The sequence below is a fragment of the Bufo gargarizans genome, chromosome 6, assembly GCF_014858855.1.
Source record: "Bufo gargarizans isolate SCDJY-AF-19 chromosome 6, ASM1485885v1, whole genome shotgun sequence".
NCBI classification, from domain to species: domain Eukaryota; kingdom Metazoa; phylum Chordata; class Amphibia; order Anura; family Bufonidae; genus Bufo; species Bufo gargarizans.
Window position 1 is genome coordinate 255,673,723 of NC_058085.1, and position 60,948 is coordinate 255,734,670.

At 44.7% G+C, this 60,948-nt stretch overlaps 1 protein-coding gene across 1 annotated transcript; it reads right to left on the reverse strand.

Annotated features, from left to right (window-relative positions):
• Nucleotides 1-30,760: 30,760 nt before the first annotated feature.
• LOC122941547 (plasmanylethanolamine desaturase-like) lies at nt 30,761-60,670 on the reverse strand. Its single transcript, XM_044298871.1, has 6 exons — nt 60,497-60,670; nt 54,913-55,032; nt 35,308-35,399; nt 34,026-34,170; nt 33,326-33,538; nt 30,761-32,524 (listed from the first exon to the last, which is right to left on the reverse strand). Exons 1-6 carry the CDS (start codon nt 60,657-60,659, stop codon nt 32,403-32,405), a joined length of 855 nt encoding a protein of 284 aa, XP_044154806.1. The 5' UTR covers nt 60,660-60,670; the 3' UTR covers nt 30,761-32,402.
• Between the last annotated feature and the right edge of the window lie 278 nt (nt 60,671-60,948).

Below are 60,948 nucleotides of genomic sequence, written 5' to 3' on the forward strand. Positions count from 1 at the left end.
AAAACAGGTATATCCTTTTCTAATGTACAAACCTGAAAACCATGCAAGGCTACAAATTGAGTGTCAATAAGATTGACGGCCGCTCCACTATCGACAAAAATCTCACAAGGAATGACTTTGCTCTCTAGCGCCACCCTGGCAGACAGGAGAAAACGGGAACTGCAGGTCAGAGGAATAGCATCAATTCCCACATCAACTTTGCCCAAAGTAGCAGATGAAGCAGAACTTGATGAGCTACCTCTTGAGGTTTTTCTCTTATTATCGCTCTTAGTACAGTTCAGGAATCTCCTAGACGGACAAACATTTGCCAAATGACCTATGCCCCCACAACAAAAACACACCATATTCTGAGGACTAAATCCTCTTTTATCAGGGGCAAGTCGGCCTAGCTGCATGGGCTCCTCCTCAGAGGGGAGCGAGACAGGATGAGACCCCTGCATACTGAATGAGTCCGCACCATTGCCCCTAGACTGACAATGGCTGGACGGAGAGGTCTTGTTTCTTTCCCAATGACATGGCAGACTCTAAGGACGTTGGTCTCATGGAAAGCAAAGGCATCTTTCAAACCCTCTGAGAGACCATGACAGAACTGACTTCGGAGTGCAGCATCATTCCAGCCTGAATCAGCTGCCCATCTCCGAAATTCAGAACAATAAAGCTCCGCAGACAGTTTGTTCTGGCATAAAACACGTAAGTTCGATTCTGCCAGAGCAACACGATCCGGGTCATCATATATCTGCCCCAGGGCCACAAAAAATCTTTCCACGGATCGAAGGGAAGGATCCCCCGATGGCAGCGAAAAAGCCCAAGTCTGAGCATTACCCCTGAGCAGGGAGATGACAATCCTCACCCTCTGTTCCTCATTACCAGAGGAGTGGGGACACAAACAAAAATGGATTTTACATGCCTCTCTGAAGCGAACAAAATTCTCACTGCCCCCGGAGAACGTTTCCGGAAGTGAGACCTTTGGCTCGCAACAGACTCCATGAGCCGGAGCAGAGCCCAATGCTTGTAGCTGAGTCACAGATTGACGGAGATCCGCTACTTCCAAAGAAAGATCCTGCATGCGGTCAACCAAGCCAGAAAGCGGATCCATGTCAACAAGGACGGTTTTGGTGGATTATAATGTCACGGCTGTTTAAGGGTAACAAGAGCATACACAGTAAAAAGAGCTACTGACCGGACCCAAACTAGGGAAGAGAAAGGGTGACCCCTGTCAGACCCTCAACACTCCCTATGCTGCTAAAGCACATGCCCGGATCCATGTGGTGGAACGAGGCATGCCCGCGTGCCTAAGACTGATGAGCCCTGTAACCCCTACAATAGTGGAAGGGGCACGGCCACCGATGCCCTGCTCAGAATATGGAGGGAACCGTGGCCACCTCAGATCCAGTCAGAAAATCACCAGGTACACAACAATGTCTGCACACTTAGCTGATGGAGCTGCAGCCGCAGAGAAGACGGATCCAAGGGCCGCTGGCAATATCCGGAGTGCTTGCAGCAACAGAACACAGGTCCAGAGAACTAATAGCTTAACAAGTGAAGGGTTTCTACCACCAGAAATACTGTTATGTAGCTGACTGACATTAGCGATTCGCTAATGTCAGCACTACATAACAGTATGTTTCTAACAGTAGTTCCTGGAGCGGTATTTGTTTAAAAACATACTTTTATAGATATGCTAATGAGCCTCTAGGTGCTATGTGGGCGTCATTAGCACCTAGAGGGCTCCGTCCACTAACCATTTTGGCCGCCCATTGCGTCCCTCCAGCCCGCCCCGCTCCTGTTGATTGACGTGAAACTTCTCAGTATTGAGTACCAATTCCTGCTCCTGCGCTTCTGTATTCAGCGCAGTGAGTGAATGCCGCGCTCCTGGTGCCGGCTTTCTCATTGTAACGTAGTTGGCGCAGGCGGAGTGAGGAAGCCGGCGCCGGGAGAATACTGAAGCGCAGGCGCGGGAATTGGTACTCGATACTGAGAAGTTTCACGTCAATCAACAGGAGCGGGACGGGCTGGAGGGACGCGATGGGCGGCTGAAATGGTTAGTGGATGGAGCCCTCTAGGTGCTAATGACGCAAAAAGTCCATTGTTGTACCCGCTGGGCCTGGAGTGCGGGACTAACCCCCAGGCAAGCAAGTATTTCCGCTCATAGTTTGCGGTAGTCTCTGGAATCCTGCAATGTGAGGTCATAATAAGCCTTCTGCGGCACTCCAGTCAAATATGAAGCCAGCACCTCAGCCTACTGATCTACAGGCAGTTTTTTTCTGTCTGCAATACGTTCAAAGACAGTTAAATAAGCCTCCACATCGTCCTCATTTGTCATTCCTTGTAAAGCAGACTGCACAGTTTTCCGCACACTACCACCAGAAGCTTGCCCAGCCACATGCACCATTTGTGGCACTGTTGCAGCGTCTCTGAGGGCCGCAATTTGCTCAGACAATAGGCGATTAGTCTCTTGTTGCTGTGCATTAGCCTGCCGTTGAGCCTGTAAGGCCTCTTTCACACGGGCGTCACAGATTTTGTCCGGATGCGTTGCGGGTGCATTGTGGCAAACCCGCGCGAGTAGGCACGCAATTTCATTCAGTTTTGTCTGCAATTGCGTTCCATTCAGTTTTTTCCGCGCGAGTACAATGCGTTTTCCACGTGTGGAAACCCAGACCCGAACTTCTTCACTGAAGTTTAGGTTTGGGTTAGGTGTTCTGTTGATTTTATTATTTTCCCTTCTAACATGGTTATAAGGGAAAATAAAAGCATTCTTAATACAGAATGCTAACTAAATTGAGGGGTTAAAAAAATAAAAATAAACTCCCCTCATCCACTTGATCTTCCTGCAGGACCTTCAAAAGGACCTGCAATGACGTCAGCACAGGTCCTGCAGGAAGAAGACGATACCGGCTGCGCAATCAAGTGGATGAGGAGAGTTTTTTTTTTTTAAACCCCTCAATTGACATTTTAGTAAGCATCCTGTATTAAGAATGCTATTATCTTCCCTTATAACCATGTTAGAAGGGAAAATAATACAGTGAATTGACTTTAACCCCTTCTTTCCCGGGCCAGTTTTCGCTCTTCTGCCCAGGCCATTTTTTGCAAATCTGATGTGTCATTTTATGTGGTAATAGCTTTGGAACACTTTTACGTATCCAAGCCATTCTGAGACCGTTTTCTTGTGACACATTGTCCTTCATGACAGTCCTAAATTTGAGTCAATATATTTCACCTTTATTTGTGAAAAAAAATCTTAAATTTACCCAAAACTTTGAAAAATTCCCAAATTTTCAAATTTCGATTTCTCTACTTTTATAATAGATTTTTACCTCATATAATAGTTATTACTTTACATTTCCCATATATCTACTTCATGTTTTGATCATTTTGAAAATAATATTTTATTTTTTGGGGATGTTCGAAGGCTTAGAAAATGACCAAAACCCACTTTTTAAGGACCAGTTCAGGTCTGAAGTCACTTTGTGAGGCTTACTTAATAGAAACCACCCAAAAATGACCCCATTTTAGAAACTACACCCCTCAAGGTATTCAAAACAGATTTTACAAATTTTGGCCCCTTTCACACGGGCGAGTTTTCCGCGTGGGTGCAATGCGTGAGTTGAACGCATTGCACCCGCACTGAATCCGGACCCATTCATTTCTATGGGGCTGTGCACATGAGCAGTGATTTTCACGCATCACTTGTGCGTTGCGTGAAAATCGCATCATGTTCTATATTGTGCATTTTTCTCGCAAAGCAGGCTCCATAGAAGTGAATGGAGCTGCGTGAAAATCGCAAGCATCTGCAAGCAAGTGCAGATGTGGTGCAATTTTCACGCACGGTTGCTAGGAGACGATCGGGATGGTGACCCGATCGTTATTATTTTCCCTTATTACATGGTTATAAGGGAAAATAATAGCATTCTGAATACAGAATGCATAGTACAATAGCGCTGGAGGGGTTAAAAAAAATAAAAAAATAATTTAACTCGCCTTAATCCACTTGTTCGCGCAGTCGGCATCTCTTCTGTCTGTCTTCTGTGAGGAATAGGACCTTTGAGGACGTCACTACGCTCATCACATGGTCCATCACATGATCCATCACCATTTTTGGGGTGATTTTTTTTTTTTAGGTAGGGGATCATTTTTTTGCAGGATGAGGTGACGGTTTTATTGATACCATTTTGTGGGACATACGCCTTTTTGGCTTATTTTTTTTACACCAATACCAGGTAATCATGCCGTTACTCCTAGCAACCAGTTACCCGCATCCTCCACCATATGTGAGACAGGACTACTCGGACAGTCTCTTTTCCCAGGGTTTATTGGGCACACAGCAAACAAAAAACGGTACAGGCTTGCTTCTGCAATCAAAAATGACAGTTCATAGAATTGACAAAACACGGTGATACAATCTTCTCACCAGCTTGTAGGTTTTTCTTAGCGATTCCTCTCTGCCAAGAGGTTTGTTTCAATAGGTCTTTCTGCCAGAGTCCAGACCAACAACCACACACTACACTCTGGCAGTGTCTTCTAAATTAGCTTCTCACCTGTGTGAGGTGGAAACACCTGAGATGGAGTATAGGAGTGAGCTTCCCACCCACATTATTCAGTCAATCTTAAATCCTGGACCCAAACTCCAGCTACCACAAACTCAGTCATCTAACATCACTGGTCGCAATTTATCTCCGGGATTTACATCACTGAGAGTAGCTGCCTCAGTGACACATACCTGCCGGCTCTGACCTCACCCATTGAATGTTTACACTTGTTATAACCGGAATACTCCTTTAAATGATTTGTGAGACAGAACATTCCTCATGCAACCATTAATAACCTGGTTGACAGCATTGCCAAGGCATATAAGCGCATGGCACTCATACTCGAAACTGAATAAATTGAGATTTGAATATTTTGTTTCCATTTTTTATAATTTGCATATTATTAACATGTCTGTGATTTCCATAATTCCACAACTGTATCTTCTTGGTGTTGTAATTTCAATGTTGAGGAGTGTGCAGGTTCCTATATAGGGAACCATTGCTGATTGGAAGATGGAATGCATGAACCTGAGACATTAGACCTGTCTCTTTAAGGAACGTGGCTGTCTGCAGTTTTTTATGTAGTCTTTAGGGATGATCGAACTTGTGGTTTGGCGTACAAGCTTCACGTTGTCTAAGAATTCCATTATGGATTTTGCTACCACGGACCATAAGTTATGGTCCGTGGTAGCAGAATCCATAACAGAATTCTTAGATAACCCGAACCTTGTACGCCAAACACAAGTTCGCTGATCCCTAGTCGCCTTAGATGATGCTCAGACAGGCTTCTATAGTATAAATATTGGGAAGGGGACGCAGTGGAGGGATGGGCTGATGGGCCAGATTTATCATTAGCTCAGGTCAGAATAATGGAGTGAAAAAGTCCCAAAAGCTAAAACTGCGCACAAATTTGCTCGCCAGTTTTCTGAAAGTGGGCGTGTTTTCTTATGTAAATGAATCTCTAGACATATTTACTATTGGGACTATTTAAAAAGTCGCAATTTCACTCCAGTGAGGACCATGCTTATCTTATGAGACTTTTAGTAGAACATGCAACTTTTGTAAAGCTGCTTACTGACGGATAAACTGTTACCGTCAAACCACATTTATTACAGTCTTAAAGGGCCGATCATAAATCTGACTTGGCTAAAACTGACTTTAGCCATATGTGAAAGTGGAGTGAGCTGTCAGAGTCATGATAAATCTGGCCCGATGTGCTTACTGTTCTGGCGTAACGCAGATATCTATTGGAACTACTGCTTCATATAAGGTAAAATGGAGATCGGGGTTTCCCTCTCATTGTGCCAGTTACTTCCAGAGATATAGTAAAGCCGACATCGGTTTAAGTGGTTGATAAGTAACAGAGCAGCCTGTGTAAGGCTACTTTCACACTAGCGTTCGGGTGTCCGCTTGTGAGCTCCGTTTGAAGCGGCCCCGAACGCATCCGTCCAGCCCTAATGCATTCTGAATGGACGCGGATCCGCTCAGAATGCATCAGTCTGGCAGCGTTCAGCCTCCGCTCCGCAAGCAGCGTTCGGGTGTCCGCCTGGCCGTGCGGAGGCAAACGGATCCGTCCAGACTTACAATGTAAGTCAATGGGGACGGATCCGTTTGAATATGACACACTATTGCTCAATTTTCAAACGGATCCGTCCCCCATTGACTTTCAATGTAAAGTCTGGACGGATCCGTCTGAGGCTACTTTCACACTTAGAAATTTTTTAACAATATAATGCAGACGGATCCGTTCTGAACGGAGCCACCGTCTGCATTATATGAGCGGATCCGTCTCAGACGGATCCGCTCTGAACGCAAGTGTGAAAGTAGCCTTAGATAGACGGTCACATGGCCAGCTACGGGATGCGTCAGTGATGATGTATGGACTATACAGTAGGTTGATACAGGTTCTAGGTAGTCTTTTACCGGAGATCCTGATATGACTGATCTTCAGTGGAACACGCGCAACATGGAGTAGCAGATGCCAAGGCTTCCATGTGGTATTCACAATTGGTCTATTTGACTTAGGGCTCATGTACACGCCCATAGTTCTGGTCTCCATTTTTTGCAGATCAGATGCGTACCAATTCATCTCCATGGGGCCGCAAAATATGCGGACAGCACACCCATATGTCTTGGGTTCCATGGCACTGCAAAAATAAAATAAAACGTGCTATTCTTGTCTTTTTTTGCAGGCAAGGATAGGACATTTGTGAAGGAGTAAAAAAAATAATAAAAAATTGATTTATATATAAGAGAAAGAAGGACTGCACTCCAAATTGTGATGAAAATCCAAGCAGTTTTATTCACCCATAGTATGGCAAATCTTGCGACGTTTCAGCTCATACGAGCCTTCCTCAAGCCTGAGGCGTTGCAAGATTTGCCATACTATGGGTGAATAAAACTGCTTGGATTTTCATCACAATTTGGAGTGCAGTCCTTCTTTCTCTTTTATACCATTGGGGATTGCCGTCACCCCTCTTTGGACATTGCACCCACTTTTAGGTTGGTGCTCCCATTGGACTTTCTCTTTTTTATTTATATATATATATATATATAGATATAGATATATATATTGGCAGGCTCTTTGCCAGTATTTGTGCTTTGCGGACCGCAAAAAACGGCAACGGATGTGTGCATAAGCCCATACACTGACTGCTAAAGAAGGTCCGTAGGTGAGGTTTTACAGTTGCAAGAAAAAGTATGTGAACCCTTTGGAATGATATGGATTTCTGCACAAATTGGTCATAAAATGTGATCTGATCTTCATCTAAGTCACAACAATAGACAATCACAGTCTGCTTAAACTAATGACACACAAAGAATTAAATGTTACCATGTTTTTATTAAACAAACCATGTAAACATTTACAGTGCAGGTGGAAAAAGTATGTGAACCCTTGGATTTAATAACTGGTTGACCCTCCTTTGGCAGCAATAACTTCAACCAAATGTTTCCTGTAGTTGCAGATCAGACGTGCACAACAGTCAGGAGTAATTTTTGACCATTCCTCTTTACAGAACTGTTCAGCAATACTTTTGGGATGTCTGGTGTGAATCACTTTCTTGAGGTCATGGCACAGCATCTCAATCGGGTTAAGGTCAGGACTCTGACTGAGCCACTCCAGAAGGCGTATTTTCTTCTAAGCCATTCTGTTGTTGATTTACTTCTATGCTTTGGGTCGTTGTCCTGTTGCAACACCCATCTTCTGTTGACCTTCAGCTGGTGGACAGATGGCCTTAAGTTCTCCTGCAAAATGTCTTCATAAACTTGGGAATTCATTTTTCCTTCAATGATAGCAATCCGTCCAGGCCCTGACGCAGCAAAGCAGCCCCAAACCATGATGCCCCCACCACCATACTTCACAGTTGGGATGAGGTTTTGATGTTGGTGTGCTGTGCCTATTTTTTTTACACACGTAGTGTTGTGTGTTTCTTCCAAACAACTCAACTTTGGTTTCATCTGTCCCCAGAATATTTTGCCAGTACTGCTGTGGAACATCCAGGTTCGCTCTTGTGCAAACTGTAAACGTGCAGCCATGTTTATTTTGGACAGCAGTGGCTTCCTCTGTGGTATCCTCCCATAAAATCCATTCTTGTTTAGTGTTTTAAGTATCGTACATTCGCTAAAAGGAATGTTAGCATATGCCAGAGACTTTTGTAAGTCTTTAGCTGACACTCTAGGATTCTTCTTCACCTCATTGAGCAGTCTGCGCTGTGCTCTTGCAGTCATCTTTACAGGACGGCCACTCCTAGGGAGAGTGGCAGCAGTGCTGAACTTTATTTATAGACAATTTCTCTTACCGTGGACTGATGGACAGTGAACTGGCTATGAGCTGTGCGCTGCGATTGGCCAGCACTGCAGCAAGGGACACGCCTCCTACAAGAAATCAGTCAGAGGGAGCGCAGACACCGGAGCCTATACCGGGCAAACGGAGCGGCGCCCAGGCATACTAGTAAATGCAGAGGGACCCCTGGGCGCCGCTCTGCCCACTGATCTAGTTAGTTTTTAGTTTATGCTGTAGTGAAAGGTCCTCTTTAAAGGGGTTTTCCAGGATTTTAATATTCATGACCTATCCTCAGGATAGGTCATCAATATCAGATCGGCGACGGTCCAAGACCCGGAACCCCTGCTGATAAGCTGGTTGAAGAGAAGGCCACGCTCCATGCAAGCATTGCTTACCTGCTCGCTGTCGACATCGCAGCGGTGAGCAGGTGTAATGATAAGCCATCCCATTCACTTCTATGAGACTGCTTGTTCCTATTCAAGTGTACTGTATACTCGGTGGCGAGCACGTAAACAATGAAGGAACTCAAGTAGTTGCTGCCAACACAAGTGGGCAGAGTCAGCAATACAATATTAAAGCACAACAAACCATCCCAGCAGAACCAAATCCCACAGTACAGCACAATATCCTGCCCTTTAATAGCTGCCACGTTCTCCTAATTGTCTCTGACATGGAGCCAAAAGGGTTAGGAGGTACACAGTGCCAAGTCAGCCCTACCTTCATGATGCCTGGACTTCCCCTAGTAATGACCCCTATAGTGACCCAGTAGCATGCCCAAGTTCAGTGCAGGCCACGGGCCTTTTCCAGCCTACAGCCGTAGACGCCTGTGTCCCTGTGCCATTTCTACACTGCTGCATGCAATGATCAATGACAGTGAACAGTAGGGCAGAGTGCCATGGGCTCCCGTGCCGTAGTGTTCAACTATCACTGTCCTGAGGGCAGCTACACAACTTAATTCAGGAGGGCATCTCACTCAAATATCGGTCTTCTGTCCTGAAGATAGACCATCAATATAAAAATCCTGGACAAACCCTTTCATTTGAACAATTTGTTGTTGTTTGGTGAGGTTTCTATCAGTTTTATGTATATACATTGTGGGATAACCATTGCTTGACAAAGGCCCAACTGTACACATGGGCCAAAACGTTGCCGGTATGCTGGAAAGTGTATTTTGAATAAAAAATACTTTTTATGGTAAGCATACGGTGTAATCTCTTTTTGTACCTGGGACGTTCTAATCCTTTGGAGATGAGGTTCCTTTTCCATACCCAGGTTTGTGCTGTTCTTTTTACAATACTATTGGACATTACAACGTGATCTGTGGTAGTTCCATCTTGCGTTCCTTATTCTGGCAGGAAGAATAGCACTATACTTTCCATCAACTCTAACGGAACTGCCAATGGAGGATCTGAACAGAGCCTCTGATGGAAGTGTGAACAGAGCCTTAGTTTTCCTAAAATGTATAACGGATCCCTTCCTTGGTCGTACATGGTTTGAAAAGAACTCTGCTCTATGGTGTATTACATAGCAGCACACGTGTATGTTTTTGGGCTTTTTGTCATGTTCCATCAGCTGCCATATAATGTGGGTATTCATATAATTGGAGAATATAACAGTACATGGAGGCCCAATACTGAGAGCACTTACATACACAGATGTGAGCAAGAGCCAAACCAAGAAACCCACAGATATCATGGAAGTCAAATAAAAATCTGTCTAAAGCTAACTCCTAAGCTCCCCCTAGTGGTGGTTCTAAACAGCAGACTTTTATCATTTAGTCCATATTCACATCCGCTTTGGAGGCCGAGTCCTCCATCTCAGATTCTAGAAAAATGTGGCACAGAATAGCACTGCATGCTACACTAAGTTGTCTGTTAAAAAGCCTTGACACATGATGGAAAGCCAATGGATTTCATTATAGTCAATTGGGTCCGCCGCGTGAGTGGTCCGTTGCTCCCATAATGGAGCAGAACAACACAAATAGGAGGTTCACTTGTGATAGTGGCCTTATTTCTATGCAGCAGATATGGAGATTTGACCATTTTGAAGATATTGTGGGATTGTCACAGGATGAGGGACATAAACATAAATGTTTTCAGAGGTTTCCAGCGCGGAGCTGCAGAATGGTCAAAGGCACCCTATCATTTTAAGAAACTTCTGACAGGTAGTAGTCGTTGTGATTTGTGGGGGGTCTCGATGCCGAGACCCCACAATTTGTTCAAACGAAGATACAGAAGTACTTATCCGAACGCTGTGCCCCTTTATTTCTGTTTAGCACTCCTCGGGGAGCAGAGTAAGCAATATATGGATTGATAAAGTTTCTATGACTTTCTATGAATCTATACACCACCTGCTTGGAGAGCAAAACAGAACTACAGGGGCACATCATTCAGCTCTGTAATTATTATTTTATTATTTATTATTAAAGTGCCATTCATTCCATAGCGCTGTACATATGATAAGGGGTACACATTCATAATACAGACAATTGCACTAAACAAGTCTCGAGTAAAGAAAGAAACCGCAGCATATAATCTGCGCAACATATTTGAATCTTTGGAAGCGCTTCTCTACAGCCGACAGGAAGAAACTTAAAGGGAACCCGTCACCGGGATTTTGGGTATAGAGCTGAGGACATGGGTTGCTAGATGGCCGCTAGCACATCCACAATACCCGGTCCCCATAGCTCTGTGTGCTTTTATTGTGTAAGAAAAACGATTTGATACATATGCAAATGAACCTGAGATGAGTCCTGTACATGAGATGAGTCAGGGACAGGACTCATCTCAGGTTAATTTGCATATGTATCAAATCTTTTTTTTTTTTAAACAATAAAAGCACATCCTCAGCTCTATACCCAAAATCCCGGTGACAGGTTCCCTTTAAGTCCTGCTGTGTCTAGATCAACAGACACTAAGTAACGCCGAAGATCCGAGTGGGTCTTAACTATTTCAGACCCCGGCGTCTAAACGGACAGTTTTTTTCCTTGTCACGGCATTCTGTTCAATCATACAAAAGAGCGGACCGGAATTGAAATCACCTATGCTACAATACGTGGGACGCCACGCTTAGCACGAGGGATCGGTCACTCCATTGCTCCAGAACAGTGAGTAGTGTGTATACACACAGTAATATTTAACAGCACACTATCCGGTATATGCTGTGAAGATAACCAACTAAAGGAACGAGACTGTATACATATTTGTAAACTACCAGTCATAGTTGCTATTTACTATCAGCAGAGACATTGCGCACCAAACCAATCCTGCGCATTGGGATTTGTATCCAAGATTGTATACAAAAACCAAATAACCACGATCTCTCACTGCACAGCAACCTACAACTAGTGATATCCTATTCTATTTAACATCCAGCCCTTACAGATAGTTATCAAATCTTATGGTTTTAAGTGAATACATTGTATATTATATTGTATAGTATTATTGAGGTACCTCATTTGTTTTAATTGTTATCATTTGGTGCAAATAAATAATATCAAACGTATTGGCTGTAGCTCCATGTGATTATTAGATGCAGGTGTGCCCCTCTTAAACAGTCAGTTACTTATATACCTTAGAAGATTGGGGATATCTTTTAGGGGGAGCACCCATTCCACTATAATTGGAGGGTGAGCCAATCCAATTTTTTAACTATCTAATCATAAACAAGATGAGTTACAAACTGGTACAGAAGGAGAGGGCCCTGCCCGTGAGGGCTTACAATCTACATGGTATGGGAGAAGGACACAGTAGGTGGGGTTAAGTTGGTCATGGCGGTATAGAGGCAGCAGGGTCATTGGTTGTAGGCTTGTCTGAAGAGGTGGGTTTTCAGGTTTCTTTTGAAGGATTCCACTGTAGGTGAGGGTCTGATATGTTGGGGCGAGTTCCAGAGTATGCTGGATGCACAGGAGAAATCTTGGAGTCGATTGTGGGAAGAGGCGATAAGAGGAGAGGAGAGAAGGAGGTCTTGTGAGGATCGGAGAGTGCGAGTGGGGATGTATCGGGAAAGTAGCTCAGAGATGTAAAGAGGGGACAGGTTATGGACGGCCTTGTATGCATTTGTTAGTACTTTGAAGTGAATTCGTTGGGCAATGGGGAGCCAGTGAAGGGATTGGCAGAGAGGAGAGGCAGAGGAGTAATATGGTGAGAGGTGGATTAGTCGGGCAGCAGAGTTGAGGATAGATTGGAGGGGTGTGAGGGTGCTAGATGGAAGGCCACAGAGGAGAATGTTGCAGTAGTCTAGGCCGGAGATAATGAGGGCATGTACAAGCATTTTCGCTGATTCAAAGTCAAGGAAAGCATGGATGCGGGAGATGTTTTTGAGTTGGAGGCGGCAGGTGGTGGAAAGGGCTTGGATGTGCGGTCGGAAGGAAAGGGCAGAATCCAAGGTCACTCCAAGGCAGCGGGCTTTGTTGACTGGGGAGAGTGTGCAGCCATTGATCATGATAGGTCTGTTGGGGGGGTTGAACAAGATGGGGGAAAGATTATGAATTCTGTCTTATCCATATTTAGTTTAAGAAAGTGAGAGGCAAAGAAGGATGATATAGAAGATAGACATTGTGGGATTCTTGATAGTAAGGGGGTGATGTCTGGACCAGAGAGGAAGATTTGTGTGTCGTCAGCGTAGGAGTGATAATTAAAGCCATGGGACTCTATGAGCTGTCCCAGGCCAAAAGTGTAGATCAAGAAGAGCAGGGGTCCTAAGACAGAGCCTTGCGGGACACCAACAGAGAGGGAATGAGATGAGGAGGTGGTGCCCGGTAATTCTGCCCAGACCCCCTCTGATCAAAACTTCTGATGTCACTAGGACATGTCAGAGGTTTCTTAAACTGGTAGGCACCCTTTGAAAGGATTGTTTTTTTTGTTTTTTGTTTTTAAAGGGTGACTCCATGTGTGGCAGTGGTAGTGTGGCTACTAAAGTCAGATATGGTGTGACTAATACCATGTAAAATGTGAAGATTTGATTGTGAGTCATTAGTCATATGTTGCTTTTTTTGGGTTGCGAATCAATCACTGATGCAGGAAATTCCTGGGCTCAGCACAGTAGATTTTTACTTCTCTCTTTTTACTATGGAATTCCAGTACAAACAATTAAAGACGTCAGAGCCTATCTGCCCTGTGCCTGGTTATTATTTTCTCTTTGTATTTGCTCTACCTTTCATCTTCCAGTAGAGGGCAGCGGCGCTCTGCACATTCCTGGTATAGTGAAAGCTGTGGTAGAACTTGTGTAGAACTGACCAGAGCAGAAATCTGTAACATTATCGTGGGGTTCAGAACTGGAGTCACTTCTGATATTAGGTTATTATATTCTGAGCCATTCTTCAATGCAAAAAACAAAAGGACATTAATCCCCCCCGATATGACATGCCATCCTAGTAAACTATTAAAGGGGTTATCCAACCCCCAAAATGCCCCTCACACAGATTGTGCTTACCTCATTCTCAGGAAGCCCCATCGCTTCTGATGCCCGCACAGCCACCACTGCATCTCCCCATCGCATGGATCAAAACATCCGGCGGTGTGGGGGGGGGGGGGGGGGGGGTATGCTTAGGGGGCAGCCAATAGCGTCACCCGTGATGCTATGAGACATGGAAACCTGCAGGGCCTGTGCAGCAGCCCATCTGGACAAGCAGTGCTGTCATATAAGACCTCATGCCCGCAAACTATATATCTGCAAAACACAGGTACCAGCCTCTTGCATGCCACCGTTTTCTTTATCCCTTCTATAGAAATGTCCTATGGACATTTTCAATTTATTTATTTTAAATTTTTTGCGGCATGGACATAAGCATTTGGACAACACACGGTATGGAGTCTGCATTTTTTTGGGCGGCCCCATTGAAATGAATAAATCCGCATCCTACCTGCAAAAAAAAGCAGATTACATGCAAAAAAAAAAAAAAGATATATATATGGTTGTGTGCATGAGCCCTAAAGCATAGAGGGGGCAGACAGAGCTCATGAGAGCGCATGTGAATTTCAGACTACTTTGGGCACCATAGATGGAGTCACCGACCATACCTGTGACCTAATGGGCCTGAGACAGAAAACCGTAGCACATAACTTACTGGAGGAGATTTCTACAATCATATACAAGCTACATATAAGAGCATGTCCCCCCCCCCCCCCCCCCCCCCCCCACTTATTACATACCAGTGCTACCAATTACACATGTTGTCTTCCCTGCCCCAAATGATGCAGGCACTCATAATGACATCATGAGTTTCCATGACAACCATAATGTGGAATTATTCCTAGACATTTATGGACAATGTAGAGTTAAAGCACACTAGATATTTGTCATTAATATACCGGTAGGACTGTGATGTTCTCTCTGCGTATACAGATTAGCACAGGCTTAGTGTCCAACAGGTGCCAACCACAGGCATGCCAAATCGTATTCAGAGGCTGCATGATGTGTCCTGTTGCTCTTAAGTGCCTCATTCATACTATGGAGTCCTTCCAAACCGTCTACCTCCATGACATATGCTTTAAGTATACAGACCTGATATGACTGACACAGAGAATATTTCCACCACTGATGAATTTCTATGCAATTTCAAATTGCAAAGAAATATAGAAAATCGCCCATTCATGCAGAATTGCCTGAAGATCATTACTGCGGTTCTCCACTTAGCACAACCTCCATTCATAGGATCTACTAGCAGTGATGGCTCTCCAGCTGTGGTAAAACTATGACTCCCAGCATGCTCCATTCATTTCTATGGAGTTCTGAGAACAGCCAAGCAAGTGTGTATCTTGGGAGTTGTAGTTTTACCACAGCTTGGAGTGCTGGAGGTTAAGCCATCACAGTACTAGGGAATATGGAGATCATAGAGGAGAGGTTAGGATTAGACCTCCACTCTATTAGCTAAACCACAGAGCTGATATGTCTTACAATAAAGACAATATCCCCAATGGATCGAAGAAGTGCTACTCTGAGATCAGGGCTAGGACTATGTGGAGATCCCCTTTAACCACCTCCCGACCGCTGTACGCACCGATGCGTCCGGGAGATGGTTGATTAGTTCCTCCTGGACGCATCGGCGCGTCCTCTCGCGAGACGCGAGATTACGTCACAGCCGGCCCGCGCATGCGCATCGCGGGCCGGCATTTCACTGCAGAGTATTTCGTCAGCAGCCTGCCGGCCACGATCATTGGCTGGCAGGCTGCTGATTTTCAAAAAAACCAATCAGCAGCCATTTAACCCCACATATTAGTAAATATGATGTGGTTATATGGCTGCTGTGCTCCTCTGCTCCTTCTTTTGGTCGGTTGGTTCCAGCAGAGGAGCACATCATTACTGTGAGTACCCACCACACCACACTTAGCCCCCAGATCACCCCCAATTAACCCTTTGATCACCCCTTTTATCCCCCCTGTCAATCACTAGTGAAAGGAAAAAAGTGATCAGTGCAAACTGTCACTTTTTTTTTTCACTGGTATTGACAGTTAGGTTTCAGTATAGTTTAGGCCCCTTGGTTAGGTAGTTTAGGGATCGGTTAGCGCCCAGCCCACCGCACCGCAGTCCGTTATTCGCTGATTAGCGTATCGCTAATCAGCATTTGTACTTTTATAGTATCTGGAAGTGATCAAAACTGATCACGGTCAGATCTATAATTGTACTAGTGTCACTTTAGTTCGCCCTCCACCCAAAACGCAGTGTTTGCCCGATCAGGCCTGATCGGTCGCCCACACGTGCGTACACCCACGCCCGCCCCACCGCAGTGACAAAAAAAAATATTTTTTTTTGATCGCTGCACATTCACTTTACACGCACTGCGGCGATAAAAAAATCAGTTTTGATATTTTTTTATCAACCGCAGCAGCCTCCGGTACTTCGCTAGCCTCCCATTTGTAAGACAGGCTTGCTTTTTTTTTCTTGGGTAGTCTCAGGGAATACCCCGAAATTTAGTTGCCCACATGTCTAACAGGGGGTATTCTTCTGAAGAGGCCTACAGGCTTCTGACCCAGTCGGATGAGGAGTGGGAACCCTCATCTGATGAATCCAGCGGGTCAGAATACGAACCTGTAGAAAGCAGTGGCTCTCTGACCCAAAGTTCGGACGAGGAGGCTGAGGTCCCTGATAGCACCAGGCGTACCCGGCCCCGTGTCGCTAGACCGCAGGTTGCGCAGGATCCGCTTCAAGAGCAGCAGAGTGGGGCTGGTGCTGTCGGATTACGTGGTGAGGCATACACCAGCAGCCCAGCCCTTCCTGGACCTAGTACCAGCACTGCCGTACAACCTGGTGAAGTAGCGAGCACCAGAAGGGCAGTTGAAGCTGGTACGGTGGCACGTGCAGTAGTGACCCCGTCGCAGCCACCGCAAAGACGTGCCCGTAGAGCCCCTAGAATCCCAGAGGTGCTGGCAAACCCTGATTGGCAGTCCCCAACTTCAGCCGCACCCGTAGTTTTCCCTTTCACCGCCCAGTCTGGAGTTCGGGTTGAGACAGCTCAGATCGATTCGGCCCTGGGATTTTTTTGAGCTGTTCTTGACTGCGGAGCTTTTAGACTTAGTCGTGGCAGAGACAAACAGGTATGCCACACAATTTATCACCGCTAACCCGGAAAGCTTTTATGCCCAGCCTTTCCGGTGGAAACCAGTCCAAGTTTCCGAATTTAAAACTTTTCTGGGCCTCCTCCTCAACATGGGCCTGACAAAAAAAGCATGAATTGCGGTCATATTGGTCCACGAACCCGATTCATCACATGCCCATGTTCTCTGCTGCTATGTCCAGGACACGATTTGAGGTCATCCTGCGTTTCCTGCACTTTAGCGACAACACCGCCTCCCGTCCCAGGGGCCACCCTGCTTTTGACCGGCTCCACAAAATTCGGCCCCTCATAGACCATTTCAACCAGAAATTTGCAGATTTGTATACCCCTGAGCAAAACATCTGCATAGACGAGTCCCTGATACATTTTACCGGGCGCCTTGGCTTCAAACAATACATCCCAAGCAAGCGCGCCCGGTATGGGGTCAAATTGTATAAGCTCTGTGAAAGGGCCACAGGCTATACCCACAAATTTCGGGTCTATGAGGGAAAAGATCAGACCCTGGAGCCGGTCGGTTGCCCTGACTACCTGGGGAGCAGTGGGAAGACAGTTTGGGACTTGGTGTCACCCTTATTCGGCAAGGGGTACCATCTTTATGTGGACAATTTCTACACAAGTGTGGCCCTCTTTAGGCATTTGTTTCTAGAACGGATTGGCGCCTGTGGTACCGCGCAAACTAGTCGCGCAGGCTTCCCCCAACGGCTCGTTAGCACCCGTCTTGCAAGGGGGCAGAGGGCCGCACTGTGTAACGAAGAACTGCTCGCGGTGAAATGGAGAGACAAGCGTGACGTTTACATGCTCTCCTCCATTCACGCAGACACGACAATACAAATTGAGCGAGCAACCCGTGTCATTGAAAAGCCCCTCTCAGTCCACGACTATAACCTCCACATGGGAGGGGTCGACTTCAATGACCAGATGTTGGCTCCGTATTTAGTTTCCCGACGCACCAGACGCTGGTATAAGAAGGTGTCTGTATATTTAATTCAATTGGCTCTGTACAATAGTTTTGTTCTCTACAGTAAGGCTGGGAGAACTGGATCCTTCCTCAAATTTCAGGAAGAGATCATCGCGAACCTCCTGTATCCAGGAGGTTCCGTGGCCCCATCCACCAGTGTAGTTAGCCGTCTACACGAGCGACACTTCCCCAGTGTCGTTGCTGGTACCTCAAACCGACCGCCACCCCGAAAAAAATGTCGTGTCTGTAGCAGGAGTGGAATAAGGCGTGACACCCGCTATTTCTGTCCTGACTGTCCCGACCACCCTGCCCTATGCTTAGGGGAGTGTTTCCGAAAGTACCACACACAGGTACACCTAGCATAGGGATCACATCTCACCAGGATAGGCACACAGGGCTATTAGGGCCCATTCACTCACAGCTGCTGCAAACGTCTCCTTTCACATGGGACAAAGTGCATAACGCACTTCGCCACATCTTTGGGCGATTTGCGCTTTGCACATTGACCCATGGGGAAGGAGAGGTTTGTTCTATAAAGGTAAAAAAACAAAAAAAAAAAACAGGTAAGCAAACAGGTTAATGTTTAGTTCCAAAAGTTAAAGTTACATGTTCTGTTCCAAAGTTAATAAAATTATTGCGTTGTGGCCTGGTTTTTTTTTTTTTTTTTTTTTTTTTTGTCTTTTTACCTTCCAGGTGGACCAACCGATCTACTAGCTGCAGCACCGATGTGCATTCTGACAGAAGCATTGCGCTGCTGTCAGATTACACGCAAGTCGGTGTATGCGGCGCTGCAAGACGGGATTTTCTCCTCTGCAGTGACAGATACGTTTGCCGAGGCATACGAGCTGAGGAGGAGGCGGCGTTCCTATGCTTTGGCAAGCACTTTATATATATATATATATATAAAAAAATCCCGGCAATGATTTATTCATCCACATCGATTGATGCGAATGGAGAAATCTGGTTTGCCAGGGCATACGACCTAAGTGGGTATGGATGTTGGGCGGAGTGCCTATGTCCTGGCAGACGCCTTTCCCCTCCATTTTTTTTTTTTGGCAGAGATTTTTTCATCCACATTGATCGATGCGAATGAAGAAATCTGTGCCGTTCATTTTTTTTCTTTCAGCCCAGAGGCTGAACGGAAAAAAAAATCTCATTACCTGTATGCTCAATATAAGGAGAATAGCAGAAACTCCTAATGCTGGCCATACATGTAATGATTGCGGAGACCCTCAAATGCCAGGGCAGTACAAACACCCCACAACTGACCCCATTTGGCGAGTTCCTAGAATTTTTTATTTTTTGTCGCAAGTTAGTGGAATATAAGACTTTTTAAGGAAAAAAGAGAAAGAAAAAAAAATCATCATTTTCCGCTAACTTGTGACAAAAAATAAAAAATTCTAGGAACTCGCAGTGCCCCTCACGGAATACCTTGGGATGTCTTCTTTCCAAAATGGGGTCACTTGTGGCGTAGTTATACTGCCCTGGCAATTTAGGGGCCCAAATGTGTGAGAAGTACCTTGCAATCAAAATCTGTAAAAAATGACCGGTGAAATCCGAAAGGTGCACTTTGGAATATGCGCCCCTTTGCCCACCTTGGCATCAAAAAAGTGTCACACATCTGGTATCGCCGTACTCAGGAGAAGTTGGGGAATGTGTTTTGGGGTGTCATTTTACATATACCCATGCTGGGTGAGAAAAATATCTTGGTCAAATGCCAACTTTGTATAAAAAAATGGGAAAAGTTGTCTTTTGCCAAGATATTTCTCTCACCCAGCATGGGTATATGTAAAATGACACCCCAAAACACATTCCCCAACTTCTCCTGAGTACGGCGATACCACATGTGTGACACTTTTTTGCTGCCAAGGTGGGCAAAGGGGCGCATATTCCAAAGTGCACCTTTCGGATTTCACCGGTCATTTCTTACACATTTTGATTGCAAAGTTCTTCTCACACATTTGGGCCCCTAAATTGCCAGGGCAGTATAACTACCCCACAAGTGACCCCATTTTGGAAAGAAGACACCCCAAGGTATTCTGTGAGGGGCATGGTGAGTTCCTAGAATTTTTTATTTTTTGTCGCAAGTTAGTGGAATATGAGACTTTGTAAGAAAAAAAAAAAATCATCATCATTTTCCGCTAACTTGTGACAAAAAATAAAAAGTTCTATGAACTCACTATGCCCATCAGCGAATACCTTAGGGTGTCTACTTTCCGAAATGGGGTCATTTGTGGGGTAGTTATACTGTTTGGGCATTGTAGAACCTCAGGAAACATGACAGGTGCTCAGAAAATCAGAGCCGTTTCAAAAAGCGGAAATTCACATTTTTGTACCATAGTTTGTAAATGCTATAACTTTTACCCAAACCATTTTTTTTTTTGCCCAAACATTTTTTTTTTAATCAAAGACATGTAGAACAATAAATTTAGCGAAAAATTTATATATGGATGTCGTTTTTTTTGCAAAATTTCACAGCTGAAAGTGAAAAATGTCATTTTTTTGCAAAAAAATCGTTACATTTTGATTAATAACAAAAAAAGTTAAAATGTCAGCAGCAATAAAATACCACCAAATGAAAGCTCCATTAGTGAGAAGAAAAGGAGGTAAAATTCATTTGGGTGGTAAGTTGCATGACCGAGCAATAAACGGTGAAAGGAGTGTAGTGCCGAAGTGTAAAAAGTGGCCTGGTCATGAAGGGGGTTTCACCTAGCGGGGCTGAAGTGGTTAAAGGCCTCATTCACAGATTGGGTAGAAAAATGCCACGCATAGAGGAAACCAAAGCTCAACTGTAAAGCCTCCTATATATATATAAATAAATCTTGACCATAATACAAAAATCTGCTTAACCCCTTAGGGACTGGGCTCATTTTCACCTTAAGGACCAGGTCATTTTTTGCAAATCTGACCAGTGTCATTTTTAGTGGTGATAACTTTAAAACGCTTGTACTTCATGACAGTGGTAAAATAAAGTAAAAAAAAATATATAAAAAATTATAAAAAAAATAAAAAATACCAAATTTACCAGAAATTTGTAAAAAATTTCAAATTTCCATGTTTCAATTTCTCTACTTCTATAATACATAGTAATACCTCCCAAAATTTTTCAGAAATTTTCCAAAACCAAATTTTTAGGGACCAGTTCAGGTCTGAAGTCACTTTGCAAGGCTTACATAATAGATACCACCGAAAAATGACCCCATTCTATAAAATACACCCCTCAAGGTATCCAAAACTGATTTTTACAGAAGGAAAGTAATGCCATACGGTTTTTGGAAGGCAGGTTTTGCTGGACAGTTTTTTTTTTTTTACACCATGTCCCATTTGAAGCCCCCCTGATGCACCCCTAGAGTATAAACTCTAAAAAGGACTCCATTTTAGAAACTACGGGATAGGGTGGCAGTTTTGTGTTGGTACTAGTTTAGGGTACATATTATTTTTGGCAAGGTAACAAGAAATAGTAGTTTTGGCACAGTTTTTATTTTTTGTTATTTACAACATTCATCTGACAGGTTAGATCATGTGGTATTTGTGTAGACCAGGTTGTCACGGATGCAGCGATACCTAATATGTATACTTTTTATTTATGTAAGTTTTACACAATGATTTCATTTTTGAAGCAAAAAAAATAAAAAATCATGTTTTACTGTTTCCATAGTCTGAGAGCCATAATTTTTTCAGTTTTTGGGCGATTACCTTGGGTAGGGTATGATTTTTGCAGGATGAGATTACGGTTTGATTAGCACTATTTTGGGGTGCATGTGACTTTTTGATCGCTTGCCATTACACTTTTTGTGATGTAAGGTGACAAAAAATGGTTTATTTAGCACAGTTTTAATTTTTTTATTTTATAGAGCCGGTCGATACGGACGCGGCGATACATAAATAAAATAAAAAGTATACATATTGGGTAAGTTTTACACAATAACAACTTAAAAAAAAAAAAAAGTGATGTTTTAGTGTCTCCATATTCTGAGCCATATTTATTTTTTATTTTTTGGGCGATTGTCTCAGGTAGGGGCTCAATTTTTGCAGAATGAGGTGACAGTTAGATTGGTACTATTTTGGTGGGCAAACGCCTTTTTTATCGCTTGCTGTTGTACTTTGTGATGTAAGGTGACAAAAAAAAATGGTTTATTTAGCAGTTTTTATTTTTTACGGTGTTCATCTGAGGGGTTAGGTCATGTGATATGTTTATAGAGCCGGTCGATTCAGAGATACTTAATTAACCACCTCCGGACCGCCTAACGCAGATGTGCGGTCCGGAGGCGGCAGCGCTGCGCAGTCACGCATATACGCGTCATCTCGCGAGACGCGAGATGACGCGCTTTGCTGGCCCGCGCATGCGCAGTTCGGGCCGGCATTTCGTACAGGAGTATTTCGTCAGCAACCTGCCAGCCAATGATCGCGGCTGGCAGGTTGCTGATTTTTAAAAAATCCAATCACAGTGCCAGATAGCAGATCATATTTGTAAATATGATCTGTTATATGGCTGCCTGCTCCTCTGCTGGTTCTTTTCGTCGGTTGGATCCAACAGAGGAGCAGGCTTCACAGTGAGTACACCAACACTACACACTTAGCCCCAGATCACCCCCCTGAACCCCATTTAACCCTTTGATCACCCCTTTGATCGCCCCTGTCAATCACAAGTGAAAACTGTCACTTTTTTTTCTCACTGGTATTGACTGTTAGGTTTTAGTATAGTTTAGGCCCCTTGGTTAGGTAGTTTAGGGATCGGTTAGCGCCCAGCCCACCGCACCGCAGTCCGTTATTCGCTGATTAGCGTATCGCTAATCAGCATTTGTACTTTTATAGTATCTGGAAGTGATCAAAACTGATCACGGTCAGATCTATAATTGTATTAGTGTCACCTTAGTTCGCCCTCCACCCAAAACGCAGTGTTTGCCCGATCAGGCCTGATCGGTCACCCACACGTGCGTTCGCCCACACCCGCCCCAACCGCAGCGGCCTCCGATACTTCGCTAGCCTCCCCTTTGTAAGACAGGCTTGCTTTTTTTTCTTCGGTAGTCTCAGGGAATACCCCTAAATTTAGTTGCCCACATGTCAAACAGGGGGTATTCCTCTGAAGAGGCCTACAGGCTTCTGACTCAGTCGGATGAGGAGTGGGAACCCTCATCTGATGAATCCAGCGGGTCAGAATACGAACCTGTAGAAAGCAGTGGCTCTCTGACCCAAAGTTCGGACGAGGAGGCTGAGGTCCCTGATAGCACCAGGCGTACCCGGCCCCGTGTCGCTAGACCGCAGGTTGCGCAGGATCCGCTTCAAGAGCAGCAGAGTGGGGCTGGTGCTGTCGGATTACGTGGTGAGGCATACACCAGCAGCCCAGCCCTTCCTGGACCTAGTACCAGCACTGCCGTACAACCTGGTGAAGTAGCGAGCACCAGAAGGGCAGTTGAAGCTGGTACGGTGGCACGTGCAGTAGTGACCCCGTCGCAGCCACCGCAAAGATGTGCCCGTAGAGCCCCTAGAGTCCCTGAGGTGCTGGCAAACCCTGATTGGCAGTCCCCAACTTCAGCCTCACCTGTAGTTTTCCCTTTCACTGCCCAGTCTGGAGTTCGGGTTGAGACAGCTCAGATCGGTTCGGCCCTGGGATTTTTTGAGCTGTTCTTGACTGCGGAGCTCTTAGACTTAGTTGTGGCAGAAACAAACAGGTATGCCACACAATTTATAACCGCTAACCCGGGAAGCTATTATGCCCAGCCTTTCCGGTGGAAACCAGTCCAAGTTTCCGAAATTAAAACTTTTCTGGGCCTCCTCCTCAACATGGGCCTGACAAAAAAGCATGAATTGCGGTCATATTGGTCCACGAACCCAATTCATCACATGCCCATGTTCTCTGCTGCTATGTCCAGGACACGATTTGAGACCATCCTGCGTTTCCTGCACTTTAGTGATAACAGCACCTCCCGTCCCAGAGGCCACCCTGCTTTTGACCGGCTCCACAAAATTCGGCCCCTCATAGACCATTTCAACCTGAAATTTGCAGATTTGTATACCCCAGAGCAAAACATCTGCGTAGACGAGTCCCTGATACATTTTACCGGGCGCCTTGGCTTCAAACAATACATCCCAAGCAAGCGCGCCTGGTATGGGGTCAAATTGTATAAGCTCTGTGAAAGGGCCACAGGCTATACCCACAAATTTCGGATCTATGAGGTTAAAGATCAGACCCTGGAGCCGGTCGGTTGCCCTGACTACCTGGGGAGCAGTGGGAAGACAGTTTGGGACTTGGTGTCACCCTTATTCGGCAAGGGGGTACCATCATTATGTGGACAATTTTTACACAAGTGTGGCCCTCTTTAGGCATTTGTTTCTAGAACGGATTGGCGCCTGTGGTACCGCGAACTAGTCGCGCGGGCTTCCCCCAATGGCTCGTTACCACCCGTCTTGCAAGGGGGCAGAGGGCCGCACTGTGTAACGAAGAACTGCTCGCGGTGAAATGGAGAGACAAGCGTGATGTTTACATGCTCTCCTCCATTCACGCAGACACGACAATACAAATTGAGCGAGCAACCCGTGTCATTGAAAAGCCCCTCTCAGACCACGACTATAACCTTCACATGGGAGGGGTGGACTTCAATGACCAGATGTTGTCTCCGTATTTAGTTTCCCACAGAACCAGACGCTGGTATAAGAAGGTGTCTGTATATTTAATTCAATTGGCTCTGTATAATAGTTTTGTTCTCTACAGTAAGGCTGGGAGAACTGGATCCTTCCTCAAATTTCAGGAAGAGATCATCGAGAACCTCCTGTACCCAGGAGGTTCCGTGGCCCCATCCACCAGTGTAGTTAGCCGTCTACACGAGCGACATTTCCCCAATGTCGTTCCTGGTACCTCAACCCAACCATCACCCCGAAAAAGATGTCGTGTCTGTGGAATAAGGCGTGACACCCGCTATTTCTGTCCTGACCACCCTGCCCTATGCTTTGGAGAGTGTTTCCGGAAGTACCACTCACAGGTACACTATTAGCATAGGGATCATCTCACCAGGACAGGCACACAGGGCTATTAGGGCCCATTCACTCACACAGCTGCTGCAAACGTCTCCTTTCACCTGGGACAAAGTGCATAACGCACTTCGCCACATCTTTGGGCGATTTGCGCTTTGCACATTGACCCATGGGGAAGGAGAGGTTTGTTCTATAAAGGTAAAAAAAAAAAAAACACCAGTAAGCAAAAAAGTTAATGTTCAGTTAAAAAAGTTAAAGTTTATATGTTCTGTTGCAAAGTTAATAAAATTATTGCGTTGCGGCCTGGTTTTTTGTTTTTTTACCTTCCAGGTGGACCAACCGATCGATTAGCTGCAGCACTGATGTGCATTCTGACAGAAGCATTGCGCTGCTGTCAGATTACACGCAAGTCGGTGTATGCGGCGCTGCAGTAACAGATACGTTTGCCGACATCGATTGATGTGAATGGAGAAATCGGGTTTGCCAGGGCATACGAGCTAAGTGGGTATGGATGTAGGGCGGAGCTCCTATGTCCTGGCAGACGCCTTTCCCCTCCATTTTTTTTTTTTGGCAGAGATCTTTTCATCCACATTGATCGATGCGAATGAAGAAATCTGTGCCGTTCATTTTTTTCTTTCAGCCCAGAGGCTGAACGGAAAAAAAAAATCTCATTACCTGTATGCTCAATATAAGGAGAATAGCAGAAACTCCTAATGCTGGCCATACATGTAATGATTGCGGAGACCCTCAAATGCCAGGGCAGTACAAACACCCCACAACTGACCCCATTTTGGAAAGAGGACACCCCAAGGTATTTGCTGAGGGGCATATTGAGTCCATGAAAGATTTAAATTTTTGTCCTAAGTTAGCGGAAAGTGAGACTTTGTGAGAAAAAAAAAATATCAATTTCCGCTAACTTATGCGGAAAAAAAAAAATTCTATTAACTTGCCAGGCCCCTCATTGGATACCTTGGGGTGTCTTCTTTCCAAAGTGGGGTCACATGTGGGGTATTTATACTGCCCTGGCTTTTTAGGGGCCCTAAAGCGTGAGAAGAAGTCTGGGATCCAAATGTCTAAAAATGCCCTCCTAAAAGGAATTTGGGCACCTTTGCGCATCTTGGCAGCAAAAAAGTGTGACACATCTGGTATCGCCGTACTCAGGAGAAGTTTACATATACCCATGCTGGGTGAAAAAAATATCTTGGTCAAATGCCAACTTTGTATAAAGAAAAATGGGAAAAGTTGTCTTTTGCCAAGATATTTCTCTCACCCAGCATGTATATGTAAAATGACACCCCAAAACACATTCCCCAACTTCTCCTGAGTACGGCGATACCAGATGTGTGACACTTTTTTGATGCCAAGGTGGGCAAAGGGGCACATATTCCAAAGTGCACCTTTCGGATTTCACCGGTCATTTTTTTTTTACACATTTTGATTGCAAAGTTCTTCTCACACATTTGGGCCCCTAAATTGCCAGGGCAGTATAACTACGCCACAAGTGACCCCATTTTGGAAAGAAGACACCCCAAGGTATTCTGTGAGGGGCACTGCGAGTTCCTAGAATTTTTTATTTTTTGTCGCAAGTTAGTGGAATATGAGACTTTGTAAGAAAAAAAAAAAAAAAAAAAAAAAAAAAAAAAAATTTTCCACTAACTTGTGACAAAAAATAAAAAGTTCTATGAACTCACTATGCCCATCAGCGAATACCTTAGGGTGTCTACTTTCCGAAATGGGGTCATTTGTGGGGTTTTTCTACTGTTTGGGCATTGTAGAACCTCAGGAATCATGACAGGTGCTCAGAAAATCAGAGCCGTTTCAAAAAGCGGAAATTCACATTTTTGTACCATAGTGTGTAAACGCTATAACTTTTACCCAAACCATTTTTTATTTTTTTTTGCCCAAACATTTTTTTTAATCAAAGACATGTAGAACAATACATTTGGCGAAAAATTTATATATGGATGTCGTTTTTTTTGCAAAATTTTACAGCTGAAAGTGAAAAATGTCTTTTTTTGCAAAAAAATCGTTACATTTTGATTAATAGCAAAAAAAGTAAAAATGTCAGCAGCAATAAAATACCACCAAATGAAAGCTCTATTAGTGAGAAGAAAAGGAGGTCAAATTCATTTGGGTGGTAAGTTGCATGACCGAGCGATAAACGGTGAAAGGAGTGTAGTGCCGAAGTGTAAAAAGTGCTCTGGTCATGAAGGGGGTTTCAGATAGCGGGGCTGAAGTGGTTAATATGTATGCTTTTTCTCCCCCCCCCCCTATTTTTTTTTCTTTATTTGGGGAAAATTACGTTTTTGTTCATTTAGACTTTATTTTTCACTTTATTTTTTGTCCCACTTTGGGACTTGAACTTTTGGGGATCTAATCCTTTACAATGCATTCCAAGCTTCTGGTCTGTGAGATCCAGGGGGCTGGATTTCACAGGCTCGTCACCGGAAGGCAGCGCGATGCCTTCCATGCCATCGGGTCCCCCCCCACAGCCGCATGGGGACCCGATGGCACCGCCGATCGCCGCCGAAAACCGCAGGTGCTGTGTGTACTCGGCTTGAATGGGTCTGCAATCCGGAAGGTCGGTGCAGGACGGAGGCATGGAACCCCACCGAAGTTGAATGGGTCCGGATCTGTCGCGGCAGTCGCACGGATGGTGTCCGTGCATGGGGACCGCAAATTGCAGCCCTCAATGCATGGAATGGCTGAACAACCGCCATGTGAATGAGGCCTTAAAGTAAGACAACTAATAACTGTATAGGCACCAAACGTATCATTCGGCCTGAGCCACTGTGATAAAGCTCGTGTAGGTTTAAGTTTACACCACCTACAGGATAAGTACATCTGCCGTACTGTGTGTGTGCAAGAGCCCTAAAGAAAGGCCTCCAGCTGTAGGTGTACTGGTTTGGCGATTTCCAAGGAATGCTTGGACGTTCCTTGGTCAGGGGCCACTCATGACCATTCACCAATGTTGTAGAACCCCGACCCTGGACATTACATAGAAATAAAAACAGGCAGACAAGGTTTCCACAATCTGTTAGTAATGTCTAATTTTTAATTATAAATATATTTACATTTAGAACACGAAATTAAATTTCTTCATTTATGCAGAAAAAGTTGAGATTTTAAGGCTTTATATTGAGGGGAAAAAAAACAGAAAGAAAAAGAAAAAAGCACCTTAAAATGACCATCAATCTTTACCACCATCTATAACACACACAGGAGTTCACATCGCTGGACACGCTGAACTGCATATACAGTAGGTTTTAGGAAAGCGATTCAAGGTTACTATGAGATACTATGTGCTGACTGATCCCCTGACCATGGACCCTGTGCAGGGCAAGGCCAAGGACAACAGTGAAATGGTTAAATAATGTAACAATGTCATGTTATAATGTAACACATGAGGCAGCCAATTCCTAATGTCTCAACATTCAACAATCCATGGACGACTAGTCTACATGTCCACCAGGTTACCCGTCAAGAGAGGCAGAAGGTGGTCAGTCAACCAGCAGTACTGTACAGAGGCTGCCCAAAAAGAGCAAGTCATCTAGGAGTCATGAAAAACACACCAGGGCATATGGCAGAAAAGTGTCAGCCATAATCATACTGCATGTACTGACGCAGTTTACACATCATATGAGCTTTTTAGGTGTCCATGACACCAATCCTGACCCAACTGCTGGTCTGATGACCCAAACTAACAGGCTTCTAGAGATCTCCGATGCTGCACGTTAGATCTGTGCTTGGGCCAGCATTTGCAGTAGTAATATGGATGCCTACAGACTGACACTTTTATAGATGTGCCCCAATGTGTCAGCATGAGAGGAGGGGGGGGATCTAGTGCATAAGAACAAGTGCCTAAACTCCAATGGTCAGGAATATCAGGAGAAATTGTGATAAGGCCTCATGCAGACAAATGTGTGTGCCCGTATTGTGGACCACATACAGCGGGTCCACAATATACGAGCATCGGCTCTGTATCACCAATGATATGCCATTGACTTGAATGGGACTGCAATTCGCATGATACAGAGCAGTGCGGAGTGGAGGCACGGATCGGAATTCCTCAGCACCGAAAAAAATAGAACATGTCCTATTTTTTGTTGTGGTGCGTCTGTTGCGGATCGCGGACCCATTCAAGTCAGTGGGTCTGCAATTTGCTGTCCACAGCATGGGCACGGGGAACAGACGTTCGTGTGCATGAGCCCTGGAGAAGATGACAACATGAGAGCCATGAATCTGCAGCAGGGTCTTATACAGAAGGCGGATAGAGCCAAGAGGATGACGATATAGTCCTGGGTCTATGGGGGGGGGGGGGGAAGTGTTTTGCATAACACAATGGATAGAGGCAGTCCAATCTAGACTGATGCTTGATTACTGTGTACAGAGGTTTAGAACATTGCGCTGACCCTATAGGAACGAGTCATTTATTTTTATTTTTTTAATAAAAGTCACAATCTGGAGTAAAACAAATTAACATAGCTCACCACGCCCACTTTACAAAATTGGAGGGAGAGAGTCAAAACTCAAAAAGGTAAAAAAAAATAAAAATTTGCTCACGCAACCCCAAAAGTTACAAAGCCCTATTTTGTAGCTTTCTAAAGCAAAAATTCTGGAATGAAAGGGTTCATAAATTCCCCCCTTAGTTTTTAATCACCTATTAGGCAGAATATTGGGCCAGAATTTTGGCGCATGCAAAGCCACTCCCCCGTGTCAGGCCAAAAGAGTGTCTGAGACACTGGCACGTGGCCTGCGCACCAGAATTCTGGCTCAGTTTCACGTCGTTTTGGTGCATTTGCAGTGGTAAATCTGCCCCTGTTTTTTCCTCTCCAATTTCAACAACTGTGCTCTCAGAATGGAATCTCTCACGCCGGAAGGGCTTGATAGGGTACTTTCACACTAACGTTTCTCTTTTCCAGCATAGAGTTCCGTTCTAGGGGCTCTATACTGGAAAATAACTGATCAGTTTTATCCCTGGAGAGCAATCCGTTCAGGATGCATCAGGATGTCTTCAGTTCAGTCTTTTTGACTGATCAGGACAAAGATAAAACCGCAGCATGCTACAGTTTTATCTCCGGCCCCAAAAAACTGAAGACTTGCCTAAATGCCGGATCCATCCTTCCGGTCTGCGCATGTGCAGACCGGAAAAAATAAAAAAATAAAATGCTGGATCCATTTTTCCGGATGACACCAGAAAGACGGATCCGGCATTTCAATGCATTTGTAAGACGGATCAGGATTCTGATCAGTCTTACAAATGCCATCAGTTGGCATACATTTTGGCGGATCCGGCAGGCAGTTCCGGCGACAGAACTGCCTGCCGGAATCCTCTGCCGCAAGTGTGTAAGTAGCCTTACCTGCAGACTTTGATACACTGTCGTAAGGGTTGTGCCTCTGTCAGTTGGACACGAGGAGGAAGGGTTTCTTGCCTCTAGAATTAAATAGGGATGTTCCCATTTGGTGACAGAAAACAGATCTGGAAAACGATGAGCTCTGCATTTCAGTTCCTATTAGAAAGCTATAGAGCTTTACAATATACAGTGATTCATTGGGGGGTTTAATTTCTCCTATCCCTGGCCATGCAGTACAGCAGGGCAAGGAGGCAGCAAATTGGCACTTAGAACCAAGGATTTTCTACCGTCACTAACGTAAGGCCTCAGGTCAGTCACATGCTGGATGGGCTTTATGGCGCCTTTACAAGCCTCACTTTTGCTCCATGTACCCTCTATACACTCTTTACTCAAAATGTCAGTGCAAGCCGGAGGAGGAAAGCCCTGGGCAGATTTCATCAAGCCTTTATCTCAGCTTCGGGACTCATGAACATGGCTGCATGGAGCTGTAATATAGCGCTGACACAAGTGCTGGGCTTTACAGTATCTCACACTTCAGATGGATTTATTTATTTTTAGGGGAACACATCTCTGTAATACGTAGGGCATCTACATGTGCTGTGGTACCTGGGCAGGGACTCCATGTGCTGTGTACAGCCTCCTGCACATGAAGCCGATGTCTGCTTTGGTCAAGTCCAGCACCTATTAGGCCATTTTTTATGATTTTTTTTTTGTCAACACAGTATGTTGTAGCAATGGCATGTTTTTCACGGAACAAAAATTCCTGGAAAAAAAATGCTTTTCAGGTGTTAAGAGAAAAGAATTTAACTTGCCATAAAAACACGCATGACGTGCAAAAAATGCATGTTTTACTGTCATTTTTTTAGACTGAAAAAAAAAGACCAAAATAAATTCAAGCGTAAAGGGTGCCTAAGGGTATAATAGAGGGCGATCACCTGCTCAGGATCCAGTTAGCCAGAGTTTAGACCCTCTGAAATAAGCCCTTCGGAAGACCCAGCCTGTGTAAAAGCCATCCACAGACAGGAAGGAGATGGTTGCAGTCAAGTGTCTTATCCATAACTTACTCTTCCTTCCTTGGGGTGGGGCAAGAATTAAGCTTATATTACATGCACAGATAATCGTTCAGATTATCGCTAACAAGCGTTCGTATTAACGCTTGTTAGCGATGATCTGGTGGTGTAATACTGCCGCCGATTACTCTATGAACGAGCAAATGCTCATTCATCAGGTAATAGGAATTTTCAGCAGATTGAAAAATTATAAATTTTTAGGCAGCAGATCGTGATTCAGTATGGGGGAATTAGCCATCACGCCTCCCCATATGGAGGAGGAGATCACTGCATGTAATAGCAGCGGTCTCCTCCGCTAGGGAGCAGGTGATTGCCGGGAAGGAACGCTTCCCTCCCAACAATCACCTTGAAGATCTGCGCATCTAATATAAGCCTTAGAGGGTTTTTTGTGGGTTAACAGATGCCCCTCCTGTACTCACCTGTCGTCTGATGCCTCCCTGCACCGCTCACTAATTACAGGATTGCTTCTATTAATCCAGTACATGTTTCACTGTTCTGTTGCCTAGATTGGGGGGGGGGGGAAGATAAATAAAATAAAAATCGCTCTACGCCGCTTTGCCCCATCTCACGAGCCATGTAAAAATAGGATTTGTTTCTATTCAGCAAAGTGGAAGTATGGTGTCAGTGGTGAGAATAAGAATGCAGCGCAATGGAGGTGTCGGACAATCTGGAGGCTGCAGTGTTGCTTGTCAGCATCATGCGCCTTTAGCCCTTCTCCACAAATGGAAAATACTCATCAACAGCAGAACAACAGAAAAACAATTTACTTCTCATATTTGCCACAGGTTTCCCTATAGCAGCGGTTTCATGTTGATACAACAAATGTTTTTGACTTTACTGATGCATCTCCATAGTGCAAGAGAGTACAATCTTCCTCTTTTCTGGCTCACACGGAGGTCACATGATGCTCGGCAAGGTGAAAAGTCATCTAGGACATCAGCAAAATAAAAAAAATAACAAGACGTCCTGTCAGCTGCTTGAGAGGGAGAAGGGTGCACCCAGGAGCAAGGAGTGTGAGTCCTTGGATTAGTGTCTTATGGAGTTTAGCACAATCCCATCTTGTGCTTATTAGTCAGTTAATTCCACTTGAGTCTTTTATATATTTGGCTAATGGCTTTTAGTTTTCACTTTTATGGTTTTATAGGTTGGCAACGGTTAGAAGAACAGGCTAAGCCGGCCCGGGATTACTTCACTTTCTGAGCCCACTTTAAGTCGTCTGATCGAGGCTTCTCGCCTGTTAGGCCCTGGATGAGGTCTTCTAGATGTTTCCAGAATCCAATCTTCTCTAAAGGATAGTTCAGCCATCCTTAAAAGTTACACAAGCACAAATACATTGAGAATTCTAGGGGCACAATGCACATACACAAACTACAACAGAGTTGGATTTGTCTCCCAACAGACACCACCAGTGTCTGACAGACCCTCCACTGACTTGCAGTGGGGTCCATAGTTTTCACAGATCTAGTCATGTTCTAGCTGATGAAATATCTCAGAAACGCTATTTGTTCAGAGTCGGTTTTGGTGATTTGCATTCTGGATAGTCTTGTCTTTACACCAGGCACTGTGAGGTGTGTGACCCCAGGATCCTGCTCTATGGTCATTAACGGCAGTCAGTATTATACACTATAACACTTCATATGGGGTACCAATGCTTTGCCACCCTCCTTTTCTGCTTACTTGATTGCCCATGACTGCCTCCTCCGTCAGGATACCTTATACAAAGTTAAAGGGGTTGTCGTCGCCCCTGTACACAGGATAGGGAATAGGTGTCTGACTGGTGGGGGTCCCACCACTGTAGCCCTCACTAATCAGGAGGAGGGGGGCCCGTTCTTCTTGTTTGAATGGCACGGCAGAGATATATGCGTGTCCACTGCTCCATTCAATTCTATGAGACTGCCAGAGATAGCTAAGTACAAGCACTCAGCTATGTCTGGCAGACCCATAGAGTTAAATGGAGGAGACCGGGTCCCAAGTCTCATGATGAGCAGGGGCCCCAGAGGTTGGATCTATCCTGTGAATAGGAGATCAGTTGTCTACATGGGACAAGCCCTTTAACTACAGCTCCTATTGACCTGAATAAGAGGTGGAATGAAGGCTTACTCCTTACCTGTTGTGATGCAGAAATAAGTCTCGTGTGGAGACACATGGTGGATGCGGTGGTGCTTGCGGGGTAGGATGATGTGCCAGTCTTGAAGGAAGACCACCCAGGAAGGAAGACCAAAGTATGTGTGAGACCACTTGTGAATCTGGTTGGTGAGAGTCACAAACATTGCCAGGGCAAAGATAAAACATTCGGTGGCATATGTCTTATAGAGGATATCTGTGAAGGAAAATAAGAGTGTCATGATGCCCAAATCTGGACAGGTTCCGTCATAGTGCGAAACACGGATGTCACATAAAATACGTGACATCCTGAGCTGCTGTTATGTCAGGTCTTGTATCGCATCCACAGCTGCAGTCACAATACTGCTGGTTCTTACATGGAATCTGTGAGCGCTGGAAATACCTGGTTAGGTTGCCTTGTGGAAGAGAGCATATACATTTTTTTTCTATAGCTGACTAGTTACATACGAACACTATATTCCCAATATATTAGAGACCTGAAGCATTGAGATGCACAGTCCTGAAGTCTCAACAGATACAGAATTGCAGAATTGTGAATGCAGCTCTGGATGCCGAGATGCAATTCTAGACAAGTTCATACAATGGTGCAGAATATGGTACTATAGGCAAGCTGGGGAGTGGTTTTCATATATAGAACATTTGCATCCTTTACTGAAGAAAGAACCTGTGCGTGACCTCAGTACCTGGAGAGAGGAAGAGAAATTTGTAGGCCATGCAGCCCAGAGGAAGGATGGTCAGCATACAGTTATCGCCATTGGTTTCTATAAAATCATGCCTGGTGATTGCTGTGGGGTCGATATGATGTTCCCGAAAGGGTCGGATGAAGGCCTGAAATAGGAGATGGAGAAAAGCATAAAAATCTGAGCCTAAACTGCTGCCTGACTGTTGATACCCTCATTGTGGAGAAGCACCCCCCCCCCTCCCCCCCAACATTTGCTTCCTGGATTCACAAAGTAGTCCAAATCTTCTGTTTTGAAGAGCTAGCCCACTGGGAATCCAACACCCGCTCAAAGTTTTTGAAACTTTGGAACCTGTGGAAGGAATACAGGGGTTTTTGGCAATTGACCTCCACCTTAAGGGTCACACAGATTTTCTGGCAAAGGCCGAACCATGTTAATTGGTCTCAAGATCTATATACCAGATACAAAGCTTCTTTTCCTCTTGGCTCTGATAAGTTCTTATGACAGACCCTCCACTGGGTTTACTACTACCTCATTCACCTTCTATACCCAGATATATCCCTTCTGCCCTTGTTAGCCGACATTCTGTTCTTCCATTTATGGTCAGACAGGTTCTTACATGTATTAGATTTTGTGTCTGTCACTTTGCCGGAGATAGCTGAATACAAGCACTCCGCTTTCTCTGGCAGCCCCAGAGTTGAATGGAGCAGCAGCATGCATTCGTGACCGGCTCTCCATTCAAATGGGGGAGAACGGGTCCCCATTCTCGCGATCTGCACGGGCCCCAGAGGTCGGATCTATCCGAATAATTCCTGTAATGTACCAAGCTATCTTACGTTAATAAAAATAAATAAATAAATCTAAGCCCAAAGCATAATGAATGACTCAAGGATCTCCCAGAATTCACTATGTTCCTGCATTTCCTGTCACTGATGAACACTTAGTAGCGTAACCTGCCTCAAATGGCTGATTGTATACCTGTCATAGAGTCGGCCCCTCTCCAGCTATCCGAAACTCAGCCTCTATTAGGTCTGAATTGGCCGATAACATGGAGCAATTATATGAATATATATTGAACTGTGCTATAGTCAGTCTCTGTCGAACCTTAGGTGGCTGATAACAGGGAGCAACAGAAAAGCCATCCCCAGTGCCCACATTATAATAGCATGTGTACATTTCAAATAAACTGGCCAACCAATCAGATGTCAGAATGAAGTCACATGTTCTGGACCTGCAGCTTCGAATATGTGTTTTAAGAACTGAAAGGTAATAATGCACAACTCACTTTTCCAACAATTGGCAGCTCCACCGAGCCCCAGGTGTCCGCTCCCCAGTGCACCAACCCCGAGGCAAAGTCTGCTGTTACGATCCCTGCAACTTAAAAAGAAAAAAAAGAAACTGTGTAAGGGTCAGGACTGAGCCCGAAACAAAGGGTTAACCTTTAAACAAAATCAGCAGTTATTACACGATATAGGAGATCTGCCATTCAGGAGTCTAAAAAAAACAGGGCGATGACCCCCTGTTGGTTTCCTGTGCAGAGATATATATATATAAAATCTATATATAATGCCGTCACACCTTTACCTGTAGTGGGATGGAGCGTGTATGGTTTTATCTCCTGGACAGACATCAATTTCCCCATTTGCCTACTGAGCAACACACAAGGATCTGGAGCTCTGGACAACCAGAACAAACAAACAGTGACTGCAATGTCCTTCCTTCATGATAGCCCCCATGCTGGTCAGCAACGTCCACATGGGGGGGGGGGGGTTACTGCTCTGGCGGAGGAAAGGTGTCTACAGACCAATTAACAGAACCAGAAATAGTAACAAATAATAATAGTCAGGTCATCAAGGCAGAAATTGTATACAATAGCAATACATAGTATAATTCAAGGAAAAGGATATACATGTGGTTGATAAAGACAAATCATACATCAAAATAACACCAATATATTAAAATCGTACATTAAAACACATTGTATTATATTTTAATATATGGATTGTCTTATCAGCCAGATTTATATTCTTTTTCTTGATTCATTCTATGTATTGATAATTATTAATACAACACAACATATTACAGCCAATGTCTGACTACTATTATTTCTACTCCAGTCACATACAGAGATGCAGTCAAAATTCTACTGCCTTCCTGTGAGTAGACAGCTGTGCATTGTGGAACATCAGGGTGGCAGGCACAGCTAGGAACATTCACTTTAGATGTGACTGGAGTAGGAGACAGAATCAGTGCAAGAGAAGCGAAAGGGTAAATTACTATTTTCCAATAGCCTCCACAACGACACTTACAGGAGGGTGTCCCCGCCCCCAAGACCGGAAACAACGCAGAAGCACATGATTTAGAAGGCCTCCTCCCCTTTCCTATTCAGTCAAAAAGAGGACACGGAAGTGATGCAAGACCAAAAAATATGTATTAAACATAAGCAAATTACATCATTTGAAGACAAAAGAAAATAAAAAGTCGGAAAATCCCAATGCCATTGTGGAGGCTATTGGAAAAACCAATTACCGGTAAGAGTAATTTACCTTTTTCCCCAGCACCTCCACAACGGCACTTACAGGACGATTACCAGAGAAATCTGGGGGGAATATGGCTGAAAGAATTCTGCGGCCAAAAGATAAGTCCTGGTTTTCAAGGATATCTAATTTATTATTATTGCGCCATTCATTCCATAGCGCTGTACATATGAGGAGAGGTATACATACATAATACAGACAATTGCACTAATCATAAACAAGACAAGTTACAAATTGGTACAGAAGGAGAGGGCCCTGCCTGTGAGGGCTTACAATCGACATGGTATGGGAGAAGGACACAGTAGGTGTGGGTGAAGTTGGTCATGGCGGTATAGAGGCAGCAGGGTCACTGGTTGTAGGCTTGTCTGAAAAGGTGGGTTTTCAGGTTTCTTTTGAAGGATTCCACTGTAGGTGAGGGTCTCATATGTTGGGGTAGCGAGTTCCAGAGTATGCTGGATGCACAGGAGAAATCTTGGAGGCTACTGTGGGAAGAGGTGATAAGAGGAGAGGAGAGGAGAGAAGGAGGTCTTGTGAGGATCGGAGAGTACGAGTGGGGATGTATCGGGAAAGTAGCTCAGAGATGTAGGGAGGGGACAGGTTATGGATGGCCTTGTATGTATTTGTTAGTACTTTCAAGTGAATTCGCTGGGCAATGGGGAGCCAGTGAAGGGATTGGCAGAAAGGAGAGGCAGAGGAGTAATAGGGTGAGAGGTGGATTAGTCGGGCAGCAGAGTTGAGGATAGATTGGAGGGGTGCGAGAGTGCTAGATGGAATGCCACAGAGGAGAGAGTGTTGCAGTAGTCTAGGCTTGAGATGATGAGGGCATGTACAAGCATTTTAGCAGATTCAAAGTTAAGCAAAGCGCGGGAGATGTTGAGTTGGAGGGTTGCGCAAGATGGTGGAAAGATAATTAATTCTGTTTTATCCATGTTAAGTTTTAGAAAGCAAAAGGCAAGGGAAGATGATATAGAAGATAGACATTGTAGGATTCTTGATAGTAAGGTGGTGATGTCTGGACCGGAGAGGTAGATTTGTGTGTCGTCAGCATAAGAGCGATACTGAAAGCCATGGGACTCTATGAGCTCTCCGAGGCCAAAAGTGTAGATAGAGAAGAGCAGGGGTCCTAGGACAGAGCCTTGCAGGACACAAACAGAGGGAATGAGACAAGGAGGTGGTGCGGGAGTGGGAGACGCAAAATGTCCGTTCTGTGAGGTATGATGTGATCCAGGAGAGGGCCAGGTCAGCGATACCAAGAGATGAGTTTGCAACAGAAGGGAGTGGTCAACAGTGTCGAAGGCAGAGGATAGGTCAAGGAGAAGGAGGACAGAGTATTGTTTCTTTGTTTTGGTCGTTAGTAGGTCATTGGTGACTTTGGTAAGGGCAGTCTCAATCGAGTGGTGGGTTCAGAAGCCAAATTGTAGGTGGTCAAAGAGGGAGCAGGAGGAGAGGTGAGAGGACAGTTCTGAATGGACATGATGTTCAAGTAGCTTTGAGGCATACGGAAGAAGTGATATGGGGCAATAACTGGACAAAGAAGATGGGTCAAGTAAAGGCTTTTTGAGGATGGGTGTAATGGTAGCATGTTTAAAAAGCAGAGGGGAAAATACCAGAGGTTAGTGATGGGTTGAAGAGATGAGTTAGGGCTGGGATAAACACTGAGGTGAGGTTAGGGATGAGGTGGGATGGGATTGGGTCAAGTGCACAGGTGGTCAGATGAGATCTGGAGAGTAGAGTGGAGAGTTTTTCTTCTGTAATGGTGGATAAGCGGGTATTGGGAGAAGAGGACCGAGCAGTTGTGTAGAGGGTCCGTGGGGACTGTGTACGGAAGCTTTCTCTGATGTTGACAATCTTTTGTTTGTCAAAATTTGTAATGAAGTTACAAACGAAAGTCATAGGGCTAGACCTAGTGGCTGCCCTGCAAATCTGGTCAAATGAGACAGATGCGGACTCCTCCCAGGAGGAAGACATTGCTCTAGTAGAGTGAGCTCTTATACCGGTTGGAGGATGAAGATTCTTCTGGACATCGGCCAAGGTAATCATATCTCTTATCCATCTTGCTATGGAAGATTTGTCCTTTGTTAGGACCCTGGTATTGGAGGAAGAGATGATCTGATCGCCTGAAGCTACTGGTGGTGTCCAGGTAGGATAAAACACTTCTTCTCACATCCAGGTTGTTGAATTTTCTATCCTTTTCCGAGGATGGAGACGGGCAGAAGGAAGGCAACATAACCTCTTGTTCGAAATGAAACCTGAAAACAACCTTGGGAAGAAAGGAAGGGCAATGTCTGAGGACTATACGATCATCTAGAATGACAAGATATGGAGGTTTGTAAGAGAAAGCCTGGATCTCACCAACTCTCCTAGCAGTTGTTATTGCTACGAGAAAAACTGGTTTTGAAGGTGAGGCGCTTTGGAGAAATCCTAAGTTGAAATAATGGAACGGAAGGTGGGTAAACTTCTCATAGCCCCGCTTAATTAAAAGGCGATTCTGCTAGCTTTATATCCAGAAATGCACTCGAGGCTGATACTTGTAATTTAAGTGTTGCGAGTCGAAGGCCTTTATCTAGCCCTGCCTGCAAAAAATTTAAAATGTGTGGGATATCTGGAGAAAAAAAAAATACATTACCTGAAAAGGATAAAAAGGCATTTCAGGTTCTCAGGTAAACTTTTGATGTTATGGGCTTTCAACTTAACATCATCATGGAAATTACAGCATCTGATAAATCTTTCTTTTTTACGGTGGGGCGTTCAGTCTCCAGGCCGTCAACTTAAGTTGGTTTATTTTGGGATGATATATTGGGCCCTGGTTAAGAAGGTCCGGGGTTGACGGAAGAGTCCAGAATATTCCTGCAGACAGCCTGAGTAGAAGGGGAAACCAGATCTCCTTGGCCAAAATGGAGAAATAAATATTACTTGAGCCCCTTCTTCCTCTACCTTCATAAGAGCTCTTGGAATCAAACTGAAGGGAGGAAAGACAAAGAAGGGACTTGAGCCATGGCTGGGAAAGTGCATCCATCCATAACGGCGGATCCTGTCGGGAGAGGGAGCAAAATTTTTTGGTTTGTCTTTTTTTTTTATGGCAAATAGACCTTCCTTCAAGGTCTGGCAAAGTCAGCCATTACGTCGTTTTCTCCCCTTACATGGACTGCTGTCAGTGATACAAGATTATTTTCTGCCCAAAGAAAAAGGTCTCTTGACACTGCTTCTAAGGAACAGCTTTTGGTTCACCTTTGTTTGTTTAAGTAAGCAACTGCCGTGGTATTGTCTGGAACTGCCTTTACATTTTTTTGGAGATGAGGATCTGTGTAAGGATACAATGACTTTGTAGATGGCTGAAAAGTTCTTTCAGATTGGAGAAAGCATTTAGCATATCTTTTCCCCATGTGCCCTGAACTATTCTTCCGTCTGAGTGACCGCCCCAACCTGAACTGCTGGCGTCTGTGGTCACAATCATTTGTTTTCCCTAGCGCCAATAGACCCCCGTTTGCAGATTTTTCTCTATTCTCTACCACATCAAAGATTATTTTACTGACGTAGGGATGAGAACTCTGTTTTCTAGAGTGGAGTTGGTACCGTCCCAGGAGGAAAGAAGAAATGCTTGAAGGATTCTCGTGCGACTCTGAGCCCATCTGACTGATGGGATTGTTGCCGTCAGAAGACCTAGGATGGCCATGATATTCCTTATGGAAGAGACCCTCTGACTGCAGAACTGACAGATTTTTTGAAGTAGACAATTCTATTTCTCTAGAAGAAAAAAGAAAAAAAAAAAGACATTAGACAATGGGAGTCCAGAAACACCCACAGGAAGAGCTTTCTTTGATCTGGACTTAGGTCTGATTTAAAATATATTACCCATCCCAAAGTGGTGAAGCATCTTTGGACTTGGGAAAGGTGGGATCGTAGGACTTCCTAAGACAGTGAAGCAATCATGAAGTCGTCCAAGTATGGAACAATTTGAATCTCCTGTAAGTGAAGGTACTTTGTGACTTCTAACATGATTTTTGAGAATACACTTGGGGCTGAGGAGAGTCCAAATGGGAGGGCTCTGAATTGAAAATGGCTTAACTGAACCCCTATGAAGACAGTGATTCTTAGATATTTCTTATGGCTCTGGTATATTGGGACGTGATAGTACGCGTCTTGAAGGTCCATTGTCACCATGAAACAATCCTGAGGAAGTACGTTGATAGTGGATTTTATAGTCTCCATTTAGAATTTTTTGTAGATGATGGATTTGTTTAAGGATTTTTGATTTATTATTAAAAATGGAAGGATCAGTTTGTTTTTTTGTTCACAATAAAAATTGGAGAATAGTAACCTTCGCCGTATTGATTTTCTGGGACTGGAAGGAGTACTTTTTTAGATACTAGAGATGAGATTTCCGATTATAGACAAATTAGTTTTTCTTTCTGAGTCAGTTTTGTGTTTATGAAGAACCAGTCTAGCGTTCGGTCTCAAGCCTTCTTTTAAAAAGGTATCTACAACCTATGGGGAGGCTCCTATCTTTTCCCAGGCAGGAGTGAAGTGTTTTAATCTGCCTCCCACATGGTCTATAGCAGTGATGGCGAACCTTTTAGAGACAGAGTGCCCAAACTGTAATCCAAAACCCACTTTGTTATCGTGAAGTGGCAACACGGCAATTTAACCTGAATCCTACAGTCCAGTGTAGTATATCTTCCATGTACTTTATCATTTAGCTATAATATCCTGCCTACATTCAGTGCGCTGCCAGTGCTGTTCATAGTGCGCCCTGTGCTGATGAATGGCACGAAAAGGCATATTGGTACACCACACCATAGACTTTTTCAAGGGTGCAGGTACCCACAGAGAGGGCTCTGAGTGCCACCTATGGCACCCGTGCCATAGGTTCGCCATCACTGGTCTATAGCGTCATTGTGTGGAACAGGAGTAACTTTCAGGATTGAAAAGGAATACTCTCCCTCTGCCCCTGGACGGCTGCCACTTTCTTGACCTCTCTTTTTCTCTGGCCCAGTCTAGTTTTTTTCTGGTTTTGAAAGGAACGTCTTTGATGAAAGTAATGATTTTCAAGCTGAAATCCTTTTTTCTTGTCTGAGGCCTTGTCAAGAATGTCGTCCAAGGTTGAGCCAAATAATCTGTCTCCTTCACAGGGGATTGAAGCACAGGCGGTTTTTAGAACTTCCATCACCAGACCATGTACGAAGCCAGATTGCTCTACAGGTCACGTTAGATAAAGCTGCAGACCTAGCAGAGAATCTGACTAAGTCAGCAGAGGCATCTGCCAGAAAGTTGGATGCTTTCTTCAAAGTAGGCAAAGAGGCCAAGATCTCATCCCTAGGTGTACCTGCTGCCAGGTGTTCTTCTAATTCTAACATTCTGGTTGTACAGGTAGATGCAATACTGGGACACAACATGGCTGTATTTGTTTCCCATGATTTCTTCAATCAATTTTCACACTTCTTGTCCATGGGATCTCCCAAGAGAACCATGTCCTCAAACTTGTCCCACGGATTAGAATCAGATTCTGAAAAGGGATATTTCCGTTTAAAGAAATTTGTCACTGTTTTAATTTTTTCCGGATCTTTCCATTCCCTAGATATTAGAGCCTTGATATGTTTATGGATGGGAACATTCCTTTTCTTTCACTCACCCAACCCCTGGAACATCTGATCCTAGTTGGAGTTGGTCTCCCACACTTCTTCTAAATTCATAGTGGCTCTTATGGTTTTTAGAAGCCCTTCTGTCTCTTCAGAGAGAAACAGTTTTTCCAGAACCGTCATCAGAGGAAGAAGAGTCTGGATCAGATACTAATTCCCACTCATCCAGATCAAACGCTATATCAGAAGAAAGAGATCTATAGGATGTGGATGGGCCTGGGAATTGTGGCGTAATTTTTGAGTCCACTGCTGCATTTACTTTTTCCTTAATCATGGTTCTAATGGTCTCAAGGAAGGAAGGAAGGCAACTCCTCTGTCCCCACCTTTTCAGTGCACTTAGGGCAAAAAGGTTTCTTAGATTTTGAGGGAAAGGATTTCTGGCAAATAGCACATTTCTTGGGCCCCGGGTCTCCACCTGCTGGCTTAGGCATCATGGTCTCTCTGCCCTAGAAGGATTAAAACATATTTTTTTTTATAGGGCCAAGTAGAGAGACCAACATCTACACCAGGGGTGGATTTGATGATAAGACACGACTGACACGAAGAGTAAAGGCTGAGCAATAAGAAAATGTTTCTGGCACGCCAGGAGAGGCTTCTGTGCATACCAGAGGATAGGAAACAACGACTGAATAAGTAGGGGAGGAGGCATTTTAAATCATGTGATTCTGCGTTGTTTTCCTGTCCTGGGGGCGGGGACACCCTCCTGTAAGTGCAGTTATGGAGGCGCCGGGGAAAACACAAGACACAGTGACTGTCCTAGGGATCCTTCAGATTACTCTTTACAGTGGCTCCCAGACTCCTGGATCTTCAGAGATTTTCGGATTACTGGGTGCAGCATTAAAGGCAGTGCTCAGGGAAGAGCCCCCTATAGGCCAAGTGTCAATTTGCATCCAGCTCCTACGTCACAGTTCTGGTGCTGCAGCGCACTCATTGTCCTCACCAACAAGCGCAGCACTCATTAATTTTACATCTGTACTGCCGGTCAGTCTACACTAATGCTCCTCTTGAGATAATCTCATATACATGGTGATCAGTTCCTCATTCCCCCCTCCCCCAACACCTGCACACTCATGTTCACCTCATACTAATGGCATTTGGCACACGTCCAGCACACGTGATTGATGTGCCGCCGGTATTCTGCAGCAAAACCGCGTGTGGAAAATTCACATTGTGTAACAGTAGCGGCAAAGTGGTTGAGATTTTAACAATTATTTCTACCATGGATTTCAATGCAATGCAGAGGGTGCAGCAAATCAATCATGTGCATATTGCCGTGGATCCACATCAGATCTTTCCACAGCTTTTTTTTTTTTTTTTTTGCTTTTTCCGCTGTTTAGCAGCGATGTTCTGCCTGTGAGGTTGTCACAGCCCCTCCCTGTTTAATAGTACACTGTGATCAGACACAGTAAGTATATTACTGCCAACAGCTAGCCCATATGTCAGGACCGAGAGACCGCCACATCCGCGCTTCTTTATAGATTATTATAAATTATGTCATCATGATATTATAACACCGTCATGACGACCACATGGGCACAGACGCCTGGAAGCATTAATCCCGTGGAATACTTATTATGCATGTGAACAAATGATTTCACCTTACAGTTTCCTGGATACACAATGCTTGTGTCGTGCCAAGGGGTTATGTAAAACTATGGCACCCGCTCAGCTACTGAGTGGGTGCCATCTTTAAAGCCCCAACTTGCACCTTACATGTACAGCTCAAGGACTGAAGAGGATAAAGAGTTCCTCCACTTTGGACAGTCCCACTGAATGTATACTCAGTACCATCAGCTGTAATCTGCGAGGAAACTTGGTAATGCATTTTCAGTTTTCCTCTAGCGCCACCACAGGGGAAGTTAGGCACTGCACCATGAGCATTCAAATCAATAATTTATCTGTGTAATGCAGAACAGAACAGGTCTTCCAAAGCAAGAATCTTTGAACCCGCTATCCACTCTGACCAAGAGAGGAGGATCCTGAAGACATCACCCCTCTAGTAACTAAGAATTCCCTAAAAGAGTATATGAGAAGGTTTAAAAAAAAAAAAAAAAAAACACAACCTCCCGTCCACCCATTCACTAAAAACGTCCGGGAGGTGGTTCTATATCTCTGAATGGACATTCAGAAACGTCCATTCAGAGATCGCAGCTGCACATCAGCGACAGCAGGGCAACCCTTAGAGAAGGCAGGGACAGTGCCCAGGTGTCCCTGCCTTCTAGATCGCTGTATACACAGCGCTATGCGCTTCCTGTTCCGGCCCGGCGGTCATGTGCAGGAGCACATTCATCGTGTATCGGTCAGGATAAAAAAAAGCAGTGGAAAGATCTGATGTGGATCCACGGCAATATGCACATGATTGATTTTCTGCAGGTTTCACCCTCTGCATTGCACTGAAAGGGAACCTGTTATGTGGATATTTGGTTATAATCTAACTAATTATACACAATCATTAACTACTAAAAAGTACCTTAGATTAGTTACCTCATAATATACACACAAAGATGCCACATGCCGCATGCTAATGAGCTGTTTCGAGTCCGGCGTAAGGTCATCGAGTCCAGCGCATATTTAATTCAGAGCTATATCATTCAGCCGGCATCCTGTTAAAACGCCAGGGGGGGTCATGTGACCCCCCCGTGTCGGCGATCGCAGCAAACCGCAGGTCAATTCAGACCTGCGGTTTGCTGCGCTTTTTGCAGTTTCTGATCCCCGCGGTCCCTGACCGCGGGGATCAGAAACTTTAGAGTGTCTAAAATCAATATAGTACACCCCCCCTGCACCCCTGCATGATTTGATGGCAGCGGGTGGTGCAGGGGGGGTGTCGCAGGCGGTGGGGGCGTTGCGGGAGGCGGGCGGTGCGGCAGGCGGGATCGCGATCCCCCGCCCGCCTCCCATTGAATAATCGTTGGTGTACAGTGGGTATACCAGGGTGCCAGCACATTGCTGGCACCCTGGTATAAACGGCTGACATCGTTGATGCGATGTCAGCCGTTTAACCCTTTCCATACAGCGGTCCGTACGGACCGCTGTATGGAAAAGGTTAACAGTAAAAGGGAGCTCCCTCCCTCTCCGATCGGGGGGCTGCTGTGCCTTTGCAGCCCCCCGATGGGAGAGGGAGAGAGCCCCCAGACAGCCCCCCCAGAGCCCCGTCCTTACCCGTCTGCGCAGTTCTGACCATAACTGAGCAGAGGGGAAGGTTCCCATGACAACAGGACGCCTGCTCAGGCGTCCTGCTGTCCATGGTGCTGAACAGATCTATGCTGAAAGCATAGATCTGTTCAGTGTAAGTAAAATACAGTTACAGATACCTATATAGGTTCTGTACTGTATTTTACAGACATCAGACCCACTGGATCTTCAAGAACCAAGTGGGTCTGGGTCAAAAAAAAAAAAAAATAAGTGAAAAAAGTTAAGATAAAAAAAAAAAACATTTATCACTGAATAAAAATTAAAAAAATAAAAATAAACTACACATATTAGGTATCGCCGCGTCCGTAACGACCTGATCTATAAAACGGTCATGTTACTTTCCCCGCACAGTGAACGCCATAAAAATAAAAAAATAAAAACTATGAGAAAATTGAAATTTTGCCCACCTTACTTCCCAAAAAAGGTAATAAAAGTGATCAAAAAAGTCGCATGTACGCCAAAATAGTACCAATCAAACCGTCATCTCATCCCGCAAAAAATTTGACCCTACTCAAGATAATCGCCCAAAAACTGAAAAAACTATGGCTCTTAGACTATGGAAACACTAAAACATCATTTTTTTGTTTCAAAAATAAAATCATTGTGTAAAACCTACATAAATAAAAATAAAGTATACATATTAGGTATTGCCGCGTCCGTATCGACCGGCTCTATATAAATATCATATGACCTAACCCCTCAGGTGACCACCATAAAAAATAAAATAAAAAAATTGTGCAAAAAAAGCAATTTTTTGCCATCTTACGTCACAAAAAGTGTAATAGCAAGCGATCAAAAAGTCATATGCACCCCAAAATAGTGCCAATCAAACTGTCATCTCATCCCGCAAAAAATTAGACCCTACTCAAGATAATCGCCCAAAAACTGAAAAAACTATGGCTCTCAGACTATGGAGACACTAAACAATTTTTTGGTTTTAAAAATGAAGTTATTGTATAAAACTTACATAAATAAAAAAAATTGTATACATATTAGGTATCGCTGCGTCCGTGACAACCTGCTCTATAAAATTACCACGTGATCTAACCTGTCAGATGAATGTTGTAAATAACAAAAAAAAAAAAACGTGCCAAAAAAGCTATTTCTTGTTACCTTGCCGCACAAAAAGTGTAATATAGAGCAACCAAAAATCATATCTACCCTGAACTAGTACCAACAATACTGCCACCCTATTCCGTACTTTCTAAAATGGGGTCACTTTTTTGGAGTTTCTACTCTAGGGGTGCATCAGGGGGGCTTCAAATAGGACATGGTGTCAAAAAAACCAGTCCAGCAAAATCTGCCTTCCAAAAACCGTATGGCATTCCTTTCCTTCTGCTCCCTGCCGTGTGCCCGTACAGCGGTCTACAACCACATATGAGGTGTTTCTGTAAACTACAGAATCAGGGCCATAAATAATGAGTTTTGTTAGGCTGTTAACCCTTGCTTTGTAACTGGAAAAAAAATATTAAAATGGAAAATCTGCCAAAAAAGTGAAATTTTGAAATTGTATCTCTATTTTCCATTAAATCTTGTGCAACACCTAAAGGGTTAACAAAGTTTGTAAAATCAGTTTGAATACCTTGAGGGGTGTAGTTTCTTAGATGGGGTAACTTTTATGGAGTTTCTACTCTAGGGGTGCATCAGGGGGCTTCAAATGGGACATGGTGTCAAAAAACCGGTCCAGCAAAATCTGCCTTCCAAAAACCGTATGGCATTCCTTTCCTTCTGCGCCCTGCCGTGTGCCCGTACAGCGGTCTACAGCCACATATGAGGTGTTTCTGTAAACTACAGAATCAGGGCCATAAATAATGAGTTTTGTTTGGCTGTTAACCCTTGCTTTGTAACTGGAAAAAAAATATTAAAATGGAAAATCTGCCAAAAAAGTGAAATTTTGAAATTGTATCTCTATTTTCCATTAAATCTTGTGCAACACCTAAAGGGTTAACAAAGTTTGTAAAATCAGTTTGAATACCTTGAGGGGTGTAGTTTCTTAGATGGGGTAACTTTTATGGAGTTTCTACTCTAGGGGTGCATCAGAGGGCTTCAAATGGGACATGGTGTCAAAAAACCAGTCCAGCAAAATCTGCCTTCCAAAAACCGTATGGCATTCCTTTCCTTCTGCGCCCTGCCGTGTGCCCGTACAGCGGTCTACAGCCACATATGAGGTGTTTCTGTAAACTACAGAATCAGGGCCATAAATAATGAGTTTTGTTTGGCTGTTAACCCTTGCTTTGTAACTGGAAAAAAAATATTAAAATGGAAAATCTGCCAAAAAAGTGAAATTTTGAAATTGTATCTCTATTTTCCATTAAATCTTGTGCAACACCTAAAGGGTTAACAAAGTTTGTAAAATCAGTTTTGAATACCTTGAGGGGTGTAGTTTCTTAGATGGGGTCACTTTTATGGAGTTTCTACTCTAGGGGTGCATCAGGGGGCTTCAAATGGGACATGGTGTCAAAAAAACTGTCCAGCAAAATCTGGCTTCCAAAAACCATCCGGCGCACCTTTCACTCTACGCCCCGCTGTGTGGCCGTACAGTAGTTTACGGCCACATATGGGGTGTTTCTGTAAACGGCAGAGTCAGGGCAATAAAGATACAGTCTTTTTTGGCTGTTAACCCTTGCTTTGTTAGTGGAAAAAATGGGTTAAAATTGAAAATTAGGCAAAAAAATGAAATTCTCAAATTTCATCCCCATTTGCCAATAACTCTTGTGCAACACCTAAAGGGTTAACAGAGTTTGTAAAATCAGTTTTGAATACCTTGAGGGGTGTAGTTTATAGAATGGGGTCATTTTTGGGCGGTTTCTATTATGTAAGCCTTGCAAAGTGACTTCAGAGCTGTAGTGGTCCCTAAAAATTGGGTTTTTGTAAATTTCTGAAAAATTTCAAGATTTGCTTCTAAACTTCTAAGCCTTGTAACATCCCCAAAAAATAAAATATCATTCCCAAAATAATTCAAACATGAAGTAGACATATGGGGAATGTAAAGTCATCACAATTTTTGGGGGTATTACTATGTATTACAGAAGTAGAGAAACTGAAACTTTGAAATTTGCTAATTTTTCCAAATTTTTGGTAAATTAGGTATTTTATTATGCAAAAAAATTAATTTTTTTGACTTTATTTTACCAGTGTCATGAAGTACAATATGTGACGAAAAAACAATCTCAGAATGGCCTGTATAAGTAAAAGCGTTTTAAAGTTATCAGCACTTAAAGTGACACTGGTCAGATTTGCAAAAAATGGCCTGGTCCTTAAGGTGAAAATGAGCCTGGTCCTTAAGGGGTTAATACAAGATGTTGGCAGATTGACTGGGTCAATTAAAGAAAGTGAGCCAGCATTTTGATAAGCGAATCAGTCACTTATTTATGTTGCCCTTAGTTAGGACACCATAAAACTGGTGACAGGTTCCCTTGAAATTCACGGCAGAAATAATAGTTAAAATCTCGACCACTTTGCCGCTACTGTTAAACAATGTGAATTTTCCACACGCGGTTTTGCAACAGAATACCGGCGGCACATCTATCACGTGTGCCATACCATTGATGTGTAGTTTGGCTGCTGGGTTTGTGGTTGCAGATCTCCATGTTACTTGGAGGCAAAGCTAAACACTCCACCGTGTGCTGGACGTGTGCCAAATGCCATTAGTATGAGGTGAATATGAGTGTGCAGGTGTTTGCAGTGTTGGGGGAGGGGGAATGAGGAACTGATCACCATGTATATGAGATTATCTCAAGAGGAGCATTAGTGTAGAGTGTAGACTGACCAGATGTAAAATTAATGAGCGCTGTTAGTGAGGACAATGTGCAGGAGCTATGAGGTCTTTCACAGACCTCGATCAGCCCTGCACTGAGGCTGTATAGTCCTGTACAGCCTCTCTGGGGGGGTGTATTTATCCTGTAACTGGGGCTACTATGTCAGCCCCAGTTACAGGAGAAATCATTAGTGAAAAAATAAATAAAAAGTAAAGTTAAATGTCTCCCAGAGGTCTTGTATAACCTTATGGGGGACAAAAAGTGTAAAAATAAAAAAATAAAAATACCCAAGTAAATTAGGAATAAAAATAAAATAAATAATATATACATATTTGGTATTGCCACGTCCGTGACGGTCAGCTCTATAAATATATCACATGATCCACCCAGTCCGATAAACACCATAAAAAAAAAAAAATGGTGTAAAAAAAAGCTATTTTTGTCACCTTACATCACAAAAATTGCAATACCAAGTGGTCACCTCTTTCTGCAAAAAATGAGCCCCTACATAAGATAAACCGCTCACAAAAAAAACTAACTATAGCTCTCAGAACATGGACATATTAAAACATTTTTTTGTTTCAAAAATGCTATTATTGTGTTAAAGTGAACTAAATTTGTTTTTTTTTTAAAAGTATCGCCGCGTCTGTAATGATCTGCTCTATAAAAATGTCACATGAACGCTGTAAAAATAAAAATTATGCTAAAACAACCAATTTTTTGTCACCTTGGCCCATAAAGTGTTATAATAAATGATTAAAAAATAAAAATAAATTATATGTACCCAAAAATAGTACCAATAAACTGGCACCTTATCCCCTAGTTTCCAAAAAGGGGTCACTTTTTGGGAGTTTTTACTGTAAGGGTGCATCAGGGGGCTTCAAATGGGACATGGCATCTAAAAACCAGTCCAGCAAAATCTGCCTTCCAAAAACCATGTAGCGCTCCTTTTCTTCTTGTGTGCCCGTACAGCAGTTAATGACCACATGTGGGGTGTTTCTGTAAACCGCAGAATCAGAGTAATAAATGTTGAGTTTTGTTTGGCTGTTAACCCTCGATGTGTTAAAGAAAAAAAAAAATGAAAAAATGGATTAAAATGGAAAATCTGCCCAAAAAGTTAAATGTAAAAATTTGATCTCCATTTTCCTTTAATTCTTGTGGAATGCCTAAAGGGTTAACAAAGTTTGTAAAATCAGTTTTAAGTAACTTGAGGGGTGTAGTTTATGGGGTCATTTATGGGGGTATCCACTATATAAGCCCCACAAAGTGACTTCAGACTGGAACTGGTCCTTAAAAAGTGGGTTTTGGCAATTTTCTAAAAAATTTTAAGAATTGCTTCTAAAATTCTAAGCCTTCTAACGTCCGAAATTTTTTTAATGACATCTCCAAAATGATGCCAACATAAAGTAGACATATGGGGAATGTTAAGTAATAAATATTTTATGAGGTATCACTTTCTGTTTTAAAAGCAGAGAAATAGAAAAGAAAATTAGGGCAAACTTGAAATTTTTTCATAAATAAAGATGAAATATATTGACTCAAATTTATGACTATCATGAAGTACAATGTGTCACGAGAAAATCTCTGAATGGCTTGGATAAGTGAAAGTGTTCCAAAGTTATTACCACATAATGTGAGATATGTCAGATTGACAAAATTAGGCCTGGTCAGGAAGGGGGCAAATGGCTCGGATGTGAAGTGGTTAAACCCCTTTACCAAAATAGCTGGATCTTAAAGGGTGCTTAATATCAGATCACTTGAAATCAGACACCTGATACTCCTACAAAAAAGCTGGAAAATAATAGTGGACAAAGCGGGAAACATCAGACCCCAACCCCTTAGTAGTGGTCGTGCAGACCAGTGGAAAATAAGCTGCAGTATACGGGCATGGCCTCTACACGGTGGGTCTGTGCGCCCTCACCGATCTGATACTGATGACCTATCCAGAGGACAGATCATCAATATCTAAAAAGGTGGGGTGGAGATCCCCTTTAAGGGCTTAAATAACATGTATATTGAAGCCTTTCACATTCTGAGTGACTGCAAATGAGCTTTAATGGGAATCTTCTTTCCTGAAAATAAGTCTTTTCGGAGGCTACTTCCGTCTTAATTAATGACAGGACCTATAATCTTCTCTGCTCACATTAGATGACATATCCGGTCCTGCACATTAGGATTTTATCATTAATAGATAATGAAATTATATGATCATTCCTGCAGAAAGGCAGACTGATGGGGGAGCGACATATCTGCGCACGTGATGAAAGCTTCTTCCCCAACGCCGGTGTCACAAGCAGCTTTTTGTGCAAGTTGCTCATGTAGCTTCTTGAGCTGAAGCCAGAAGTGGATTCAGCAGGAAGGACAATTCCTTACTTTAAATGTTTCATTCCCTTCCAACCCACTTATGGCTCAAAAAACTGCAACCAAAAACACCCACAAAAAGCTGTGCGACACCACCCTTATGGGATTGTCACCCTTTATGTAATGCTCCCATAAATACCATGGTCCTACGTGACCGCCATGACCTCAAGAAGTTGAGCAAGAATGAACCAGGAACTAAGGGGTGGTGTCCAGACATGCATCATAAGATGTTCTGCAACTTTCTAGTAGACTTTATGAACCTCTCAGAAGGAAAAACTGTCAGGCAATCACTGCGAAGCTTTCAGTTTCCAAGATCACTACAAGAAATTATTGATGCACTGACTAATTGCCAGGGGCATTTTCCAAAAATCCACCCCATTGTTGTTTAATTCCTCACCTTGTTCCAGATCTTTGCTTGCTGAACGTCAATGCTAATTCTTGCTTACGGAGGCTGAAAAACCTGTCTTGACCTAAAAATACTTGTCATAATATATTATGAAGCTTAATTTATAGTATAAACCTTTGCCTTAGCCCTGCTTATGTCATATCTTATACCCTAGTCACATCTAGAGCTGCGTGAACAGTTCCGCAGGCTTCACGTTATCAGTGTGCACAGTGCTGTAGGTGCTCGTGATCAGGTCACATGATTGTCAAACAGCAGGCAACGTGGCAGCACGTGCAGCGGAGATATAACCCATATTAGCAGATATAGGACTGGAGTTGTGGGGGTTAATTTTCTGAGCACCCTCCCCGTGTCTTGCCGAGTGCTCACATTACACAGGGTTGCAGAATTCCTGCCAGATCTTCGGGGAGATGTGTTAACGTCTAATGCTGACTACACCCCACCAGGGACTCCTTCTGTCAGCCAATTCATTCTATGCACCGAGGGATACGGCGGGGGTTCAACTGTCACTTTAAGACCAGGCACAGCCCAAGGGGGCGTGGAAGGTGGGGGAATACACGCATGTTGTATGCCATAGTGGACCTGCAGTGTCACATACATGTAAAGGGATGCCACAATAAAATCTAATGCAACATGTGTCCACTATATAAAACAATGGCGGCTGTCCCGTGCGCCACATTCATGACACATTCTAGGAGCTATACCTGCAGTTCTGATGTGCGAGACACTGGTGTAGATGACCCCCCTGGCCAGTGTGGCGGAGCCCGTCCATGCGCAGGGTCCTCACACTCAGCCATATCTGCAGCTCTCGCTCCTCAGAAGTGTGAAATAAGCGACTGCTCCGCTTGCTCCAACCTGCATTAATTATTAACCACGACAACGTGTCACCAGTGAGATTACCCGGTGGGTCGCTGCCAATACTATACAGCCGGTGTGGGCAATAGAGGGGAGTTGCTCTTCACTATCACCCGCATGTGTGAGGACTCACTGCCCAAGCTTAGCTTTCCATCACATCACAGGGCAGCCCCTGGAAATCTGTATCATAGGTCAGAAGAAGGAGGTCCACATGATCTGCCATTTACACGTAAATCAGCTGAACCTACGTTAGCCATTTCATTTTTATGGAGGTGTCTTGTCCCTCCCCCTTATGCAAGATGTATGGGCTCCTTTACACTGTAACATGAGCCCCTTTTGTTGCTTCTGACTGACCTTGAGGGCTCAATAAAGAGGACCTGTCATCTGCTGTACCTCCCTCGCTTGGCACGTCTACACTGAGACTTCCTTGTTCCCGAAACATCGATATCAAATATGCAGCTTCACAGCAGTGAAGTTCACCAAGTGCCAATGACCGCCCCAGCCACATTTGCTTAAGGGGCGCCAGAAGTAACAACCCTGATATTTTAGGAGCGGGGCTTCAGAGGAAGAAAACACGACCAGAAGACTCAGTGGAGCTGCAGAGAGTAAGGAGAGGTAGATATGTCTAGAACATATGACCACCCACAATCAGCGGTCAGTTTAGGGGTACAGATGTATGATCAGTAGTATGGATTTATTGAGGCATCTCATAAGCTTTGTTTCACGTCACAGACCTCTGGCATGTTGAAGGAGGTACTGAGCTCGGCCGCTCCCAGAGTGACACATGTCTCATCACGTAGACAATGCTATTATTGTCTTGGTTACTTAGTGACCAGGTGACATTTCTCAGGTATGTTCTAAATAATGAGATAATGTGAGGAATGTATTGCACTTGTAGACTCGTGAATGGTCAGAATCTAGAGATGAAGAGCTCAATGACTGTCCCCTCTCCTACAGGTCCACATACGTGTTAGAAACAGAACAGTCTGGGGAACACAGAAAGCCCAAAACTAGGCATTCACCTCCTCCCCACGCATCACAGAAAACAGGACTCCTCGTTTTTCCGCTATAACAACTTATCTAAGTATCTGATCAGTGGGGGTCTGACCTCTGGGGTCTCCACTGATGACAAGAACACATTGCACCCCCTCAGTGAAAGGATTGATGGACATACACGCACACTGCTGTGGACAGCACCTCTGGCAGACCCATAGAGATGAACAGAGCCGCATTGTGAACGCATGACCATCGCCCCATTTACCGAGGAACTCTGAGTCCCCCGTTCCTGTGGGGGTTCCAGAGGATGGATCCACACTGATCGGATATTTATGACTGCCAATCACATGAATAGGTGAGTAGTTGTTACAGTGGGACTTCAGTATCTTATCAGTGGGGGTACGACACCCAGGATTCCTGCCGATCAGCTGTTAAGCCACCGGGGCTCCCATGTGCCGACACGTTCATAGGTCACATGGCCTAGGCGCAGCTCAGCCCCATTGCAGTACCAAGGACAACCACTATACAATGTACAATGCTGTGCATAGGGTCCCTTCACACGTCCTTAAGTGTTTTGCGGATCCGCAAAACACAGACACCGGCAATGTGCATTTCGCAATTCACGGACCGCACATCGCCGGCACTATAATAGAAAATGCCTAATCTTGTCCGCAATTGCGGACAAGAATAGGATATGTTCTATTTTTTTGTGGAAACGGAAGCACCGATGCGGAAGTGCGGATCCGCAAATGCGGATGCGGACAGCACATTCCGGCCCCATTGAAAAGGAATAGTTCTGCACCCGTTTCGCAAAATTGCGGAACGGATGCGGACCCATTTTGCGGATGTGTGAATGGACCCTTAGTAAGCCGCGGTGCTCATCGGAGTGCCGTTGCCTTCTCAAACAGCTAATCGCTGGGGGTCCTGAGTGTCAGACCCCACCGATCAGATGCTGATTACCTATCTGCTTCAATAAAGGTGTGTATGGATAACATTTCTTTTCATAGTCCCCCATGGTCCTAAAATCTTCATTGGGGGGCAAGATCTCCCTTGTGTCACCACTGAAGCACTGTATGCAAGGATGTGATGTTTGGGGGTGCACATACTTTTAGCTATACAATCTTTGATGGTGTCTTGATCAGCCTCACTTACCGACGCTGAAGACAATGCTGGCCGTGTGCTCAATGCTGAAATAACGGACCAAATTGCAGAAATTGAAGAACATCAGAAGGAAGCAAAGGATGACGGAGACCCATTCTTGTAGCCTCTTCCCTGCGGAGAAAGAACAAACCCACCGGTTATAGCATGCTGTCACCCCCTGAAGGTTATGTAGCAAAACTCTGGCAGCCGAGTGTGAAATGAAAGCCCCGAACCTCAGATAGAAACAGCAAACGCTGTGATTTCATCCAGGATAAAAGGGCATCTTACATCTGCCGCCTGGACCATGGAGGCACACTTAGTATTCTTTCCAGGGCCTTAAGTTCCCAGTCCGCCCCCTGGCCTGCTAGTTATATATAATATTGCCCATACATGTATGTAATATCTATAGCAAGGACGCTGCAGAACCCAGGTGCACACCCTCTACAGGTCACAGATACCACCCATCTCAACATGGTCTGGAACATGCAGAAACCCCCTGAGAGTTCCTGGGGAAACCCTGTGGTCACCTCCCCCTCAATATGGGAAAAGGAAGGGGACGGAGACTACACATTGCCATCATCAGTGCAGACATCAGGCCCTTATCAAGTCACTCATACATTTGAGGGATATCTGCAGCTCACAGACAAGTGGGAGTCACCCCCCAAACCTCCGGTCAGTTGATGTCTGCGGCCAAGGTTAGGTATGCCATGAAAGTCTGGGGTTCAATCAGCCTGAGATTCGGGGTACCTGGAAGGAAAGAGATCGTTTGGCTTGCCCGTTAGGATCTTAAGAACAGCAAGGGTCCCATCTACCAGACCCCCACACCTCGCTTCCTTAGGATCAGTCATACAGGGTTCACTGTCCGTTTAGTGACATTTGGGGACTTCCGTTGTATGCGACGCCCTGCACCACTTCCTGCTCAGTGCTTCACCTCTGGGGTCTGTTCACATTATCTATAATATTCTGCAGAAAGACATTTTCTCTGAAGTAAGAAAAAACACTGCTGGGGACCCCGACACCGGACCTGGTCTCTGCACCCCTGGCAGGTAACCCATCTCTCCTTGCTGCTGTGCAGTTGCAGTACAATTTGGTGCCGCGATGTACAGATGAGATATAGGTGGGGCAAGAGGGACCATACTGGTAAATACAGAAGTACGGTGTAATGCTCCTATGGCAAGCCTGGGACTTGTAGTTCTGCTGCAGTCACAGGGCCGAGCAGTCATGAGAAGTTGTGATATCACCTTATTTTCCAGCCCAATGCGGTCACTGTCACCTTGAGATGACCACCAAAAGAATGTGGCCTAAATCAGCCATGTACACCCTCTGCAGACAATCTCTGCTGGGAACCACCAACATTAACCCTGTTTTTCCCTGAAGTGACATCACTGCAGAAGAATCCTCAGTAGTAGGGCTCATTCAGACGGCCGTATGCTATCCGCAAAAATGCGGATCCGTTTTTTTGCGGATTAGATGCTGACCTATTCACTTCTATGTGGCCCTTATCTATTCCAAGGTTCCGCAAAATAAATGAAACATGTCCTATACTTGTCCGTGAAAATCAGGACATGGCCCTATTGAAGTCTATGGGTCAGCAAAAATACTGAATGCTATCCGTTTTTTTGCGGATCCGCAAAAAAACGGATAGCATTCAGTATTTTTGCGGACAGCATACGGCCGTCTGAATGAGCCCGTAAGCAGAGTTATGTGCCATTCTGTGTGTCAGTCTTCACTGTGGCCCTGGCATTCTATTCATGAAGGTGGTCAGGATGAACAGATAAAAGGCAATGCAGGGAATTGTGGGGGTGACTAAACTATTCTATACTATATAATGAATGATTCTCTGCAGCGTGGCATAGCCTCTCAATATGCCTCCTGGTTCCTGGTAAAGAAGACATACCCAACCTGTAAACCTGAATATGCAGAGCTCGGGGGCTCCCGGCCTCCTCAGTGTGCCCAATGACCCTGGCAAAATAGGCGGGCAACGGCACGACTAGCAATTCCATAATGGTCACCCCAGGCAATCACTCTGCACCAGAACAGACAGCACTGCAAGGAACTACAATTCCATCATCTCCCCAATAAACCCTCCTATGGAGTTTGCTTACCGGTTACACAAGGCAGCAGCAATTCACATGGAAGGAACTGATGCTCAGATACAAATCTGCTGCGTGTGAATTCCTCCTTCTAGACTATATTACCAGCACTGGAGGATTGCTACACAAGTCACATACAGATTCCCTGTCAATCCAGACTACAAACAATGCTGCTGTCCCCCCTCCAAAGCCAAAAAAGCAACCGTAGAAGAGACCGGTAGGCTATTACTAGGTCTGCATACTGTCCGGTCAGCTCAGACCGCTGCTCTGTCTACTCCCTGTGCTTTACACTGCAGCTCTGCTTATCCGGGCTGGCTGATGTGTGGAACACGATTACCCTGCCAGAAACCACCACCATTGCTGAACCCTGACGCTGGGATGCATTTGTTACCCGAGCTGGAATAATCAGGAATATTCAATGCCAAGCGGTCCTGCCACAACACGCCAACAGGGCGGCACTCACTTCACAATCTGTGGGTATACGGATGGTAGAACATCAGCCCTCTCTCCCGCCACCAGTATCACCCCCCACTGACTATATCTCCTGCTCGGCTTCTATAACCAGATGTGAATGATTCATTCATCTGAAAACCACTCATTACTGGATCCAACTCGCCTGCTGCAGCAGCTCTTCTCTATATACAGTCATCACTGGAGCGGACTCTGCCATTTAACCCCTCGCCTGCTGCAACAGCTCTTTTCTATATACAGTCATCACTGGAGCGGACCCAGACATTTAACCCCTCGCCTGCTGCAGCAGCTCTTTTCTATATACAGTCATCACTGGAGCAGACTATGCCATTTAACCCCTCGCCTGCTGCAGCAGCTCCTCACTATATACAATCATTACAGGAGCCGACTGTTTAAGCCCAATGGATGTGGTACAGTCACTGAACCCCTATCCTGCTGCAGCAGCTCTTCACTAAACTGAGGCATTACTGGAGTGGACCCAGTCACTTAACCCCTTGCTTGCTCAAGAAGTTCTCTTCTACATTCAGTCCGGGCCCATCACTTAGGCTAGGGCTACACAACAACATTTGTCACAAGACATTTTGTCGCGACAATGTTTTTATAATGATAGTCTATGGTGTCGCACTGCGACAGTCGCAAAAAATCCATTTAAAATGTTTTTTTCAGCGACTGCCGCGTCACAGTATGTCGCACGTTGCAGTGCGACACCATAGACTATCTTTACAAAATTTGTTGCGTGACATTGGCACGACACATGTTGCAGAGTAGTTGTGCCCTATGTGTCGCACGACACGTCGCTGTGTAGCCCTAGCCTTCACCACCACCTGCTGCAGCAGCGCTTTACTATACAGTCATTAATGGGCCCAGCTGCATCACTTAACCCCTCGCCTGCGCAGCATCAGTTCTTCTATATATACAGTCATTACTGGATCTGACTCCATCACTTAAGTCTTAACCCCTCGCCTGATGCAGCGGATCTTTACAATACCCCGTCATTAATATCTCTGGCTCCAGCATTTAACCCCTCACCTGCTGCAGGAGTACTTCACTATATGTAGTCAGATGAGAAGCCACAAAGCACAGGGTCACCATAAGCTGAATTAGCCCCTGATTAGCACAGTATTTCCTGGCACCAGTATAGACACACAAGGAAGATTTAAAGGTGACTTGAGACAACTTGTTTAATGCTCTGGATTTGAAGTTCTTGAAAGTCAGCCATGTGTACCCTGTGCAAAAGTCTGTGCACCCAGGTGACAGACATCTTGTTCTGTATTAAGCCACTGAGTCTATATGAGGCTCCTCAGGCAAGGGCAGCCTCACGGGTCTCTTTCCTGTATCCAGGACGTTCACAAACAACCTGCGGCTCCAAGAAACAAACCAGGACGCTGCACTACAGAGGGCTCCTCCTGCGTGAAGGAAATGTGGAGGAGACTTCACCGCAGAACCTGTCACCTACTTATCAGCTCCCTCGAAGTAGAAGGCACTCTGTATACTGCATATACACGCCTGCTACACGTATGGGTCAGCTCTGAAGCAAATGGCAACACTGAGCACTTCGGGCACGTTCACACATATTCTCTGCTGAAGTCAGCGTGCAAGAAAAAGAACGGACATTATTAAGAATGGCGGAAATTCCAGATCCCCCACACGCAGACCAGAAGCAGGACAGACTGCAAACCCAAAGCAGATTTAATTGGCCTTACAGTTGTTTCAACTTTCACAAAGTTGCACATGAAACCTAAAATGAATTCCCATTACTTATGTTCTGCTCACAAGTTACAACTCTAGTTACATCCAAAGCTGCAGTCACAACCAGGCTGCTTTATCACAGAACAATGGACTGTGGGAGGTCAGAGGACAATTCTCGTCAGACGTCTTAGGTCACACTACCATGTGGGGTTCAAGTAAAGTGCTATCTGAGTCTAAGGTCAAGAGACTGACCTGTTACTGCAGTTCTGGATGTGACTAGAGAAGAAGACGTAACTAAATACAGAAAAGTATTTCTACAGTCATGTTATCTGGAGATATAAAGGGCACCTGTCAGCAGATTTGTACCTATGAGACCGGCTGACCTGTTACATGTGCGCTTGGCCGCTGAAGGCATCTGTGATGGTCCCATGATCATGTGTCCGCATTGCTGAGAAAAATAATGTTTTAATATATACAAATGAGCCTCTAGGAGCAAAAATCTCATTTTTCTCAGCAATGCGGGCACATATGAACATGGGACCAATACAGATGCCATCAGCTGCCAATGCACATGTAGCAGGTCAGCCAGTGTCCTAGGTACAAGTCTGCTGACAGATGCCCTTTAACCTGCAAAACGCTGTAAACTAAAGACAGGGCAATGACTATGTGGAAAGCACTGGAGAGTTCATGAAAAGTTCTGCAATCTCTGCTTGCTGTCATAATCGAGTGACCTTCCCTGCTTACTTTCAGTGAATGAGGTGTCCCTCTCCAATAATGTGACCATTAGGAGCTCTGCACTTGTGCCCATCACATTACCAGGACTGATTACTCCTGGGAGTATACACTGAAGGTTCCAACCTAATGACAGCAAGCAGAGATACTGAAAACAGGAAGGCATTGACACAGGAAGTAGATTGGATGACTGTAGAACTGTTCAATAACATGTTTGGTTTCATTTTTATGAGGGGGCACAGCCATGATTAGGGATGGTTTTGGGGTTGGGGTGGTCAGCCCTGACCAGGGGCTGAGGAAGGACCCACAGCCATGTCTGGGGGATGGCAGCAGCGGTCATATCACGCATGACAAGAACCCTGTTGCTATAGAAACCGTCATCAGCTCCTGTGGCGGTCAGTGACAGGGAATGCTGAGAGGAGGTTCTGCAGCAGCCCTATACTACGTGTTCTGGGGTGACAGTGGCCTCTGGGGACAGTTACACGTAGATAACCCCGCGACTGGGGTGACAGTGTAAGGGCATGAGGCGAGGACAAGGCTCCCCTACATGTGAGCGGCCCCCGGGTGTGTCCTCCGCCCCCCCAATAAGCTAACGTCCGTCAGCTGCTCACCTGGTGAGTAAAGTTCCGCAAGCTCCCTTGCCCCAGCGTGCTGCGACCCCCACCTCAGGGGTTCCGGCCGCTCCGGCTGCCCGCTCTCCAGCAGCTCTCCCTTCTCGGCCATCTGGCAGAGCCGGGGGTCACTGTCGGCTCCTCCGTACGCCGTCCTCGCCATGTTCCCAGCCAGCCAATCACAGGGGCCGCAGTCAACCGCTCGGCTACGGATTGGAGGCAGCAGAAGAGGGGCGGGAAGTTCTGTCCAATTGGGAAGAAAGAACGTGAACGTACGGCCAATCAGACTGCTCCCACGCAAGGTATAAGCATGTGACATCTGACCAATGGGAGGGCAGCGAGGTCCTGAGGAAGGGTGGTGGCGCAGTTAATGCCTCAGTGGGCGGCAGCCCGTGTGCAGATTGGAGGGCTGCTCTACCTCAATGTGCTCGGAGACACGTCCTCTCCTGAAG

Bases quoted from the DNA above. Each gene is read 5' to 3' on its own strand.
- LOC122941547 (XM_044298871.1), bottom strand. From the start codon at position 60,659: ATGGCGAGGACGGCGTACGGAGGAGCCGACAGTGACCCCCGGCTCTGC. The intron at 55,033-60,496 runs GTGAGCAGCTGA...CTTTCTCCGCAG, and splicing joins TGCGGAACTTTACTCACCAG to GGAAGAGGCTACAAGAATGG. The intron at 34,171-35,307 runs GTGAGTTGTGCA...CTCCTATTTCAG, and splicing joins AGCTGCCAATTGTTGGAAAA to GCCTTCATCCGACCCTTTCG.